Source organism: Hordeum vulgare, chromosome 5H (genome assembly GCF_904849725.1).
Source record: "Hordeum vulgare subsp. vulgare chromosome 5H, MorexV3_pseudomolecules_assembly, whole genome shotgun sequence".
NCBI classification, from domain to species: domain Eukaryota; kingdom Viridiplantae; phylum Streptophyta; class Magnoliopsida; order Poales; family Poaceae; genus Hordeum; species Hordeum vulgare.
The window spans coordinates 24,819,116-24,891,204 of record NC_058522.1 but is presented as its reverse complement, the minus strand read 5'-3'; the positions used below and the strand labels follow the sequence as shown (position 1 = coordinate 24,891,204).

Sequence of the window (72,089 nt, the reverse complement as noted above, 5' to 3'; positions counted from 1 at the left end):
AGTCGTCTCAAATCTGCCCTAAAAGCCCCATATATATAGGAGGAGGGAGGGGGACCTTGCCTTGGGGTCCAAGGGAACCCCAAGGGGTCGGCCGAGCCAGGGGGGAGGACTCTCCCCCCCCAAACCGAGTCCTACTTGGTTTGGTGGGAGGGAGTCCTTCCCCTTTCCCACCTCTTTTTTTTTTCTTCCTTTGATTTTTCTTCCTTGGCGCATAGGATTTGGTGGGCTGTCCCACCAGCCCACTAAGGGCTGGTGTGACCCCCACAAATACCTATGGGCTTCCCCGGAGTGGGTTGCCCCCCTCCGGTGAACTCCCGGAACCCATTCGTCATTCCCGGTACATTCCCGGCAATTCCGAAAACCTTCCGGTAATCAAATGAGGTCATCCTATATATCAATCTTCGTTTCCGGACCATTCCGGAAACCCTCGTGACGTCCGTGATCTCATCCGGGACTCCGAACAACATTCGGTAACCAACCATATAACTCAAATACGCATAAAACAACGTCGAACCTTAAGTGTGCAGACCCTGCGGGTTCGAGAACTATGTAGACATGACCCGAGAGAATCCTCGGTCAATATCCAATAGCGGGACCTGGATGCCCATATTGGATCCTACATATTCTACGAAGATCTTATCGTTTGAACCTCAGTGCCAAGGATTCGTATAATCCCGTATGTCATTCCCTTTGTCCTTCGGTATGTTACTTGCCCGAGATTCGATCGTCAGTATCCGCATACCTATTTCAATCTCGTTTACCGGCAAGTCTCTTTACTCGTTCCGTAATACAAGATCCCGCAACTTACACTAAGTTACATTGCTTGCAAGGCTTGTGTGTGATGTTGTATTACCGAGTGGGCCCCGAGATACCTCTCCGTCACACGGAGTGACAAATCCCAGTCTTGATCCATACTAACTCAACTAACACCTTCGGAGATACCTGTAGAGCATCTTTATAGTCACCCAGTTACGTTGCGACGTTTGATACACACAAAGCATTCCTCCGGTGTCAGTGAGTTATATGAGCTCATGGTCATAGGAACAAATACTTGACACGCAGAAAACAGTAGCAACAAAATGACACGATCAACATGCTACGTCTATTAGTTTGGGTCTAGTCCATCACGTGATTCTCCCAATGACGTGATCCAGTTATCAAGCAACAACACCTTGTTCATAATCAGAAGACACTGATTATCATCGATCAACTGGCTAGCCAACTAGAGGCATGCCAGGGACGGTGTTTTGTCTATGTATCCACACATGTAAATGAGTCTTCATTCAATACAATTATAGCATGGATAATAAACTATTATCTTGATACAGGAATTATAATAATAACTATACATTTATTATTGCCTCTAGGGCATAATTCCAACATCAGCCTCTCAACGTACTCATCTAGCCATTCGAAATGTCCACATTTCTTTAGAACCTGGAAAATGGGAGTCGGTGGCACATGAACCATAGATCAGATCCACCGCCCAAATTCGACGAAAAAAGAAAGAAATCGGGAGAAATTAGACCGTACGATTGGTGAAGTACACAGATCTAACCTGCCCCGGCTGTGGCCTGCTCAAATATTTCACGAACTCGCGCCCACGGTTGCCATTTTCTTCCTTCATACAAGTCAAACGCTTCAGAGGCTCGACACGCGGGCAATCGGGGCATCTTGTCAATGACACTGGACCGTACTGCGGCCATGGTTGATGGGAGGCCGAAGTCAAGTTAGACATCACTCGCCGACGGAGCACTCGCAGGCGGCGCGCTTCGTTGCCGGAGAAGAGGAAGAACAAGGTGGGGGAAAGGAAAGGGGAAGGGCAAGCAATGGGGGTGGGCTGGCTCGGGTCGGGGCACGCTGATGAGCATGGGCATGCTTATGTGAATAAGTTGTGGGTCACGTACGCATGTGAGCAAGTGGTGGGTCCCACATTGATGTGGATAACTGATGGATCCCGCGTGGCATAACTCAAACCGCTAACCCCCTGTGTTTTGCATTTCATGGTTAAACATGACCATGTCGCATTGGAGATATAGTTAGCTGCAAAGATGTCGCACAAGAGCTATTTGCGCCAAATACGTTGCACTCCATCTAATTTTCCTAGGTGTTGCACATGAGCTTTTTTTAGAAAAGGAGGAAGACCCCCGGCCTCTGCATATGAGCGATGCATGCAACCATTTTATTAATTATTCACAAAGACCTTACAAAATAATACATCAGTAAGACTGAAGCCACCGTCTAGACAACATATGTCGCTACTTCTATACAGTTGATGAAGGGATGCTGATAGTGTGGGCCTAATACAAACAGACCTCGCAGCCAAACCTAACATCTAAGACCTAATGCCCCAACCAAGCCACCTGTCGGGTATGGGGCACCCACCGGTCCAACGCACACTCAAAGGTCGCCGCCGCCAACTGCCATCAATCCATCTTCAGAACTGTACTCACGCATCCACCTTGCCCGGTCTAGCTGCCGTCGACGCCACCACGACGCCAGAGAACGTCGCCCTCCTGCGCGAGTCCATCCTCGCACATCAGACGCCTAATCACCAGGGAGCCACGCCATCGAGATCCGTCGCCTTCAATGTGCAGGATGAAGCACCGCTCCACCGAAGAAAACATCCATTGGTCCCCCGAACCCGCGTACACCTCCAAGAATGACACCCCAAGGGGGAGACGACACAAGCGCGCCGCCGTCTTCTGATCTATCAATCTAGGGTTTCACCCGGAGGTAGCAGATAGTGGTCTAGAACTTCTCCTCGGTGATGCCTTCAAGAAGGGAACGAGGCCGTAGAGCGCCGCCATCGCCGGCCTTAGCATCTAGCCAAGAGCAGGTTTTCACCCAGATCTGTTCGGAGCACTCCATCCAGCTTCTTGTCCACGGGTCGCCGCCTTCTCTGCTGGATACTAGATCAAAGGATCTAGCCGCCGCCGCCTAAACGGCCGAAAGACCACCACGATTGATGAAGGTGTCGCACATGAGCTGTTGACCCCATATACATGGGATATGCCAACACGATGATGTGATGAACAAACAGTCTCCACCAGAAGGTTGGTCAAGCGGCATTCAGTATCCTATCCTGGAAGAAAGGAAAGGAGCACTGAAAGAGCCGGCATAGCAAGAGGATCGACACCCCCCTCCCCGTGAGCTAATTAACCACAACAACGTCTACCACTAGTAGAAAAAGGACCTATTGTCCCGGTTCGTGAGGGCCATTTGTCCCGGTTTTTGAACCGGGACTAAAGTGTCGGTACTAATGCCCTAAACCTTTAGTCCCGGTTCTTGCATAAACCGGGACAGATGGGCCTCCACGTGGCCGGTGCGGCGAGCCCAGGCAGGAGGCCCTTTGGTCCCGGTTGGTGGCACCAACCGGGACCAATAGGCATTCACGCGTCAGCATCTCAGGTGCTGGGGTTTTTGTTTTTTTTGAAGGGGGGGAAGGGTTTGGGGCTTTTGGGGGGTTAATTTAGGTGTTTCATATATTGTGTTAGCATGCTAATTAATAGAGATAAGTGTCCTTTCTTATCTCCGTGCTTGGTCGATGCTACGTACTATACGTATAGGGAGGACTAGACACGCTAGCTAATTAAGCAAATGAAGGAAACGGAAGATCGTCATGAACACATGCATACAAAGAGAAGTTATATCGACCGCCTCTCCTTCTCTGAGAGATTGGTCGAACAACAAGTTCTCGTATATCTATCCGACGCTACTGGCTACATATATACAATATAAGTATCTTTTACAATATAATCTCCTAACTAAAATTGAACCCTGCAGGGTCCACATAGTATTCTCCGTCTTTAGCGATCACGTGGTCAAGAAAGAATGCCGCCAATTTCTCTTGAATTCCTCGCATACGATCTGGTGCTAGGAGTTCATCTCGCATCCGAAATATCTAATTTGAAGAAGGGGGTAAATACATATATATGAATAAATGAAACTGAACACAAATGATGGTAATAAAATAAAATTGTGAATATAATTATTTACGCACTTCATATTGTTTCTTGGAGTAGCCCCGCTCACAGGTCGTGTGGCGGATGGACTCGCAAATGTAGTATCCACAGTAATTAGTCCCTTTGTCCTGCCACAACCACTTTACAAGAAATAGAGGTCAATCAAACTGATAATTAGCAAGCATGCTAAATGATATTGATGAAACTAGCGCTTGAATCACTAGGAGATGCGTGGAACATATATGCTACTATAGTACTTACTTTCGGGTGTCTAAACTGCAGCTTCTTTGGCAGTCCCGGAGTTTTTGAGGTGAATTTACTCCAAACCCTGCCAGACAAAGAAAACAATTACTTGGTATGAGGAAATGAACAAATTGAAGTTGCCGATATGGTGCGATAATGATAGATTTAACTTACTTCTCTAGAATTTCAGTCATGTCCGCGTACTTCTTGGGATCTTTTCGTCTCGAGTCTAAGACGGTTACTAGTCCCTGCTCAAGCTTAATCTCTAGGAGAATATAGTGGAACCTGCGCACGCATGCATAACTCATCAATTACATTACTATAACCTCGACTAATAAGGGAAACCGAATATGCACAAGACAATAACACTCACTCGAAGTTGTAAGGGAAGACTATTATAGCTTTGTTTTAATTTAATATAAACGATTGTAGCAGCTTGGCCTCAGTATCTTTGGCCTGAAATTTAACCATATATGCACCTATGAGATTTGTGTTAATGAACTCAATATCACCGATTTTTCTTTTCTTCAATTGGGCGATCTTTAATTTGCATAATATAGTGAGCATAATTAAAGATACATGCAATGAAAGAGCTGACCTATATATAGAGACTTAATGACAGAAGTAGTACTACTTACAGGTAGTAGCAAGTGATCATTAACTTATCGAGGGCCTTTAGATTGAAAAACTCGAAGAACTCCTCAAATGGAACATTCAACAGATCAATTCCAACGAGGTCATGCTCCTCTTTAACTCTGAGCGTCAAAATATTCCTCCCCTCACACTCTCTGCAGGTTTTCATATACCAATCATGGAATCTTCGCATCATCGTTGTTAGAGATTTTTCATCTTTTACGAGAGGCTTCCCGTACACATATCTGTGTTTGTACACCTCCAAGAAATCAAAATGTGCATCGTCGGGCAGGTAATCTCCAAGATCGTTTTAACCGGGCACCATCCCGCCCGGATGATTCGCGATGACGCTAGACAGCTGGAGTGGGGGCAACGATTGGTTCGCTTGTTCGCCGAGCTGGGCAACCTTTTTTCCAGCTCGTCGTTCTGCTAACCTTTGAGCACTGACAGTACTTCCCGACCGCTCCGCTTCGATAAATGATTTTGTAAGAATGCGCTCATAGTTGTCTTTCACCGGAGACTTTGGTGGTTTCGTCAGGGCAGCCAGAGTACGCTTCGCTTTTACCGGATCTATCTTCTCCTTCGGAGGTGGATTTTCTTTGCTTTGACCCCTTCAAAGAAGTTGGTCACTTCGGCTTGCACGATCTTTGCGTTTTCCTCCTGGCTCCTCTCGTATGGTAACTTCTCTGGAGTCTTCAGAGAAGGACCGTATCTGTATTGCTTGCCTCTGGCTGTACTATTAGACGCCGGAGCAGACGGCGCGACTGCGGCTGTCTTTCCTTTCTTATGAGGCGGAGGAGAAGGACGACGCGCCGGAGGAGCCGGAGGGGCGGCGGGTCTCTTCCGCCCTTGTTGACGAGGCGGAGAAGGAGGAGGCAGCTGGCTGCTCGGGCACGCCGGCGCAGGCGGAGAAGGAGGCGGAGTGCCGCCACGCGCCGGAGAAGGAGGCTGAGTGCCCTGATCACTCACTGGAGGAGGCGGAGTGCCCTGACTCGCCGGAGGAGGAGGAGGAGGAGGCGGAAGCGTCTAGTTCGGAAGGTTGATGAGCTTCTTCCGCCATAGGCATGGAGTCTTCAGAGAAGAACCAGCCGAATCTCCCCTTCACCCGTAGGGTGGTCAAGCTCAAGGTCCTCAAATCCGTCCGTTATTTGATCCACCATCACCCTAGCATATCCTTCTGGAATCGGCTGGCCGTGGTAGGTTGAGCCAGGTTTATTAGGTATAACAGAGCCAACAGCCGCCTTGACTTTCAATGTCATCCATCGCGTCATAAGTTGGCAATGTTGAGACTCTGTGATAGCATCCACGGGGTAGCCCATGAAGACAGGCTCCAGCTGCTGAGTCTGCTCGATGGAAGCCATGCTGCTTCTCCGCTGAGATGGCGGGGTAGCTTCAGGGGAAGCTTCGAGAGGTCGTTTGCTGCGATCTGCTTCTCGTTCCTCTAGCCCTTGTACCCTTTTGTGCAGCGCCTGCAGTTGGCTATGCTCCACTTTCTTCCTCCTCTCCTGGGTTTTGTAACCCCCTGCGTCCGGAAACCCGGCGTTCCACGGAAGGGAGCCTGGTGTGCCTCGTGTCCGTCCAGGGTGCTCAGGATTCCCAAGGGCCATTGTGAGCTCGTCCTTCTCTCTGTCTGGAACGAACGTCCCTTCCTGTGATGCGGCGATATAGTGCCGAAGCTTCCTGACGGGTATTTGCAGTTGCTCTTCCGTCCAAACGCACTTCCCTGATACAGGGTCCAAGGTTCCGCCAACCCCGAAGAACCAAGTCCGGCAATGGTCTGGCCATCTCAATGTCTCTGGTTCGACCCCTTTAGCAATCAGGTCATTCTCAGCCTTGTCCCACAAAGGTCGGGTTTGAGGTAACAACTTGACCCCGTGCGATGGTGATGCTTCTTCTTCACATCATTTTTCTTGTTTGTCGCTGACATCTTCTTACTCTTTTCCGATGTCTTGTGGGCCACAAATACGGGCCATTGATCTGTGATCTTCTCAAACCGGCGGTGAATTCTGGTGTCTCTTCTTTGTCGACAAACGTTTTCAGCTCATTCTTCCACCTCCTGGATAGTCCTGCCATCTTCTTAAGAGCATGAGACTTGATCAATTCCTCTTTAACTGGCTTCTCTGGATCCTCCTCTGGCGGTAGGGTGAAATTTGCCTTAAGCGTTGTCCAAAGATCTTCTTTCTGCATATCGGAGACATAAGACGTCGGCACCTCAGTGTCTTCCTTCTTTGGCTTTAACCATTGCTGGATACTGATCGGGATCTTGTCCCTAACAAGAACCCCGCACTGAGCACGAAATGCATCCCTTGTCCGGATGGGTTCAATCGGCTTGCCATCGCGCGCGATTGCTGTGATCTCAAACCTTTCATCCGAGCGCAACTTTTTCTTCGGGCCTCGTTTCTTTACCAAAGTTGAGCTCGATTCGGAGGGCTAGAGAAAAAAGAAGAAAGACGAGAGTTAATTAATATGTGTACATATGAAAACAATGAATGCATCAATTAACTAGTCAGCATGGGCTTAACTAATATATATATATATATATACCTGGCCGGACTCGGTTCGGTCACCGGAGCCGTCATCACGGTCTCCTTATTGTACCTCCATTGGGTCACCGGAGCCATCATGAACATAGCCATCTTCTTGTACCGGCATTAATGGGTCAGCGGAGCCATCATGAACATAGCCCTCTTCTTCACCCGGTCCTTCCTGACCATCGGTGTCGTAGAGAAACGACGCAACGACATCACTTCCTTGTGCGATTATCTCCCCCAACATCGCTTCTGTTGCTTCGTCTCGGGAGTGATCCATAGTTTCTGCAAATATTTACAACATGTCAATTATTATTCAAACATGGTATAGATGGACATATATTAGTGGAAAACGTAGAACTAGCTAGCTAATCACAATAAGGAATCATGTTAGTGGAAAACGTATAGATGGACATAGGCCTTGACGCTGCTTCTCTAGGGTTTGGGGTGGCCTAGACAACGCTTCAAGGGTTTGGGGTGGCCTCGACACAACACTTCAAGGGTTTGGGGTGGCCTCGACGACAACGCTCTTTTAACTTGGTAAATTCGGGTGGCCTTGAGAGAGTTTGTCGGGTAGGGGCGCGACGGGAGGGGGTAGGAGACCAACATCGTTTTTTCTCTAGGGTTTGGGTGTCCTCGAGAGTTTTGGTCGAGCGAGAGGGCCGAAAGGGGTGCTCCCGTGGTATAAGTTATCACGGTCGAGAGTGGGTATATATATCGACCACCCCTCATGTCAAAGTTATCCGGGAGGGGGTTATATCGACAACAACGCGACATACATATACATGGGAAAATAATGTTATCGGGGAGGGGGTATATCGGTACCCCCCTCGTGTTGAAGTTTGATCGGGAGGGGGTATATCGACAACGACATACCCGATAAAAAATAAGAAGACAAAGGAAGAAATAAAAAGAGGAGAAGAAGAAAGGAATAGAAGAGAAGCAATCGAAGAAAAAAAAAGGAGAAGAAGAAAGGAATAGAGGAGAAAGAAGAAAAAAAATTAATTAGAAAAATTAATTTTTTTCTTCTTTCTCCTCTATTCCTTTCTTCTTCTCCTCTTCTTTTTCTTATTTTTTGCCTCTTCTTATTTATTTCTCCTCTGCTTCCTCTCCTCTTCTTCTCCTTTCTTCCTCTTCTTGTTTTCCTTTTTCTCCTCTCATTCTTTTTCTTCTTCTTCCTTTCCTAGCTAGATATTTAATTTTTTCTAAAAATTAAACTAACCTAAAATGTATTAAATTTAACTTTTGCATATATGAACATATATACACAAAGAACATACAAACATATATACATTTTTATAAAAAAACAAAAACATCATATTCTATAAAAAAATCATATACATATAATCTGAAAAAATATTATATTCTATAAAAAAAATCATCATACATATGAACAAAAACAATTATCACATATATTAAAAAAACAGGGGAGGGCGCCGCCGGACCAAGGTGAGGAGGGGCAGGGGCGCGGGGTCGGGGCAGGGCGGCGAGCGGCGACGGCGACGGCGTCGGGGCAGGGCCGGGGCGGCGCGCGTCGGGGCAGGGCGGCGAGCGGCGCGACGGCGACGGCGTCGGGGCAGGGCGGCGAGCGGCGACGGCGTCGGGCGAGGGTGCGGGCGACGGCGTCGGGGCAGGGCGGCGAGCGGCGACGGTGTCGGGCGAGGGCGCGGGCGACGGCGTCGGGGCAGGGCTCGGCGGCGACGGCGACGAGGAGCAGCGTGGGGGCGTCGGAGCGGAGAAGAAGTGATTTTTGCAGAAACTGCTAAGTGTCAAGGCATTGGTACCGGTTCGTGGCACCAACCGGTACCAATGCCCCCCTTTAGTCCCGGTTGGTGCCATCAACCTGGACCAAAGGTCACTTTTCAGCAGCCCAAAGGGCGGGAAGCGGCGGCCTTTGGTCCCGGTTGGTGTCACGAACCGGTACCAATGCATCCCCTTTAGTCCCGGTTGGTGCCACCAACCGGGACCAAAGGCCCCTGTGTTGTCCGCGTCGCGGCCAAAGTTTAGTCCCACCTCGCTAGTTGAGAGGGACGCGCAGTGGTTTATAAGCCCCACTGCTGCACCCCTCTCGAGCTCCTCTCCACTGCAGGCTTACGGGCCTATTTGCTATTGCTTTGCCTGATGGGCCTTCTGGGCCTACTGCGGGCCTGAATCCTGGTCCATGGATGGGCTTCTAGTCGTATTCAGGCCGTGGTGGCCCAGTTGGTGGCAATTTTTTTTTATTTTTTCCCGGTTTTTTTGTTTTCTTTTTTGTTTTATTTATTTTGTTTTGTTTCTACTTACAACAAAATACTTATTTATTTTATTTTATTTTGTTTATAATTACTTATTAATTTTATTTTATGATAATTCTTTTTGCTATTAAAGTTTCTAACAAAAAAAGTTCTTTATGAAAATTCTTTTTGCTTTTAACGATTTTGAACAGAAAATACTTTGATAATTTTAGTTGCATGAATTTTATATAATTTTAGTTTCAATAATACTAGAAGTTGCTTATAATGTTTTGAATAGAAAATACTTTGATAATTTTAGTTTCAAAAATTTTATTTATGTTATTAAAGTTTTTTTTGTTTCTACTTATCTATTTTATTAAAGTTTATATTATTTTGTTTCAAATTAATTAATTATTTTATTTTATTTTGTTTCTCACTTCATTCGTTATTTTTCATACATTTACTAATTATTTTGAGCTATAAGACCATGAAATTGAAAAGCATTTGAAATGAACTCTGAAAAGGTTCCAAGTTGGCATGGTATCATCATTTCACCCACATAGTATTTGCAAGAAAGTAGAGAGGCTTACGGCAAAAACTAGATGCACTTCGTATACAAAACAGACAATCTCCTTCGAAGTATCAGGGTTTCATATGGAAACTCGTCTGTTACAAAGGGATTTCAATTTTTTTGAACTTATTTGAACCCCCTTGTTTTTCTGTGTTCAAAATGCACCATTCAAAGCCACATCATCAATTTACAACCCTTTCTGACTTCATTTGTTATTTTTCATGCATTTACTGATTATTTTGAGCTATAAGACCATAAAATTGAAAAACATTTGAAATGAACTCTGAAAAGGTTCCAAGTTGGCATGGTATCATCATTTCACCCACATAGCATGTACAAGAAAGTAGAGAGGCTTACGGCAAAAACTGGATGCACTTCGTGTACAAAACACACAATCTCCTTCGAAGTATCAGGGTTTCATACGGAAACTCGTCTGTTACAAAGGGATTTCAATTTTTTTGAACTTATTTGAACCCCCTTGTTTTTTTGTGTTCAAAATGCACCATTCAAAGACACATCATCAATTTACAACCCTTCATGACTTCATTTATTATTTTTCATGCATTTACTGATTATTTTGAGCTATAAGACCATGAAATTGAAAAGCATTTGAAATGAACTCTGAAAAGGTTCCAAGTTGGCATGGTATCATCATTTCACCCACATAGCATGTGCAAGAAAGTAGAGAGGCTTACGTCAAAAACTGGATGCACTTCGTGTACAAAACAGACAATCTCCTTCGAAGTATAACAGTTTCATATGGAAACCCGTCTGTTACAAAGGGATTTCAATTTTTTGAAATTATTTGAACCCCCTTGTTTTTCTGTGTTCAAAATGCACCATTCAAAGCCACATCATCAATTTACAACCCTTTCTGACTTCATTTGTTATTTTTCATGCATTTACTGATTATTTTGAGCTATAAGACCATAAAATTGAAAAACATTTGAAATGAACTCTGAAAAGGTTCCAAGTTGGCATGGTATCATCATTTCACCCACATAGCTTGTGCAAGAAAGTAGAGAGGCTTACGGCAAAAACTGGATGCACTTCGTGTATAAAATAGACAATCTCCTTCGAAGTATCAGAGTTTCATACAGAAACTCGTCTGTTACAAATGGATTTCATTTTTGTTGAACTTATTTGAACCCCCTTGTTTTTATGTGTTCAAAATGCACCATTCAAAGCCACATCATCAATTTACAACCCTTCATGACTTCATTTGTTATTTTTCATGCATTTACTGATTATTTTGAGCTATAAGACCATGAAATTGAAAAGCATTTGAAATGAACTCTGAAAAGGTTCCAAGTTGGCATGGTATCATCATTTCACCCACATAACATGTGCAAGAAAGTAGAGAGGCTTACGGCAAAAACTGGATGCACTTCGTGTACAAAACAGACAATCTCCTTCGAAGTATCTCGGTTTCATACGGAAACTCGTCTGTTACAAAGGGATTTCAAATTTTTTTGAACTTATTTGAACCCCCTTGTTTTTCTGTGTTCAAAATGCACCATTCAAAGCCACATCATCAATTTACAACCCTTTTTGACTTCATTTGCTATTTTTCATGCATTTACTGATTATTTTGAGCTATAAGACCATGAAATTGAAAAGCATTTGAAATGAACTCTAAAAAGGTTCCAAGTTGGCATGGTATAATCATTTCACCCACATAACATGTGCAAGAAAGTAGAGAGGCTTACGGCAAAAACTGGATGCACTTCATGTACAAAACGGACAATCTCTTTTGAAGTATCAGGGTTTCATAAGGAAACTCGTCTGTTACAAAGGAATTTCAATTTTTTTGAACTTATTTGAACTCCCTTGTTTTTCTGTGTTCAAAATGCACCATTCAAAGCTGTAAGACCATGAAATTGAAAAGCATTTGAAATGAACTCTGAAACCAAAGTACATACATAGTTCTCGAGAGCATTAAACAACATATAGCTCTCTAGAGCATCTAATTAAACAACATACATAGTTCTCATTAAACAACGTATAGCTCTCTAGAGCATCTAATTAAACCATACATTGAAATTATGTAAAACATTTCAATGCAAAAACAAATGCGGTCATAACCGCAACCAAGGTAACAACTGATCCAACTGCATAATGATACCAAGCCTCGGTATGAATGGCATATTTTCTAATCTTTTTAATGTTCAACCGCATTGCATCCAGATTGATCTTGTGACCATCGACGACATCCGCAACATGCAACTCCAATATCATCTTCTCCTCCTCAATTTTTCTTATTTTTTCCTTCAAGTAATTATTTTCTTCTTCAACTAAATTTAACCTCTAGACAATAGGGTCGGTTGGAATTTCCGGTTCAACAACCTCCTAGATAAATAAAATCTATGTCACATTGGTCGGCATAATTGTCATAAACAATAAATGAACCAAATAGTTATGAAAAGATAATATATAACACATCTGAATCATAGACAGGACGAGGGCCGACGGGGACGGATACCAAAACCATCGCACTATATAATAACAAGGAATAATAAAAGTAAGAAAATTAGACAAGTATCTATCTGAAGTCAGAATTTTTTTCTTTCAGAAAGAAGATAAGAACAAGAGGCTCACCACGGTGGTGCCGACGACGAGATCGGCGCGGGCGATCGACGGCGGTGAAGACGGGGCGGGGACGGGGCATGACAGACCGCTAAATCTAGTTAAATCTCGTTGAAAATGGAGCTCGGAGGTCGAGTTTCGAGAGGGGAAAGCTTAACTAGTGTGGCTCGGGCATTTCATCGAACACCTCATGTGCATAGGAGGTGAATTAGAGCACCCAAATGCCCTCCCCTCGCCGGCTTGACAAAAACAGAGCACTGTGGAGTGCTCTGCCGCGGCGGTGGATATATGTAGGCAAGTTATTTGTCCCGGTTCGTGGCATGAACCGGGACTAAAGCCAACCCTTCTGTCCCGGTTCAAGCCACGAACCGAGACTAATGGTTGTGGGCCAGCAGCGAGGACCATTGGTCCCGGTTCGTGGCTCGAACCGGGACAAATGGTTCCACACGAACCGGGACCAATGCCCACGAGACCCCGGCCGGCCCCCTGGACTCACGAACCGGGTCTAATACCCCCCATTGGTCCCGGTTCTTGAAGAACCGAGACTAATGGGCTCGCCAGGGCCGAACGGTAGCCCTGTTTTCTACTAGTGTACCCGGATGTTACACAGCGTGCGGTTAGCATGTGCAGGACAACATGCGTCGGGAAGGTATATGCTAGGTGAGCATACACGCTCGCTTGCTAATGGTCTCATGCTTGTCCACTCTTTCTTTCTATGCCAGCACCTCCGATACTCACTATCTCCCAAGCCGGGCTTTACACAGTGTTAGGTCGTCGTATGCTCCCTAGTTGCGGCGCGCGGGAAGTCGTCCTCTTCTTATTTCTCTCCGTTGGTTTCTCCTATGCATGATACTTCCTTTGTAAATAAATATAAAAGCATTTTAATCACTACTTTAGTGATTTAAACGCGTTTTTATATTTTTTTACGAAGTAAGTACCTTCCTAACTACCCACCTATGAAACAGCTCTCACATCATAATTATATGTAATTATATGTTGTGTGTATAATTCATAATATGGATTATACTAACCTATAAAAAATATATATTTAATATGTTCAAAATCAAAGCGATATCTCTTTACAAAAGACACAGCCGGGTCCGTGTTGTCCCGGCCCTGCAGCACAAATAGCCAAAGCAACAACACAACAGACATGACGCACCTCTCCGACTCCCATGGCGTTGTTTAGAAGGCTTAACCGTCACTGAGTTGGCCCATTGGGCCAGCTCAACAGTGTACCACTGGTCCGCGTAAAAAATTAAGAACTACATCTAGATTAGTTACATCAAAACCTATCTTATATACATACCTATATATTCCTTATAGTTGCCGTCACTTCTTGGCCACATTTTCTTATTGTGTTATGGACGCAGCAGATTATTTAGTTCTCATTATAAGCTATTCTGTAAACACTCTTTACCAACAGGTTACGTTCACATAGTGCCAAGCAATAAGAACTACTCCCCCGTTTTAAAATAAGCGTCATTGTTTTAGTATTAAAACTATACTAACTTAGTATTAAATTTACGATATTTATTTTAAAACAAAGGGAATGCTTACCAAGCTGGTACTTACTGTAAGTGAAAGATAGCGTCTATTTTATTTTTATTACATCTATTATGTTGCATATATCAATCTAATTATATAATAGTACATGGAAGTATGCCAATGAACTTTTTGTACAACAAGCTACAAAGTGTTCGGAAAAGGTCGTACAAGAGATCAAGAATGCTTTTGCAAGTTCCACTTTTTGGTGCACTATATATCCAAATGTTGACGAGAAGGTACGACGACCTAAGTTTCATTATTCTTGCGTCCTTACCATTTCAGAAACTTTGCATGATGCTCCCTCTGTTGACTATTTAGTGATCTAAAAGATCTTATATTAGTTTACATAGGGAATATTTTACATGTCTTTGTTGTCTGTAGGACAGTAAACTAATTATTACACTGGGACATTGGGTAACACCTTGACCGGACACGTCGACTTGCATGGTTTGCCTTAGTCTTCGTCATCACCTGATACAAGGTAACAGAGAACACGTACCATATGAAGCAGCGCCTGCATGCATTACACCCATAATATCTACAAAGCCCTCCCATGCACATGCACTACACCCAGACAGCACCTGCATTACGAAGCAGCGGGACAAGCTTGCCGCCGAGGTGAAGGGACATGACCTTGTCGGTGCATCCGGCGAGCCTGCCGCCGATGAACACCACCGGCACAGCAGGGTTCCGGCCAAGGAGCCGCACCAGCGCCTTCTCCATCTCCTTCCCCCTAGGGTCCTCGTCCAGTTCCACCACCATCGGGTTGGCCCCGAGATCCCGGAGGAGGCTCGTCACCGTGTGGCACATGCAGCAGGAGCTCATGCCGAAGATCACCACCGCCCGCTGCCCCGCTAGCTTCGTCACCTGCTCCATCGATCAAGCCTAGTAGTTGTAGACTTCTAGTGCTAGTGCTAGTGAGCTCAAGTAGTAGTACGATCGCTTCTAGCTTGCTCCTTTGAGCTGTGCTGGCTTGCTTAGAGCTGGACATAGGGGAGCCTTGCATATATAGCCATGGAAATGTGCACCGGCAGTATGAGCTTCCAGCAATTTGACCGGAAAAAAGGTGATGCGGGAGGGTTCGGATAAATCCCGACCTCCTTTAATTTGTGCGACTCCACGTACGTATGGGCCTAGTGTGGAGCATCGAATATTTGGATTGCAATATGGCGATGCGGCGACCTGATACCAAAGGGGCCATCCAATGGAATGTATTGTTGATAAGGCCTGGTGCTCTGACTTTTTGTAAGTTCTCTTCTATCCTATTCCACAAGTCAGATGAGAGAGACTCGGAGAGAGATGCTGGTGATGATATATCCATATGGTCTTGTGTATCATGGCATAATCAGGGAGGAGCTACATCCTACAGGTCCATCCATTTTGTGCACACAATTGTTTTCTTATATAAATCTAAAAAATCAAATTATATAAATCTCAATTTTTGCAGTTCAACAATATATTTGGACTGTAATATGTAAAAAAATGATGTTTTGCAACATAAATACTTGAAGTAATATAGTTTATTAAAAAAACATCATTATATATATGTATGCTATACCAATGAAAAGTTTTATGCACCTTGTACTTCTAATGTGCAAAGTTCCAGATTTGTATATTATTTTATTAGCAAAAGACAAAAATAGAAGTTTATGTGAAGTGAGAATACTAAGCTAGCATAAATCTTAGATCTTGATGCTCCCCGGTTTAGCTATGACACTTTTTTAAAAAAAAAGGAGGTTAAAAGTTAAAACCCCCGGCCAAGTTATTACATATAATAGAGGGATGTACCGGCACCTTGTTTAGAAAGTGCACCCTCTTAAAGCATCCACAGTGTGATGTTTTGCTGCCTCTAAGGCAGCCTCTAAGGTCATAGAGGCAGACGTTATGAGAACAGCCTCTAAGCTAAATTTGCTTAGCATCGACGCTACGCTTGGAGGCAGCCTCCAATTCTTTCCATGAAATAAAATAATTCGTTGGCCCTACATGTCATAGAAGGAGAGCATGCATGTGTCATGTCAAGAGGATGGAAAGGAGCCGACAACTTAGAGGCAGGGAACATTTGGCATACACTGCGTAATCTTGAGCTGACTCTAACAATCCAGCGTGGGTCGCAGCTTAGAGGCAAGCCAGCCTCTAAACCTTGTGGATGCCCTTAGAGCAACTCTAGAAGACACGTCATATCACCCTGATCCCCTTAGTGATTGTTGTTATATTAATTTTGGCTTAAAGATCACTCTAGGGGAGTCTCCATCCCACTCTTGATCGTCATAATTTTTGTAGAGCGCTCTTAATCCAGCCTGATCCTTCATATTTGAGGTTGAGCAAGCCCATGTAGCGCTCACTCCATCCACCCAGATATTGCCGCCGCAAACATTTTGAGAGCGCACTCCCTTTCGTCGTTATCCACATCCATGTGCCAACTTACTTTGGTGCCACTTCCAAAGCACGGACCCACTGTTGTTTGGCCCATGTCGCTCCAGTAAGCCGCTTCCGGACCTCAGATGCATTGCTGCAGCCCCGCACCTTCTTCCCGCTATTCGGCCACGCCACCCCTTCCACCGCGGGACCTCAAGGTGTTTGACAACTTGACCGGAGGTAAATTTTTGCAACCTTTTCTTGAAGATTTTATTTGGTGTCTCATAGGTTAGTGCATATGACATAGGATTCACATTATGTATAGATGAATATATTATGTATAGATGAATATGATGGTAGCGGTAGCGTTTTTTTGATGATTCATCATCAAATTTGTGCTAGGGTTCTTATAGCGAAACCATGGACGCCAAAAAAGATGAGGTAATTTTAATGGTTGTTGAATGGATAGCCTGAACTACCACAAAGAAGAAGCGTCCAGTATCAGAGGTTTCTCGTGCAACAATTTGCCAGAACAGAATCTATGGCCATGATCGTTTCATGCCTGATAATTTCGTGTCGGATCATACCTTCCTAATGTACGTATTTTTGGCAAAGCTTCCACATATGATCAAGCGCCTTTTCTATCAACTTTCCAATGACATGGAAGAAAATGAACCTTTCTTCTAACAACCGACAAATGCCGCCGGTCTTTGTGTTTTCCCCCTTTTCAAAAGGTGACCGCAGGACTCGAAATGATTGAATCTGTCTCTCCTGCAGATTCAAGGGGTGACACTCTCCGATTGGCAAAATTCAATCATCAAGGGCACAAAAGTGTCCCTTGAAGGTGTGGTGGGTATTTGTGGAGAGCAATATCTATTTGCATCCAATGTCGAAGCGATATATGCATAAAAACATGGTCTGAGATGCTAGGGAGTATTGATTTTATGCACTAGAACTGGAAGATTTTTTCTATATGCAAGGATCCAACCCTAATTTTGGGAGTTGTCGCGTTAGAAACTATGTGGAACAAGCAGTGCTACTTTGGGTTGCCTGGATCTCACAACGACACCAATATGTTGTAGAGATCTCACCTATTTTGAAGGCTAGCTAGTGGTCCTTCTCCACCTTGCAAATTCACGGTGAATGGTCATCACCATGACCAAGGCTACTATCTACATGATGGCATCTACCCATCAGGGCCAACATTTGTGAAGAAAATGTCTAATACTAAGAGCAGGAAACATATGCATTTCCATGTTGCAGGTATATCCGAGGAAAAACACCGAGAGTGCATTTGGAGTGTTGCAAGATAGGTTTGCAATTGTCCGGGAACCTTCTGATTTCTGGAGTAAGGATGGCCTCGTGTGACAACCCGATGCCGACGTTCCAGAAGATTTCCTTTCCTTTTCGTTTTCGTCGTGTGTCTATTTTATTTTGTCGCATCATCATCGCATCATTCGCATCATCTGCATTGCATCGGCATCTCCGTTGCCGTCAGTTTTCAAAACTTGCATCCGTTATTAGTTGCCGTTTCTCTTCGCATTCGTCGTTGTTCGTTCCGAGCCTGTCCGCACACGCACGCGCCCGCGGCACCGTCGAAACCCTGTTTTAAAAGTGTGCGTTAAACTTTCCCTGATCGAGGTGAAACTTCGCATGCGGTCGTAATTAGTTCTAGCTAGGGCGCCTGTCAAGTTTTGTCGCGATCGGAATTCGTCTGGTACCCGAACGGTCGACCGTAGCGGCACCGTATTCGGTCTACCGTCGGACGTTTGTCGGTGTTTTAAAATTCGTTGCCGCACCGCCCGTTCTCCCTCTCGTCCCCGGATATCCCCTCTAAATGGCCTCGTAACCGTTCCCCCGTTCGGAATCGTCCGAATCCGACCCCACGGTTGGATCCGGAACGAAATTCCGGGTAACCTAGCCCCCCCATTTGTCTATAAATAGACCCTCCTATTATTTTGGGACAGCCTACCCTCCTCCACCTCGAAATCCATGCAAAACCTAACCCTAGCGCTGCCTCTCCCACCTCTCTCTCCTTCCCCAGCCGCCGGGCCCGCCCGAGGCCCATCCGGCCGCCGGGCCCGCCCGAGCTCCTGCCCATGGCACCGAGCTCCCGTGCCGTGCCTTCGCTCCGCCGCCAGCCTGCTCCGGCATGCCGCCGCACCAGCCGCGTGCACATCCGCAGTCCGCGCCGCCGGTTCCCCGTCGGCCGCCCAGGACCCTCCGCACCCCGCCGCCGGCTGTGGCCGTCCCGTGCTCGCCGCCCCACCGGCCGATCTCCTAGCCCCGGCGCCGCCTCGATCCGCCACCGCCGGGAACGGAACCCCGGTGGCCGGATCCATCCGCCACCGCCGGTTCCTCGCCGGACCCCCTCGCCTCCGTCCGTTGCCGGCAGCTCCGCCGCCGCCGCCATGTGCTCCTGCGGGGAGGAGACGAGGCCAGCGCTCGGCCTCTCCCCGTTGACCGCCTCGCTCCTGGCGCCTGGGCCTCCAGCGCCCCAGCGGCCTGCCTCTCCAGCGCCGGGCTGGGCCGGCCTCCCTTCGAGGCCCAGCTGGCCCGAGCCAGCCCGAGGCCACTCCACCTGCGGTGCACCAGGCCGGCCCAAGTGGCCAGGGTGAGCCATTCCCCCCGCCTGTGCCTTTTTTTTATCTTGCGCCCCTGTCCAGCCCGTTATATAATTAGGTTGATTTTCGGAATTATATATAAATTCCAGGAATTAGACGAATAATAAAACGTCCGTATCTTTTAAACCGTGTAACGGTTGCGGCGTGTAGCATATGGTTTTTGTGTATTTTTGTGCGTAGAATACGATTTTGCAACTTGCATAATTATTTGACGTAGGTTTACGCGCCGAACGCCTAGTTTAACGTACTGTCCTATATTGCTTCGTCTGGTATTTATTTTTTCTTGCGGTCCGGATTGCTCGAGTACCTTAGATAAATGCCTATGTTTTAGGAACCATTTTTTCCATGCTTTTTAGAGCGGTCAATTGTATTTTTATGTGTAGGGATTTGCCGGTAATTTATTTTCCCGCGTATACGTTATTTTTTCTCGCATTTATGTGCGGCATTATTTTGTGTTGCAAACCCCATATATTTTATATGTTTCCGGGGTAGAAAAAATCCATGGGATTTTTCTGTGTAATTAGTTTTAGCATTAGAGCAAGTTAGTTCGCGCGATATTTTTGCCATGATGCCCTTTTGTTTAATTCGTAGGATTTATTCCGTGCCTCGTTTGAATCAGTTGTCAACTAGGGAGTTCTTCTTTGATGTTTAGTCTAGCCCATGGTATTTTTAGTTGCAATATAAATGCATGTTTAGGTGTGTTTTTATTGCTCTCAAGTTGCTAGAAATAGTGCTGTTTTAGAGGAGCTGAAATATTTGTAAGTCTGAAATCTGTTATATTTTGTTCCTGTCTTGTCTTGCTTGCATCTTGTGATCTGTAGCTCTTTTGAGGTTGGTCCAATGGAGTTAGTTGCAGCTCTTATGTTTCTCTAGCATGCTGTAAATTTTCATGCCAGTTGGAGTCCTGTAGCTATAGGTTTTGCTGCTGTCAATATAGCTTTAGATCGAAAACTGCACTTTCATGAGGTGTAATTTTCACTAAGTCTGAAATAGTGTGTGAGATGCCATTTTGTGTCTTCTTTTTCTAGTGCTCCTTGCTGCCATGCTAGTTGTTGTTAGTTGTTTGTAGTAGTGCTTCTTGCCCTCTTCCGTGCCATGCCTTGCTTGAGCATATCGGAGTTGTGTAGCTCGTAGTTGTGGGGCGTAGAAAATACTATGTGGCTGATTTTGGCATATTGTAGTCAGTTCTTGTTTTGCTCGTAGTTTTTGAACCGTAGCTCCGTTTTGATCGTGTCCTACTTGAAACTTGCTTAGAATCTCGTGCAGTTTGATTTTCTCTTGCTGTTTGTGTGTTTTGAAGTGCTCGTAGCCGTCGTTGCACACATATTGCATTCATGCCATCATATCTTGCGGTGCTTGTAACTTTTGATCCGTAGCTCCGTTGGAGATGTTCTTTATGTGTAGATTGTTTGCCTTGACGCATAGAATCACGTGAACCTATTTGTTTTGCTGTTTAACAACTAATTAAATGTGTTAGTTCAGATCTGGACAGAATTGTAAATTAACATGTGAGGTCGTTTCGGAGGTGCTATATGACATTTCCGACCTCATTTAAAATGCCTAGATAGGTTGTTTAATTGCGCTTCACCTCTAGCCATGTTTAACCACATTTAATATTGCCGTGTATCTAATTGGGATAGAACTAAATATTTAAATGTGGAGTTTCGTCAATATGCATCCCGTGGCATATTGAACTTCACTTAATGTGTAGTGTCTGTATGCGTGAATTGTCATGTCGTGATTTGCATGTATTTAGCTGCTCATGCATCATTTGTGTTGTGCATCGTGTGGTGAATTCCGTGTGTTGATTTGTGTTTTCGGTTTGCTTCGACTCGATAGAGTTCCGCAACGTGCCGGATTGTGAGGACCCGTTCGACTACGTCGGTTCGTCTGCTTCACGGAGTCATTCTTCTTCCAAGCGGGATCTCAGGCAAGATGATCATTTCCCCAGATACCATTACCATCATTGCCATGCTAGTTATATCGTTTCAGTCATTATGTCTCGTTGCCTACCACATGTTAAATATCAGCCTCTCAACAATGCCATGAAACCTTCAACCTGTTCAACCTAGCAATCCACTGATTGGCTATGTTACTGCTTGCTTAATCCTGTTGTTAGCGTTGTTAGTTGCAGGTGCAGATGCTTCCATGTGAAAACATGGGTTCTTTGTCATATCACCATATCAAATGCTATTTAATTTAATGCACCTATATACTTGGTAAAAGGTGGAAGGCTCGGCCTTTCTAGCCTGGTGTTTTGTTCCACCTTTGCCCCCTTAGTTTCCGGCTACCGGTGTTATGTTCCATAATTGAGCGCTCCTAACACGATCGGGGTTGTTATGGGGACCCCCTTGATAATTCGTTTTAGATTAAAGCTGGTCTGGCAAGGCCCAACTTTGGTACTACATTTGCCTAATAACCTAATAATAATGCATAGGGACCCGCCGGCACCCGCGGACTAATTTAATCAACCCCCCGGACCAGTGCTCCTCATGAGTGTTGGTCCACCCACCTAGCAGTCGGCGGTGCCACCACGGGGCAACTCGAGGTTTGGTTCCCGTCCACTTTGCATAGACGGTGTATCCTGAGAACGAGATACGCGGCTCCTATCGGGTTCGTCGACACACCGGGTGGCCTTGCTGCATCAGTTTTACCTTTGACGAGATATCTTGTGCATCGGGATTCCGGTGATGCTTTGGGTAATCTCAGAGTTGAGGTTTTCCACTAGGGAATCCGACGAGATCGCGAGCTTCGTGATTGAGGATTTCTATGCGGCTTGTGGTAATTTGTGATGGACTAGTTGGAGCACTCCTGCAGGGTTAAATCTTTTCGGAAAGCCGTGCCCGCGGTTATGTGGCAACGTGGAAACTTTGTTTAACACTGGTTCTAGATAACTTGAAGTTAACTTAATTAAAATATGCCAACTGCGTGCGTAACCGTGACTGTCTATTTCGTGAGTTCCTTCTCCGATCGAGGACATGGTGGGGTTATGTCTGACGTAGGTAGGTGTTCAGGATCATTCATTTGATCATCAGTAGTTCACGTCCGTTATGCGTAGATCTTCCCCCTCTTATTTCTTGTACTCGTAAATTAGCCACCAAATATATGCTTAGCCGCTGCTGCAACCTCACCACTTAACCATTCCTCACCGATTAAGCTTTGCTAGTCTTGATATCTTTGGAAATGAGATTGCTGAGTCCCCTGTGGCTCACAGATTACTACAACACCAGTTGCAGGTACAGGTAAGGGTTACTTGACGCGAGCGCGTTGATTGTTCATTTGGAGTTGGTTCTTCTTCTTCTTCTTCATCGATCTAGGATGGGTTCCAGGCCGGCAGCCTGGGATAGCAAGGATGGACGTCGTTCTTATTTTTCTCGTTTGTTTTCGTCCGTAGTCTGACCCTGCTCTTACTCTTGATGTTTATGTAATGTACTGATGTGACTCTGATGTAGCTTGTGGCGAGTGTAAGCCAACTCGGTATATATATCTCTTCTTTTCAGTACATGTACTTGTAACGATATCCATTCTTGCGACACGACGAGATTGCGCTTCTATCCCTGACGAGGCCTTCGTGCCAAATTGAGGATAGGGTCGCATCTTGGGCGTGACACCTTGGAAATATCATGACATGGTGCATGCTCTTATAGAGCATAGTCATAGAGGAAGAGAGGAATATGCCAAGCCCCATTGGCTATGAAGATATTTGCACAATCATCAGGCCTCACGTGCACACATGGAATATTCAAACATTTCTTGAGGTGCACCGAAAGGTTAAAGACCAGGCCTCCCATAATCAGCTGAAGGAGGACCTCATTGACCAACATTTGCAGCTAGCTTGGAGATAGTATGCTTATTTTTTTACAATTCATTTTAATTAGCCCTCTTGATGAATTAGATCTCGATCTCCCCCTTCTCTGTACCTCCCTCTCTCTCTCTCTCCATGTGAACAGTTGGACCTCGTAGTATATTTATCAAAGGAAAGCAAGAGAGTGTGAGGAGAGTAGTTATTTGCATGTGCTATTTTCTAGGAGAGGAGAGTAGTAACTTACATGATAATTAAGATAATTCATACCTTTTCAAAAATTATTTTTCCACATATTAAACATTTAAAAAACAGGTGACTACACATTTACAACAAAACACTTATTGGTTACATCTGAAAATAGTTTAGATCTTAGTTTTGATCATATTAAATCAACAAGAATATGTTTTAAATATCCTTATTTATTGATTGTAACAATTGAGATATATGTTAAATGTTTTCGAAACTAGCTTAAATATCACTACAAATATTCAGGTACAGTACACATGCATCTTATCCATGTGTTTTTAATTACATCTTGTCCTTTTGCCTTTACTCTGTGACCTACTAGGCCTCATAGGATATCATATTTTTCAGGGAAAGAAAGGGAGTCTCACGAGAGTGTAAGTTTCTTGTAGTATCCCTCCATGCATTTTATTTTCCTTTTGACAGTTTAGATGATTTACATATTTTAGAAAATATCATATTTTCACCAAAGAAACATTTGAATTCCAAGCGCCTAAACATTTAAAGCAAAAAACCTATTGGTTACTCTTAAAAAATGTTTAGATTTTAGTTTCAACCATATTCAATCAATTGAAATACGTGTTAACTATTATAATGAAATTGAGTGGAATAACTAAAACATGTATAGAATGTCGAAGTTATTGGAATATAACTAATTTCATCTAAACAATATTGCAGTCACATTTAAGAAGCTTGTTTCACATATTTTACTTTCTTCACATGATAAACAATTACAGAGAGATCCGAAACATTTGATACAACTTTTCTGATATAGTTGGTATTTATTTCACAAATCGCTATAACATTTCACTTCCTGTTTAGCAAAAACTTTCCAACTATAATTAATAAGAACTTTAAATACATTTAATATTATTTTGCTAGTTTCAGATTTTTCAAATATTATTCACAAATATTGAAATATATTTCAATGATTTATTTATATTTCATTTTAGTTTTGTAATATTCAATATTTCTGAATAATTATGTCTCTCAACATGCATAACCCCGCAACTTTTAACATGCACGCACCCCCTCACCACACGTGCCACCACATCAACTCTACCATTTATATTTCTCTTGACATGCATGATAAATTCTACTTATAAGATTTAAAGTAATTCAACTACATAATAATTGAATACAACAAATCATATTGTATTCCCTTTCCATTCTCATATTCAAATTCCAGACAACGAGCTTTCATCAAAATATAATGCAACAAACCGCCTAGTGACAATTAAAAACTTTAGTTGCAAAATTTTCAATTTCTGTTCACATATATGACACAATATTCACTAATACATTATCACCTTTCGAAAGAAACTCACAAAAATCAAGTAAAACTTTTCCACTTTCTAAAAACAATTTAGAAGTATCGGTTGGAAGTTCTAGGGCTATATATGAGTGAGGGGAGAAAATGAGGGAGGTGCCCAGGGGCTCACATGCCCAGGTGGGGCGCATAACCTATGGTGTGGGGATGTGAATTTGGACCATACGGTCCTCGTGGCTCTACTTTTTGCCGTGAATATTACATCTTCATTCTCTAGTTCTCATATTTCAGTTAATTACGAGGGAAGAGGATACAACTGTATTCCATTTATTAAACAACCAAACACTTACACCATACCATATTATCATATCAATCCCAACAAACAACATATATTGTAACGATTCATAAGGAAATGAAAACTCTGGCGGCTTGCAGGCACAAACATACATGACATTTATTCTTTATACTATTGATAGGTGTAAACACTACAACATATTAGTAGTGGTTATTTTCCCAGAACTGAGATTGGAGCCAATCAATCAGTTTCTTTTCCACCTGAAATGCCGTGGCCAAAACATCATCCGAAATAGGTGGGTTTGATCCAAAGACTGCATTGGCGATAGAAATAACTCCAGGGTTTTGGCTGCTGAGTGATGACAACGCAGCTGCTGGCTTGTCATGCGCTAGATTCATTTGGAAGTGGATCATTGCCTTTGGGAACACAAATACGTCACCCTTCTTGACTACCCTGGAGAAAAGCCTATTTGGGTTGGATGTGACAAATCCAAGGTAGAGAGTTCCCTCAAGCACAGTAAGGAGCTCGGTGGCACGGGGATGTATATGTGGTGTGTTCACACCCAATGGTCCATAGTCGATGCGTGCCAGCGAGATTCCGAGGGTGTTGAGGCCAGGGAAATTGATGACGTTAATGTTGGTGACGTTGGACCCAACCTTGCTGTTCTTAGTATCCCTAGGCTGGTCAAGCATGGCTGGATTGAAGAAATCTTCCGTGTTGACGGCCATTGGGTCCTTGCAAGGAAATCCGTTTACTCGCACTGCATCCAGGGAGGAAGTAAAACCAAGCTTAGAAACTAGCATGTGGTTTGAGTAAGTGGGAATCTATAATACGGTGTTCTGGTATCAACGACATAGCATGCAGAACTCACAATAATCCAGGTGTGACCACAGATATGCTACGAGAAAATTAGAACATCACTGAAATTAATGCACACACATACATACATATATACGTACATACCAGGTGACTTCATGTCGGCGACGCAGAAGTCTTGGAGAGGGCTAGGGTCATAGGCAGTGGCCTGCCATGAGACCAGCGCAAGAAGCACGGCGATGAGAAACAAAGAGGAAGAGGAGGCCATTGTGAGATGCTTTGTCCATGGAGGCATGGGTAGATGTTCTTATATACATAGTCGGAGTTGGGTTTGGCTCAAGGTGGCGCGCGCGCGCAAGCAAGCAAATAGTGTGCTGACCTGACCTGAGGGAACTTGTGCATGCATGTTAGCAAACAGGACAAGTCAAGTAGGAGAGGAAATGATCAACCGGATTGAAATGGTCACCGCTAGGTGCTACAACCTGATTGGTTGTTCAACATCTCATGTTCTTATTTATATATGTATGCATGTATCTGCTCCACCAAGTAACCTTACGTGTGCATGCGCTTACATATTATGCACGACTGAGCACACAAGTTCGTCAACAATCTGCTGATTTTCCTCCTCCGTTCTCCGGGCGGTGCTATCTAGCCCGGTTCTCCGGGCGGTGCTATCTAGCCCATGCTCGTCGTAGAGACCGGAGATAAGCATGGGCAACTCAACCGAGTAGCATTTGCATGCTTGTAAGAATGCTGGATAACCACAATGACATGTAAACAGAAGCCATCATCATATCTTTATGTAATGCGTCATACTACCTACTCCTATATAAAACAACATAAAAAAGCAATTGCATGCTTGTAAAAATGGTACTTTCTCCAAGTATTACGTTAGCTCATGTATGTGAACCCTATTTGTTATTTCGTTTCAGAGTTACAATGAAATTATGGATCATGTCCTCCACACAAAAAAATCCTCGCCACAAAAGGAAAAAAGAATCACCCTATAATCTGCTGCTGTACCTAGTACTAATTCCTCTGTATCTAAATAATTATAGTTAAAGAAAACTAAATTGGTCTTTCCAACTATAATTATTTAAATATAGAGGAAATCAATACTTCCTCTATCTCAAAACAAGTGACGTAAATTTTATATTAAGTTAATATAAATTTTATACTAAAGCAGCGACATTTATTTTGAGTGGAGGGAGTAGTATTTTATGAGTTACTATAGTAATGCAACTATATTAAAGTTGCACTAGACAATTTTGTTGAGTGTGCACTTACGATTGCAATCGTACGTGAATTTTGTGAGCAGGTAGTAATTAATGATGACCGGTTCAATGATGGAAAAGTCAGTGCTCCTGATAAGATAAGTTCGGTCGGTGACATGCTTCATATCTCTATGCAGCTACGTGTACTGTTTAAAAAAAATCAGCTACATGTGATGTTATTGGGGCTATACGAGGATTCAATATTGTCAGGAAGAAAGTTCCAATGTACGGATAGGTCGTAGGCTTATCCCTTTTCAAAAACATTGTATAGTCAATCATACGCCATGCAAAAAAATAAATCATATGCCATAGCTCACCCCATAAATTTAATAAATCATACTCCCTCCGTTTCAAAATTCTTGTCTTGAATTTGTCTAGAAATGGATGTATCAAAATACTAAAACGTGACTAGATACATTCATATAGAGACAAATCTAAGACAAGAATTATGAGACGGAGGGAGTATGCAATAAGTGAAAAACGATGTACGGAACAAGTTTCTAAGGTTAATTTGATTTTTGGAGGTGATGACTCCAGTAAACTGGATATTATTGAAGATTTAATTGTTAGGGAAAAGAAAGTTGCTTGGCTTTTGCTAATGTTCATCCTGAAATTGTCCTGTCTGATAATTTAGATGTGGCCCATGAAAAGTTGCTTGGGACTTCACCTAGACACAGGCCCGGCCCTTGGGGGGGGGGGGGGGGGAGCGGGGCGGCCGCCCCGGGCCCCGTAATCCAAGGGGCCCCCATCTCAGTCCAAGGTATGTGTGAGGAGCTGCTATACGCGCCATTAGAAGACAGTCAAGACACGGAAGTTTTTCAGTATCTCCAGGAGGAAGAAGATGATAGCCGAATCGTTCCTTGTGTTAGCGAATTGGGCCATGGGCCTTCTCTTCTTAGCATCGAATAAGGATGGTTAAGTGGTTGTTGGGCTTCCCTAAAAAAAGAGTGGTTGTTGGGTTAAAACTGTAAATAATAGAGATTGAACTATCATTTTTTTTCTGTAGCAAAGCGTAGTGGTGGCTCATCTAAAAAAACATAGTGGTGGCTGGAGGAGCGGCATGCACGGCCTATAACTAGCTCTGTTGAGTTTGTTGCCTTTTTTGAAACCTTGATTATGTTTGGAAGGTTGATTCCCGTTTGGTGATAATGAAGTAGAGATGACATGGTAAATAGATCGACTTTGTTGCTTTGTACAGTACAAATTATATATGTTTTGGCTCAAAATATACATGTATGTGTGAAAGGTTAATTCCCTTTAATAAACCAATACATCAAGAGTTATTATACTTGTTATGCTGATTATATATTTTATGTCACATAACCTTCTCTTTTCGCTTTTGGTTTTGCCTGCAATTCTTTTATTTCGTATTCCACTAGCAGGCTGAAACACGTTGGGCTCGCTAGATGATAAAGACAATTTCACTTGATATCATGTGTGATTGCGACATTGACTGGCTCCATGCAATCAATGTTTACTATTCTGTTCACCTTTACCAGAAACGTTCCATCACCTCCATCATATATATTTCTATTTCTCTTTATTAACACCAACTATGCTAACTTTATATCATAAAAAATTGAGGGTTTAATATTCAATTTTCGCCCCGGGCCCCTGAAATCTCAGGACCGGCCCTGCCTAGACACTAGTAGAATATAGGGTTTTGGTTCTAGCCAGATCAGAGCAATACTTTTGGTCGGATTACGAACCGGGACTAATGAGAGCATTAGTCTCGATTTGAATGGTGGGGACGCCGGACAGGGCTCGATGGGCATCAGACCCTGTTCAAATGAGACATTTAGTCTCGGTTGAAGACACCAACCGAAATTAAAGGGCAGTCCCGGTTTTAGACCCCAACTGGGAATAAAAGTTTGTCTATATATACCCTCGCCCTTGCCCGTCCTCTCATTTGTTTTTTCCTCACAGAAGGTGGGAGGTGTGTGCTAGTTTATTTTCCTTTTCTATGCACAAAAGGTGTTCGATGAAATGCCTGAGAGCATGATGTCATTGATATGAGATGCCCGAGCCACATTTAAACTTTCTCCTCTTTCTTATCCTTTGTTCTTCCTCCAAGATCTCGTCCCCCTCGTCACCCCCATTGATCGCCCGCGCCGATCTCGTCGCCGGCACCACCGTGGTGAGCCTCTTGTTCTTATCCCTTTTAAAAAAAATCTTACGTGTATGATTTAGATATGGTTACTTGTATAATGCACTTTGGTTTAGATATACTCACTTGTATAATTTAGATATAGTTACTTGCATAACATTTTATCACTACTGTACTTTTGTTTTAATGTGATGAACTTGTATTAATTTGGTCATTTCTCTATTCATGATGTTCTGTAATGGTTTTTGATATAGTTAATTATATAATGCAGATGAACCGGCAATGGATGTACCCTGACCGATGCACTTCCGAGTATATTACGGGCATGCATAATTTTATCGTTGTGGCCAAGGCAAACAGTCTCAATGGTTTTATGTGTTGCACATGTGTTGTGTGTGAGAATACGAGCGATTACTCTTGCTCAAAAATACTTCACACCCACCGGCTATCGTCCGGTTTCATGCCCAGCTATAATGTTTGGACCAAGGACGGAGAAAGAGAGGTTATGTTGGAAGACAATAAAGAAGAAGAGGATGATGACAACTATCATATGTTTCCTGAATACGGTGATACTGCAACGGGGGAAGCTAAAGATCAAGAGGCACCAGATGTGTCCGCTAATGATCTTTGCCGGGTCATTCTTGGTGCCGAGAGAGAATGCAAAAGTGAAAAGGAGAAGTTGAAGTTCGATCGCATTTTAGAGGATCACAAAAAATGGTTGTACCCAAATTGCAAAGATGGCAACACAAAGCTCGGCACCACACTGGAATTGGTGCAATGGAAGGCAGAGAATGGTTTATCTGACAAGGGATTTGAGAAGTCACTAAAAATAATGAAGAAGAAGCTTCCAAAGGATAACGAATTGCCTAAGAGTACGTATGAAGCAAAGAAGATTCTCTGTTCACTAGGATTAGAGGTGCAGAAGATACATGCATGCCCTATTGACTACATCCTCTACCGCTATGAGGAGTACGAGAATTCGAATGCATGTCCGACATGCGGTGCATTGCGATATAAGATCACACGTGATGACCCTGGTGGTGATGTTGAGTGCGAGCGCTCCAGGAAGAGGGTTCCTGACAAGGTGATGTGGTATGCTCCTATAATACCACGGTTGAATGCCTGTTCAGAAACAAAGAGCATGCCAAGTTGTTGCGATGGCACAAAGATGACCGTAAGAAAGACGGGATGTTGAGAGTACCCGCTGATGGGTCGTGCTACTGCAACAAAAGACCTTCCAACGGCGCCAGAAATAGGAGTGTTGCTTGATACTCCTCAGCAACGGCACTAGGAATCCTTCAGCTGCGGCTACGCCTTAAGGGACTTCCTAGGCAAGTATGCAAAGGATTTCCCCCGTGGCCTTGGAGCCTTGCGTTGGTGTTCCCTCGAAGCAGAAAGGGTGATGTAGCGTAGCGGTGGTAAGTACTTCCCTCAGTTTGAGAACCAAGGTATCAATCTAGTAGAGGAGTATCTCAAGATCCTGCACAAACACAAAAACTTGCTCCCAACGCTATGAAGGGGTTGTCAATCCCTTATAGATTGTTTGCCAGGTGAGAACTGAAAGCAACAAAGTAACAAAGCAAAGTAAAAGCGGAGGTGTAAACGATGGATGTGAATAGACCCGGGGGCCGTAGTGTTTACTAGTGGCTTCTCTCATGAAACGAAGTAGACGGTGGGTGAACAAATTACTGTCGAGCAATTGATAGAACCGCGCAAAGTCGTGACAATATCTATGCAATGATTGTTTCTATAGGCATCACGTCCGAAACAAGTAGACCGATACTTTCTGCATCTACTACTATTACTCCACACGTCGACCGCTATCCAGCATGCATCTAGTGTATTAAGTCCATAAGAACAGAGTAACGCCTTAAGCAAGATGACATGATGTAGAGGGATAATCTCAAACCAATGATAAAAACCCCATCTTTTTACCCTTGATGGCAACTACTTGATGTGTGCCTTGCTGCCCCTACTGTCACTGGAAAAGGTCACCACATGGTAGAACCCAAAACCAAGCACTTCTCTCATTGCAAGAATCATAGATCTAGTTGCCCAAACAAAACCCAAGACTCGGAGAAACTTACAAGGATATCAAATCATGCATATAAGAAATCAGCAAAGACTCAAATATATATCATAGATAATCTGATCACAACTCCACAATTCATCGGATCTCGACAAACACACCGCCAAAGAAGATTACATCGGATAGATCTCCATGAAGATCATGGAAAACTTTGTATTGAAGATCCAAGAGAGAGAAGAAGCCATCTAGCTACTAACTACGGACCCGTAGGTCTGAAGTGAACTACTCACGAGTCATTGGAGGGGCAATGATGATGATGAAGAAGCCCTCCAACTCCAAAGTCCCCTCCGGCAGGGTGCCGGGAAGGGTCTCCAGATGAGATCTCGCGGAAACGGAAGCTTGCGGCGGCGGAAAAGTATTTTCGAGGCTCCCCTGATTTTTTGCGGAATATTTGGGAATTTATAGGCCAAAGATCTAGGTCAGGGGGTGGCCAGGGAGGCCACAAGCCTGCCCACCGTCGCCTCCCCCCTGGTGGCGGAGTGGGGGATTGTGGGCTCCCTGGAGCCCACCTGGCTTGGCCCAAAATCCCCCTGGTCTTCTTCCGTTTGGGAAAAAATCATTTCGGGATTTTTCTTTCGTTTGGACTCCGTTCCAAAATCAGATCTGAAAAGAGTCAAAAACACGGAAAAAACAGGAACTGGCACTTGGCACTGAATTAATAAGTTAGTCCCAAAAAAAATATAAAAGGTACATAAAACAACCAAAGAAGACAAGATAACAGCGTGAAACCATAAAAAATTATAGATACGTTTGAGACGTATCAGGTCGCAGTGGGTAAAAATTGAGAGAAAGTGGCGAGAGTTTGCAGATGACGAAAGGAACTTATGGTTTGGTATAAGTGCAGATGGCATTAATCCTTTTGATGAGCAGAACAACAATCATAACACCTGACATGTGACTCTATGTATCTAGAACCTTCCTCCTTTCTTGTCGTGGTTTTGTCACGATAAATGTCCTTGTGAGAGAACTTAGGTGTGAGGCCATCGCAACTATGTGGCGGCTTGAGAGTGGTTGGTCAGAATCGAGAGATGCGAGTTTACCCAGGTACGCCCCCCCCCCCCCCCCCGATGGAGGTAAAAGCCTACGTCATGCTTGTGTTTCATTGATGAAGATCTCGATTACAAGGGTGCAAAATCGCTACCTCTAATCTCGAGGGTGTGTAATCTGTATAACTCTAATGACTTTTCTCGTCGGTTTTTCTTGTCCCTCTTGGGGTGCCCTGCCCCTCCTTATATAAGTTCAAGGGGTAGGCTTACATCGAGTCCTATTAGGACTTGAACTAGCTTCTCTTGAATCCTAATCCGGGCCCCGCTTCCCTTGGAAGGAATATTTCTTCTTCTTGGGATTTCTCTTGAGCCGCCCTTCAAGCCTCTCCATGAACCGCCTCAATACCGTCTTGCACAGTGGGCCTTGCCGTCCAGGTCGGCCCGGCGAGCGGGGTGACCTATGAGCTACCCGTTGATGGGCCGAGTCAAACCTTGTGACCGGGTCATACCTCCTTGCCAGGTCAAACCATGGGGTACGTATATCCCCAATAGTTGTGCATGAAGGGGAAGTTCATTATCATGCCAGTGCTCACCCAAGGCCTGAAGCAACCCGGCAATGACATTCATGTGTACCAAAGGCCATTAGTTGAAGAACTTTGATAGTTGTGGGACGATATAAAAGGTGTATGTGTATGGAATGAGCACAAACAACACAAATTTGACCTATGAGCGTTGCTGTTTGTAACCATTAATAATTGGATTGCTCTTAGTAACCTTTGGGGACACACAAATAATTGATACAATGCATGCACGTATTCTTTAGATGAGACTGAAAATATATATTTGGAAAATATAAGAATAATGTGTATCTCGGACATCATCAATTTTTTTCGAGCAGGCATCCCTTAAAATAGAAAGGCAAACATTTCAAAGGTGAGGCAGATTACGGAAAGAAGCATGTCCCCCGTACTGGTGATGATATATTTGATATGGTCAAGGATTTAAAAGCATTCTTTGGAAAGTATCCTGACAGAAAATTTGTTTCGAATGACGCTGACGGACACGCACCCATGTGGAAAAAAAAATTGTATTTCGGAACCTATCCTATCGAAAAGTCCTAGAGGCCCGCTATGTAATTAACGGGATGCACGTGATGAAGAATCTTTGCGTGAACCTGTTAGGCTGTGTTAGAAAAAGGCTTTACATGAGATCAAGGATGCTTTTGCTGAAAATAAAAAGTTCCACTTTTTGGTGCACTATCCAAATGCTGACGAAAAGGTACGACTGAATCTCAAGTTTCATTATTCTTGGGTCCTTCCTATTTCAGAAACCATGCATGATATTTTCCCCTCAGTGAAAAGAAGGGGTCAAGCATTTGGCTTAGTCTTCATCATCACCTGATACAAGATGACAGAATACGTAGGATAGGTGTTACGTGTATATACTAGTTATTCTCCCGTGTCAGCTGCATGCGGCCGAATATCTACAAAACCCTCCTATGCACATGCACTACAACCAGACAGCACCTGCATTACGAAGAAGCGGGACAAGTTTGCCGCTGAGGTGGAGGGACATGATCTTGTCGGTGCATCCGGCGAGCCTGCCGCCGATGAACACCGCCGGCACAGCAGGATTCCGGCCTAGGAGCCTCACCAGCGCCTTCTCCATCTCCTTCCCCCTAGGGTCCTCGTCCAGTTTCACCACCGTCGGGTTGGCTCCGAGATCGCGGAGGAGGCTCGTCACCGTGTGGCACATGCAGCAGGAGCTCATGCCGAAGATCACCACCGCTCGCTGCGCCGCTAGCCTCGTCACCTGCTCCATCAACCTTAGTGCTAGTGCTAGCTAGCTCTCGTATACGGGGCTAATGCTAGGGAGCTGTGCTCTTCTTGCTAGCTCTCGTATACGGGGCTTTAAGCTGTGCTGACTTGCTTAGAGCTGGACATAGGGGAGCCTTGCATATATAGCCATGGAAATGTGCACCGGCAGGATGATCTTGAGCAATTTGACCCAAAAAAAGGTGATACGGGAGGGTTCGGATAAATCCCGAGCTGCTTTAATTTGTGCGACTACACGTCGCCTAGTGTGGAGCATCGAATATTTGGATTGCAATATATATGGCGTTGCGGCGACCTGATTGATACCAAAGGGGCCATGGTCCAACGGAATGTATTGTTGATAAGGCCTGGAGCTCTGACTTTCTGTAAGTTCTCCTCTATCCTATTCCACAAGTCAGATGAGAGAGACTCGGGGAGAGATGGTCTTGTGTATTCGGGCAAGCATCTCCAACAGGCGTATTAAAAAAAATGAATGCCGAAATAGTGTTTTTCCGCGTGCGACGTGTGGTAACCAAAGAGACTTTACAACTAAAAACAAAATCATTTCTATATAATCAAAGCAACCATATATAATAAGGCAGACGTTGTTATCCGTACACTAGTGGGGACAGGGCCTATAGCCCCGGCCCGTAAGGGGCTTTAGTCCCGGTTCACCAACCGGGACTAAAGGGGCGGGACTAAAGGCCTAACCTTTTCGTCCCGGCCTGTTACACGCCGGGACTAAAGGTGCTCCACGTGGGCGCCTCGTAGCGCCCCAGGGGCAGGCCATTTAGTCCCGGTTCGTTACACGGACCGGGACTAAAGATTTTCAGATTTTGCTGGTTTTTGGGTTTTTTATTTTTGAATGAAATTATTTTTGGGTTTTAGGGTTTTAGGGTTTAGGTGTTCGGGAGATTAACGTGATGCCTCGTTTGGTGTTCGGGAATTAGTTTTCATATAATTTAAATAAAAATAATTATGCATATATATATAAGATTAACTTATCTTACAAGCGAGCATATATATATACAATTATATGCAGATCTGAATTATCGGGACTAGAGCCCGTTTATTCGATTACATGGACGAACATCAGTAATGGCCCCTATTTACACTAAATCGTCCTTTGCCATCTATAGCTTCCGTCCTCAGAAATCCCGCAAGCTCCTCTGCAACAGCAATCGCGCGTTGCTCTGGTAGGACCTTCGTCCTCATGGCCGTGTGCTATATAAGAAGAGAAGATGAATATGAATATCAATCATGATAACAAAGAATGACGGGTAAAAATAGAGGTGTGAATGTTCATTGCTTACGTCGAATCTGTGGTCCTTGAGCTCAGAGGTAAACGTGCGAATGGTCTCGCAAACATAGTATCCGCATAGATGCGTTCCCCGTGGCTGCTGGTCGCACTTTACGAGAATAGAATATATATAATCAAAATAATAATCTAGCATCATAAATGTATTGAAAATTAATAGAAGTATATCATACTACTACTTACCTGAGCTGCTCTAAAGGTCAGCTTCTCAGGAAAGTTACCGGTAGTCACGCACTTGAACCGCTTCCAAACCCTACCCGACAAGGATAATGATTTGCTAAGTTTTTCATTAATTGATATATCAGAAAATCATCGAAAGAGACCGATAGAGTGCAAGAATGATTAAAATTACCCTTGGATCATGTCCTGCAGGCTTTGGAACTGTTCCAAGGGTCTCGATAATGGGTCGAAGGCATCAACTCTTCCCTTATCAATTTGAATGTCCAACAGAATCCAATGGAAGCTGCACATGTATATATATATATATATATATATATATATATATATATATATGTGTGTGTGTGTGTGTGTGTGTGTGTGTGTGTGTGTGTGTGTGTGTGTGTGTGTCAATAACTTATCAATTACACTTATAAGTGAATGGACACAACAGAGTAAAGACGCTCACCTGAAGTTGTATGGAAATAGTATGTGGTCACAGAAATTTTGATCTGTTAGAAACCTTAGAAGGTTTTCCTCCGTCTCCTTGGGTTTGTCAGTTAGCGTCGCTATATGTATTTTATCTGGGTCAATAAACCCAATATTTAGGATGCTCTTACTTTTACACTCCAGAATCTTCATTCTGCAAAATAGAGTACAAGTTATATATAGACAATGAATTGAAATAACTAAACAAGTTATATGTAGACAACGAATTAAAAAACTTACAGACAATAGCAACTCATAAGCGATTTGTCGAGGGCGTCGCCATTGTACATATGGAAGAGTTCATTAAAGTCGATATGGATTTCTTCGGAGCGGGCGTAGTACTCCCGTGGGACACTCAGCACGATCATCGTTCTCCCATTCTTTGATTCACTTAAGTACCATTTATGCAAGTAACGCATATTTGTTGGGAGATCATCTTTGCTGACCAAAGGCTCTACCATGACAAACTGTGGCTTAGGGGCTACCACAACCTTGGGTATCCTGTCGTCTTGGGAAGCCAGTAAATCTTCAACCGAGATACCACATTCATCCGCCAATTCCTTTGCTCTTTCAAAAGCTTGCCCCTGCACCGGAGGGGGAACATTCTCGGTTAACACCTTGAGGGGTGGGATCGACTGTTTGGCCTGTTGTCCAAGCTGAGGAACGTCTGATTTTTTCTTGCTTGTAGTTGAACTTGATTTGCTCCCACTTGCACTTGCACGTGAGCTGCTCTTTTTCACTTCCTTCTGCAATGTGCGTGTATAGTCATCAGGCTTATAGTGTAAGTCATACTGTGATGGAGTGGTTATGAAGTCTTTTGCCCATGCTATGTGCTTCTCGGTGTATTCCGGGCAGGGCTCGGGTTCCTTCCTTTTCATCTGCGCATCATGTTATTCCTTTGCTATCCTGGCGTTTTCCTCGGGGGTACGATCATAAGGTCTGATAGGAAGATTAGCATGAGGTACCTTTGGGAGGGGCGACAGTTTGCGCTTTGGGGAGCTCCGTCGCTTAGAAATCTTCGACGGAGCGTTCTTGCTGTCACGCTTCCGCTTAGTATCATGTGCGGGCAGAGGCGGAGACGGACGACCCAAGTCTGGCGGCGGTGATCGAGATGGACTCGTGTTGTGCTGGCCGACGTCATGTGGAGGGCTTGGAGGTAATGGAGGTGTAGGTGACCTGCGATGACTCGGAGGCGGTGTTGTGCTTGGGGCCGAGCCTGGAAGCTTGATGTAGTTCTTGTCCCATAGGATGACTCCACCCAGTACTTCTCCGAGTGTCCTCTCATCTTCGGGTCCAGCTATGTCGAGCTCCATATCATTAAACCCCGTCATGATTTCATCCACCCCGACTTTAGCAAAGCCAGCTGGAATCTCACGGCCATGCCAGCGTGCATCAGGGCCAGAAGGTAAAGCTTGTCCAACGGCCACCTTCATGGATATGTTCTTGAATTTCTGATGGAGTTCACATGATGTTGACTCCTTGATTCCATCCACGGGGTAGCCGGGACCGCCCTCTATCATTCTTCGTTCATCGTCGGGCGGGGCCTCAGATTCAGTCATGCTGCTTTTCCGCTTAGATGGGGCGCCGGTAATATCAAGTGCAGGATCTTCCTGGCGCGATACTCCTCTAAGCTCATCAATCTGCTTCTGTTGCTCGTTAATCCTGGCAAGCAACTGGTTGAACTTGTCATTCTCCTCATCCTGCTGCCGCTTCTTTGCTCTCTCTCGGCTTCTGTAAGTGTCTTGGTCTCTGGCAAACCCAAGCCACCACGGGTAAGAAGGACCGAAGCCTCGCGTTCGTCCTCCATGTTCGTCATTGCCGAGGACCAGTGTGAGCAAATATTTATCTCTATCTGCAGTGAACTTTCTTTGTCCCTCCTTAATTTCTTTCACTATCCTTTTCCAATTCTCCCTGGGTATCCTAAGCTCGTCATTGCAGATGAGGTCCCCTGTTGTTTCGTCGTACGACCCACCATGCGTTCCGCGGCACGCCACGTGGTTCCGCTGCACGCCACGTGGGACTAATGGTCTTTCATTTTTAAATGATTGTTTTAATAAAAAACAGATCTGTTATAAAAGGGATTTCATTTTTTGAACTTATTTGAACTGAAGACTTTTTGTATATATATGTGGTCAAAATGCATGATACCATGAAGTTAGAAAGGGCAAAACCATTCAAAAGTAGCAAATGAAGTTAGAAAGGGCTAAACCATTCAAATTTGGAAACTATAATGGCACAAATAGAAACTAGACATATATAAATTGGTCCAAGAAGTACATGATACTAGTCCAAACAGTACATAATAATAGCTACCATAGATATATATACAATTGTTCGACGTTAAGAACACTACTCGTCTGAATCATCTAAATTAGAATGTCCACGTTCCTCGAGGTGACGCTGGCCATAGTTGACGACTCGAATCTTGCGGTACAACTCGTATGAAACGTATGCATCTTTTGCTGCAAACTCAATGTTGATATCATCAAGTGGGCCCTTCTCCCAAAGTCTGTGCTGAGACTTTGGGAAACTGGTCTTCATATCACCATATGACTCGTCGATCAAGGCAACTGCCATATGAGCCATCGAAGTCCTGTCATGTCGAAGCCTGAATATCGTTTGGAGATCAACGAGGCAACCAGCTGGTATCTCAATACCGAAGCTGTGCCTCATCTTCAGCTTGTCGTTCCTGATGTCAACGGAAGCAAAAGTGATGCCGCTGCGAAGGAACTCCATGAATTGTGGACAATGCTTGTCACTCCTGCAACAGAAACAAATTAAAATGGAACAAATGTTACATACTGCTGCAATAAGGAAACATGTTTCACTACAACTAAAGAGAAACTTATCTTTAGGATTCAAATAGAACATATGCAATGGAACCTAGAGAGATCACTATAGCTATCCAATGGAACCTAGAGAGATCACTAGCTATATGCAATTTTCATGACTATGACATATCATATTGCTATCCAATGGAACCTAGAGAGATCACTAGCTATATTCAATTTTCATAACCTTGGATCAAAGAACACCGCATAAAATTGTATCACTACAACTATGATTTCAATGGAACATATTGAACCAATCAGATTTTTCAAATTATGGAACACTATTCCAATCAGATTGTGTTTCCTTCAACTAATCAAAATTGTTTCACTACAACTATTTGAAGCGAACCAACTATGATTCCAATGGAACATATTAAACACTAGTTGATTCTAATACGATTTTTCAGATTATGGAACACTATTCCAATGAGATTGTGCTCCCCTTCAACTAATCAAAATTGTTTCACTACAACTATTTGAAGGGAACCAACTACGATTCCAATGGAACATATTAAACACTAGTTGATTCTAATACGATTTTTCAGATTATGAAACACTATTCCAATTAGATTGTGCTCCCCTTCAACTAATCAAAATTGTTTCACTACAACTATTTGAAGGGAACCAACTATGATTGAAACAAATAAACTTACAATGTCATTATCTTGGATCAAAGAAAGCCTCAAAACTTACCTCGCCCATTGGAAGATCAAGACATGGCGTGCGAAGCATAGTTGGATGACGGCAACACCGCGTTGATCGGCCGTGTACTCCAGATCAAGCCCCAAGAACTTCTCATGATCCGTTGCGTGGTCAAACCATTTTTCCTTCAACTGTTGAAGAAAAAACGGCACCTCGTTGCTCAGGTTCGTGTACACGACATCGAGCATCGTCGTGCCATGTGCGAGCACCTTACGAAAGCTAGTTGGCATGGTGGAAGAAGAGAAGGGAAGAAGAGAGGAGAAGAACAGAGGAGAAGAACAGAGAGGGTGACGCGAGAGAGAAGAAGAACAGAGAAATGGCGACTGTACGCTTCGATTCGTGCTTTTCATCGCCCGAAACGACGCGGGATGCAAACCGTTTGGGTCTTTAGTCCCGGGTTGAGCCACCAACCGGGACTAAAGAGGTATACCAACGGTCGCCACCACTACGGCAGGCCACGTGTTAGTCCTTTAGTCCCGGGTTGAGCCACCAACCGGGACTAAAGGGGGATACGAACGGTTGCCACCACCACTACCCGCCACGTAGCCCTTTAGTCCCGGTTTGGGACACGAAGCGGGACTAAAGGCTCCTTACGGGCTGGGACTAAAGCCTCGAGGGAGGCATTGAGAATTGGAGCGACGTGGCCGGGCCTTTAGTCCCGGCCCAGAGGCAGGCCAGGACTAAAGGGTCCAGGCCAAAGGCCCGTTTTTCACTAGTGGTATTTGCGTACTAAGAATATTTGGTATTCCATCAAGCCAGCTACCATATATATTGGCAACACTTGTTGGTGGATACAAATATTAAGATTCATGCAAAAAATAAAATCAGTTTTTTTCTCTATCTTGCATGTTATGTCACTTTGACTGAAATTTGATTAAATCTCAGTCGAATGATGCCTAACCACATCCTAGAAATTTAACATAAGATCATTTCCAATAAAAGTTGATATTGGAAGAATTGTGCCAACAACAAATAGCCAAATATATATTGTGGAGCCCCAGTACTATACATTTTTAATATAAGTATTATTTCTTATATATATATATATATATATATATATATATATATATATATATATATATATATATATATATATATATATATATATATATATATATATATATATATATATATATATATATATATATATATATATATATATATATATATATACATACATGTCAAACAAAACTAAAACAAACGGGATGCATGATGACATTTTTCGCGCAATTGCCCGAGGCACCTGCCTAGTTAACGAAAAACCACATAAATAAACAATATCAGTATAACCAAACACATAAGCCACCATACTTATTGCGGTGAAAAGAATGCCACAAAACTAATAAGATGAATCAGGCAGGTGCCCCTCCGCTCCACTGGTGTATTGGATTGGATGTACTCGAACTCAAGATGAATTGGGTGCTTTATGATATGACAGGAGAAGAATTGGTCATTCACAGACCTGCGGAGAAAGGGATGGATGTGCCGGCGAGCCAGACGTCGCCGTCGATGAAGGAGCCCACCGTGAATGTGTGGTAACCCTAGAAAAGACTTTGCAATTAAAAACAGAATCATTTCTACATAGCCAAAGCGATCATAATAAGGCAGACGCTCCCACCCGTATTAGGATACTAATGATGTCCACTGTACAACTGCCTAGATTATTCCATGCAAACTAATTACGTCTTGATACAGATAATCATTTGAAAAAGAAAAAATGTATGTCTAGAAAATTTAAAAAACTATAGATTGTTGCGAAAATTTGAAAAATAATAGCATGCTTCTTGTCTTACTTCCCGTGCTGCTTCGGTACATCGATGTCGATGATCTGAAAGTGCTCAATGGTGGACTTTGGGTAATGTTTCCTCCATAGCATCCGTACCGCCCCTGCGATGGTAGAGGTGATGTTCATTAACTCAATATGTTCCAGCTTCCTATTAGAATCGAGAACTTCGAATCGTTCATCCCTCAAGTTCAGGTTGAAGACCCAATAGTACCTGCTTCCTTCAGGGTGTTTTGGATCAGAACACTCAAGCTAATTATATAAGAGCACTACACATAGCAAATAGACTAGACATAAACTGGTAGGTTGGACAAATATCACGAGAAGGACAGTCCAGGCACTTGTGGCAGTGGTGGCCAGACCGTTCATGGCGTCGTGTCGAAAACATGTCTCATAGTTTCAATGGGCTTATAGTCGATCATACTATATTTATTTATACATAGGAAGAAACATGTTTAATCATGCCCTGAGGATAAGCCATGTCCGTGAACCTCATTAATAAATTTATATGTTATTTCTGTGCTTGTGTGATCACTCGTCGGATCGTGGTGATTCTAACAACTTACATATATGTTCACTCTGTTGTGAGCTGTAGCATGTTTGCAATGTCAAAAAATTGCCAGTGATGTGTTTTATCACAAGCGAAGCTGAAAAAATAGCCGTGATGTCGTCCTGGTTATAGTAAAACCAGAACCACTAGAGATATGTGTCGTTAAAAGATGCATCCTGTTGTGCTACCGGCAAAGAAATTTCAGTCTTGCTAACTATCACTCGACTGAAACTTCGTTAAGGCTCACTCGATGTTATATCTGTGAAATCTTATATTAAGATTCGTGCAAAAAATAAAATTAGTTTTTTTCCTCTATCTTGCATGTTACGTTAGTTTGACTGAGATTTGATTAAATCTCAGTTGAATGAGGCCTAACCACATCCAAGAAAATTAACATAAGCCCCTTTTCCAATAAAAGTTGATATTGGAAGAGTTGTGCCAACACCAAATAGCCTAAAATATATTGTGAAGCCCCAATACTATACATTTTTTAATATAAGTATTACTTCTTAGATAGCACAATATATAGTTTACATTTATACGTACGTGTCAAAACTAAAACAAATAAACGGAATGACGATGACATTTTCCGCACAATTGGCCGAGGCACCTGGCTAGTTAACAAAAAACCACATAAATAAACAATATAAGTATAACCAAATGAACACATAAGCCACCAAACTTAATTATTGCGGTGAAAAGAATGCCACAAAACTAATAAGATGAATCAGGCAGGTGCCCCTCAGCTCCACTGGGGTATTGGATTGGATGTACTCGAACTCAGGACGAATTGGGTGCTTTATATGATATGATGATAGAAGAAGAATTGGTCGGTCACAGCCCGGCGGAGAATGGGATGGATGTGCCGGCGAGCCAGACATCGCCGTCGATGAAGGAGCCCACCGTGAAGGTGCTGGCCTCCGATGCGCTGGTGATGACGCGGTACCCCTTCCACGTCACCCTGCCGGACGTGGCGGCGCCGGGGCCCGTGTTCTGGTACTCGCCGTAGTAGAGCGTGTCGAGCGCGAAGGTGCCGTCCCACGCGAGCCAGCCGGCGGGGTTGACGACGCTGTCGAGCTCCGACTGCATGAAGACGGTGCGGGAGTACTGCTTCCACGGCCGGCCAAGGTAGGTCTTGAAGCTGGACTGCACGGCGGCGAGGTCGGAGGCCGCCGCCACCTTGCACTTTTGGATGGAGATGCCGGTGTTCTGGTTGGGGTCCGTCCGGCCCTGCGCCGTGTAGATGTTGCTCTGGTTGGGGAGGGGCCGGCGGGCGTAGAGGTTGCAGCTCTGGAGCACGGCGGCGGAGTTGCCGAAGACGAAGTCGATGGTGCCGTAGATGTCGCACTCGCGGAAGAACTGACGGAGGGAGTGCACGTAGAGGGTGTCCTGGTAGCCCACGAAGCTGCACCGGTAGAAGGCCGAGAGGTCGGCGCCGACGCGGAGCGCCACTGCCTGGTGCTTGGACGGGCCGGCGGCGTTCTCGATTGTCAGGTCGCGGGCTAGAAAGTTGTTGCCCACCACAGCTGCAAAATTACAAAGTACAACATTAGTGCAAAAACTTACACGGATGTGGGATTCCATCCACTGAATGCAGAAAGCTTCTATTACGGTGCAAAAACCACAAGGAATGAATAGCCCGTCTCTTTCCTCAGCTTAATTGGGTATTTGGACCACCTTCACGTCCTTCCAGGACGAACGGGCGAATAGGATGGATGAACCGACGCACGCTTAGCTAGCTATAGCTGCATGGAGAGCGTCGCCTCACATGCACATGCAGGAGCCACGCGCAACGCAACAACGACGACGAGGCCCGCCTCGGCCGTGTGGTCACCGTACCGCCGCGCTCGTCCCACCCTGCTCTTGTTGTTCCACCGACGACGACAGGGACAAATCGACACCGACTCCCGTGCGCCTCTCTCTCTCTCTCTCTCTCTCTCTCTCTCTCTCTCTCTACCGTGCAATGTGCAGTGTGCGCTACAGATCGGAACAAAGGGAGCAGCAGCAGCAGCAGCATGAATTCTTGGCGGAATGCAAGCAGGCTGATCGGAAACGTACATACGTATCGTACGATTGAATATTATCCTTGTCTTGGCGGGGTACGTTTGGAACAGCCGCAGGGGCATGCCTGCATGCGCTTGCCGCCTGCCGCTGTTGGTTGGATCAGATTCGACGATCCAACACACGCGACATGCCCTTGTGGTCTCGTACGTCCTTGTTTTCTTGCTTGCAGCATGCTAACAAGCAGTAGTAATCACGGGTGATGCTTTGGTTTCTTGGCACGGTTTCTGTGCTGTTCGTTTTGTGGGCTTTTAATTTGATGGGTCATCTAGGACTAATGTGGAGTACTCTCTTGCTTGGAGACAAGTGATCGATGGTGATTACTTTGTGGGAAACCTTGACGGGCCGGGCTTCACATCTGGACGGTGTATATTTGTGGGTCTTGTGGATGGCCAAATCAGCCGTGCTGTAACTATTTTCATCTGGTCTCTGCAAATTAATCTGACAACTCTCTTCTGCCTGGTCTTAATGGATCGAAGCCCTGAGGGGCATGATCGACTTCAAAAAGAAAGTAGCTAGCTAGGGACACATACATGTATACGGGTCCCGGTTTATATGGTATGCTAGTCCATAATAATGCGCGGTTGATTGGTTGGAGGTAGTTGCAGCGTAGCAGTCCATTTGTACAAGCAGCCATGTGGTCGCAATAACACGTACTGTACGTACACAGGGGGCAGACAGCTAGTGAGATAATAGTACCTATTGGATAGATGCATGCATGGATATATAGATTTCCGTCGGGGCACTTGAATGAGTTCCTGAATTTGTGGCGGAGCGGCGAATGCGGGCTCGCATGCAGCTTTGCTCGAATGCATGGCCACTCTCTGTGTAGTGCGCGCCTACACGGAGCACGTACGTACGTACTCCCTCCGTTCCTTAATACTGTATAAGTCATTTAAGAGATTCTACTACAAATTATATATGAATGTATATAGACATACTTTAGAATGTAGATTCACTCATTTTTATCCGTATGTAATCCGTAGTAAAATCTCTAAAAAAAACTTATATTTAAGAACAGAGAGAATACGTTTTAATTCCAGGTCCCCTACCGCCGCTACCGGCCTACCGCTCATGTACATCCACTGCCGCCGAAATGCATGAGACCGAAACCAAGCATCGCACATGCACCATTTGTTCTCTACTTTTGTACCCCCTATTCGTGTGTGGGATCGATGTGCTCTCTTGGCACTGCCCACTTCACGGTGCACGCAGAAGCTACCGCGTGGGGCCCGTGGGATGTGGCTTAATAATATTCTCTCCGTCCGAAAATACTTATCCTAAAAATTAATATAATGAATGTATCTATAACTAAAATAAGTCTAGATACATTCATCTCTAGGAAAGTATTTTCGAACGAAAGGAGTATAAGTCTTTTAGAAGATTTTACTAATGGTCCACATGCGAAGAAAAAATGAATGAATCTACATTCTAAAGTATGTTTATATACATTTATATGTAGTCCATTATTAAAATCTGTACAAAGATTTGTACTTACTCCCTCCGTTTCTAAATATAAGTCTTTCTAGAGTTTTCACTAATGGACTACATACGGATGTATATAGACATATTTTAGAATATAGATTCACTCATTTTGTTTTGTAGGTAGACTCCTAGTGAAATATCTTAAAAGACTTACATTTAGGAAGGGACGAAGTAACTGTGATGGTAGCTTAGCTAGCCAGTGTGCCCTGCACTGACTGCACCGACGCATGCAAGGAGGCAAGTTAAGGTTGCACCGACATGGATCACGGGCGCACCTGTCCGCACATAAATGCCACTACTACTACTACTCCACTTGGGGCTACTACTAGGTGGGACGACACTCCGACGGTGCAGGCCCAGATACCACTAGCTACCTTTTATCTTATCTACCGGCCGCGTTCGCACAGGTGTGCGGCATGCCGCTGCCTGCGTGCCTCATCGATCTGCAACGCACGGCTCGCCGTGGCAACTAGCTATAACCTATAGGAAGGAAGATTGCATGCATGCATGCATGCACAAGACAAGAGAGTCCGTCCCACGCCATTGTCGACACACACGCACAGTGCCATTATATTTCCATCCAACCAGCCAGCCTTGCTTGCTTGGTATAGTATTTCCTTCGAGATAGTTTAACTATGGGATATATGGCCGGACCGGACCACGTGCGGCGCAGTTGGTGTGCGTAAATTCGTATAGCGACAGCAGAGCATTTAGCTCTTGGATAGACATGGCACGGGCCCGCCCCGGTATGAATTATGAATAATGGATCGATCTGAGTCTGACTGACAACGTCTAGTGCACGGGGGGAGTTTACCGTGAACGCCACCTCGGACTAGACAACTCTCAAATCAATACTAGTACTAGTAATTTACTCCCTCAGTTACTACATACTGTATTTGTTGTTGGGGAAGTAAATAAGTGCAATGCAGCAGTATCACTTACCGACTGTGGCGGAGCGGAAGGTGGTGGAGCCGTCGACGACGTTGAGGCTGGCCTTGATCACCGTCTTGCCCATTCCGTCGCCCATGAACATGAGGTTCTTGTGGTTCTTCCCCACCTCCACGTTCTCCATGTACGCTCCGGCCTTGATGTAGATCACGTACCTGCTCTGGGAGTTGGTCGGCGCCGCCGCCACCGCCGCCGACACCGTCGTGAACCCCCCGCTCCCGTCCTTGGCCACCACCGCGTTCGCCTTGATGCCCGACGCCGGCGCCTGCAGCAGGCGCCGGTCCCCGGGCCGCACCCACCGCGGGAACCCGCCCTTCACCACCTGCCCGTACCCCGTGAACGGCTGCCGCGCCACGCTCCTCTCCGTCGACGACGGCTTCTTGGCGCCGGGCAGCTTCTTGGCCATGGCCAGCGAGTTGCTGACCATCTTGGCGATGTGGAGGATGCCGGGCTCCATGTACCGCCGCACCTCCCCGCCCTTCTGGTACGAGAAGCCCTCCAGGCAGGTCTGCTGGTTGGTGATGGCCGCCGAGAGGACCGTCATGGCGTGATCCATGGTCGGCCGCCTGGCCGCGGACGGCGACTCCAGGTCGGCCGTCGTGGCCACCAGCTCCTCCATGGTGGTCTCTAGGAGCTCCATGCAGTCCGTGACGGCGAGGTGGTCGCGCCCGCTGAGGGACCTCTCCCGGAGGTAGCCGGAGCAGTTGGCGGACATGGTGGTCACCTCGGTCTCGGTGCGGTTCACGGCCGCGCAGATCACGTCCGGGAGCGGCTTCTTGTGGAGGTCCGGGATGTCGGCGAGCGTCGACAGGCAGAGCTCCGGGTACAGCGTGCCGTCGCAGTGCGCGGCCGCGGCAGCCTCCGCGGAGGGGTAGAAGGGGACCGTGCCGGAGGAGACATCGTCGGCCGTGGCGCCGGCGGCGGCGGCGAGTAGTGTGAGGGTGACTGCGAGGAGGACGAGAAGAGGCCTTGGTTTCCCGTGGTTGTACAAGCAGGGTGGCATTGTGATGTGGACGACACGACTCGACTGCCAAAGAGCGTGGGACTGAGTGAGTGCGTGATGGACGCTAATGGCTGGTGCCTATATGTACTTGTGGAATGCCAGAATCTTTTGTATTTGGATTGGAGGGAGTTGGCTGCATCTCCTAGCCGTTGGATCAAGAAAACCATCCGTGACCGAGATCAAACCATCCGTGACCGAGATCAAGGCGTCGCACAGTTGACGAATCAACGCCGATATTCTACCACTAGTACCCACCATTGTTGCCACCTCCTAAATTTTCATTTCACAGGCCATGTCCTTCACTTTATGTCTAAGAGTGAAAAAAACATAGAACAAATTCTATGTGGCCGATGCTGGATGACTGATCGAACACGTTCGGACACACTTTAGATCATCTAGCAGACCCCGCATCCGTCCCCGACCCGCAAAATAACTGTCAAAATGCGGGTACGGACCGAAAAGCCTGCCCGACCAGACCCCGCATCCCGCCCCGGCCCGCAAAAAATTTTGGGGGCGCGGCAATTTTCCGACCCGAACATGGAAAAACGCGGGTTTTCTCCTCGCCGCTGCGGTGCCCTGCATCACAGAGAAACAATTGGCGGGAGGGACATTTCAGCCCACGCTATTTTCCTCCTCCTTCCGCCGCCGCCCCGCCCTTGCTTCCGCCCGCCCGCCGCCGGCGATTCCGGCCATATCTGCAGGCGAGCCGCTGCACCGCCCCTTCGAATCCGACGAGAAGAGCCGCCGCCCGCCCGCCGCCGGCGATTCCGGCCATATCTGCAGGTGAGCCGCTGCACCGCCCCTTCAAATCCGACGAGAAGAGCCGCCGCCCGCCGCCGCCGCCGGGATCGACCAACGTCGAGCGCACCCCCTCGTCATCGCCCGGGATCACCCGCCACCGGTTAGTCCCTTTTTTGTGATTTTTGCGAGCTGTGCGAGAAGATGGAGTTGACCCCGTGCGAGAAGTTCTTACTATCCGATTCGTCCGATTCGGACGGCTCGTATGTTGAGACCATGCATGCAAACTTTCGGCAGCAAACATTAGTCATGGCGCTTGCCGTGAAGTAGCATGAAGACGAGAACCGGAAGAGGAGGCGAGGATCGACTGTAGGGCGTTTGTGCATTCCTCGGAATCGCCATCTTGGGAACGAGATGTTGATGCAAGACTATTTCGCAGAGAATCCTACATATCCTCCGCACCTCTTTCGGAGAAGGTACCGAATGCGCCGATCCCTCTTTGTGAAACTTGTTCAAGCTTGCGAGGCAAATTGCCGGTATTTTACTCAAAGAAGGAATGATGCGGGCTTAAAGGGATTTAGTGCATATCAAAAAGTCTCTGCAGCTATGCGGGTGATTGCATATGGCGTTCCGGCTGACTATGCCGATGAGTATCTTCACATTGGTGAAGATACCACAATTGAGTATGTGCGTAGATTTGCGGAAGTGATCATCTTTGTTTTCGGTCCTAAGTATCTTCGGGCATCCAATGAAGATGACACAAAGAAACTGTTGACATCTAATGAGAGGAGAGGTTGGCCTGGCATGCTAGGTAGCATTGATTGTATGCATTGGAATTGGAAAAATTGCCCCAAGGCTTGGCAAGGGATGTATTGTGGCAAGTCTCGTGATGCAACAATTGTGCTAGAGGTCGTAGTATCCGAGGATTTATAGATTTGGCATTGCTTTTTTGGTATGTCGGGCACTCTCAATGATATCAATGTGTTGCAACGGCCTCATTTGTTTGCTAGGCTTGCTAGTGGTGATGCTCCTGCTTGCAACTACACTATCAATGGGCATGAATACACAAAAGGGTACTATCTTGCAGATGGTATATACCCTCCTTGATGCACATTTGTCAAGAGCATCAAAGAACCCAAAACAAGAAAACAATGTGATTTTGCAAAGGTGCAAGAGGCAGCCCGCAAAGACATTGAAAGAGCATTCAGTGTTTTGCAATCTAGGTTTGCCATTGTCCGTGGTCCTGCTCGTTTTTGGATAAGAAAACCCTAAAGAACATCATGACATGTTGTGTTATCCTGGACAATATGATTCTTAAAGATGAGAGAGGATTGAACTTAGAATTCTTTTACGAGAATGTGGGTAGCCGTGTCAAACCAGCTAGAGACCCAAACAACATTAGAGCTTTTCTTCAGACATACAAGGAGATTGAAAATGCAGACACCCACTTTCAACTTCAGAAAGATCTCATTGAACACCATTGGCAAAGGGCTGGACAGTGACTTATTTTTGTATTCATTTGTATTTGTATTCATGACAAGTTTTGCATTGTACTATTTAAGTTTGCTACGGTTATTTGAATAATTATTTGTAATGCGGATGATTGTTGTATTATGTTTGGTTCGAATAATTCAGTTTGTTTTCGATTGTTGAATTATGTTGTATTTGATATTTGCGGGCTGATGATATGCGGGATGCAGCGGCGCAAAGAGCAGACCCCGCAAAGCCGACCCGTAAATAAGTATATTCCACGGATATACTTTTTTACAGATCTGTTTGGAGGGTCTGCATCTGTGCCAGCCCGGGTCAGCCCGCAAAAACTGTTCTGCGCGAACTGCAAACGCGTTTTGTGAGCCAATGGGATACGGGGTCTGCTAAAGTTGCTCTTATACTCATCATTTCTTACAATAAAAACCTCATATTCATTTTATATAAGGGCAATATAAAGAGTTATGGACAACCCAACCATTTTAAGAAAGTTTTGAGGGATCCAGTTGATCAACTTTTCATTCTTACTATGCGGTAAGCCGGTAAGTGGTCTTGCGTTGTGGAGTGTGGTTGTGGTACTCCTAGGCATTGATTGAATTCCTTACAAGTTGAGATTTTAATGCTGCCATTAACTGCCTAGTAGCGCCGCTTGCACCTGCGGATAGGTCGCCCGCCCATCCTACTGGCACGTCGCCGTCAGTCGCTTCTCCCGTTCTCCCGGAGCTCCCCATGCCGAGACCACCATCCAAGCTCAAATCAATCATAGTCGCATTAGATAGAGAGGACTCTGCCAAGGGGGGGGGGCTGGAACGAGGTCTCCTACCAGAAACCGCGGCGCCGCGCGAACGGACCGGCGGATCCTCGAGCCTCCCCTGCGTTGCAGTGCTCTGGCCGGCTCGCTGCTTCCAGCTCAGAGCAAGCGCGCCTCGCCTTCTTAAGCAAGTTCAGGGGGCACTGCTTTAGATGCCTTAGCTCTCGACACAAGGTAGCCGGCTGTAGAGAGCCCGTCCACTGCATCACCTGCAAGCGCGCAGGGCACATTAGCCGCCACTGCCCGAAGCACCCCAAGTTCGCAGGCAGAGCCGACTGTGTCAAGAGCAGGCTCGGCCCGGTGCAGCCAGCACAGCCGCTCTTCGCTAGGCTGCGTTTCCCTCCGCCGCTAGGAGCCATGTCGGCACCGGCTGTGTCGCCGCTGCGGCAGGCTGACCCTGCTCGGCGCCCCCGTGACAGTCGTTCGGTGGCTGTCCCGTCGCCGGCCATAGAGCAGGCTGCGGCTTTCCTCCGCTCGCACGCCGTGACGCTGCGGGCGGCTGACGGAGTGAACGCCACGTCCCCGATGGCGGTAGGACGAGCGCTCGAGGCGCAGCTCTCCGTCCCGATGCATTCGCTGCGCGTCACCGCCCACCACCCGGAGCACTACTTCGTCGTCTTCACCCAACCTACGCTCCAGGTGAACGCGGTGCGGCGTGGCTCCATCCAGGTGGACGGCGCCACCTTCATCGTCTCTGCATGGCACGAGCACGACCATGCCATTTTCGACTCCCTCCTGTTGCATGTGCGTGTCATCATCGAAGGAGTGCCCATGCACTACTGGTCGGTCGAAGGCGCTGAGGACATCCTCGGCAAGAAAGTAAGAGTTGATCGTCTCGACAGTCGAACTCTAGAGCGAGGCCATACCAAGACCTTCGCGTGTTGGGTCTGGACCAGCGATGTCGCCAACATCCCCACCAAGCACACCTTGGCAGTGCTCCCGCGCGGAGCTAGCTGGGTCGAGGAGATGGAGGGCTTCTCTCCGCCCGACCGACGTAGCTCCGCCACCGGCGACGGCCGACTACACCATGCTCGTCAACGTGGATCGGATCGAGGACTGGACCACGCCTTCCCCGCGGTCCTCCCACTCTGGCCAGAGTGGCTTGCCGTCGTCCGACTCCGACCACGACAACCACCCATTCCCGGCGGTGATGGCAGCCTCTTGGACCATGGGGGCCGAGGACGGCCAGCGGGGAGCTCAGGCGCAGCGCCGCGAGCATGCCCCAGTAGCCAAGACCGGCTGTAGCGGCATGCCACGCCGGGGAAACGGCCGCGAACATGACGGAGTCGGAGGCTCGAGGGGTGCTGGCCAGCGCTCCTGGAAAGATGTTCTGCTCTGGAGAAGCCGCACCCCGGCTAGGAAGACGCTGCCAGGAGCGGCACGCCTACGGAGTCGATCTCCTCGTCGCCCCAAGTCCACCTCGCAGCTCCAGGGGGGAGGCAAGGTTGCCACAACACCTCCCCCACCTCCTCCGCTTCGCCACCGTCGAAGCCGCGGCCGCACTCCAGCAGCACCAGCTGCAGCGCCACTCCAAGTGGTGGCCCTCGAGGGAGGCCGAGAGCGCACTCAGGCCACACGCCCAGAGGTGGCCAGCGGAGGTCGATGAGAGGGAAAAGACCCTGTTGATGACTTCTTCACGGAGGCGAGGAGGACCTCTGTTGCCTCTGTGATAGCAGACCCAGTGGCGGCCGAGGTACAGGCTGCTGCAGAGGCGGCAGTCGCTGCACCACTAGACTTCGGCGGCGAGAGCTACTTCGACGACGACGTGGACGAGGCCGAGCGGGTGCAACTTGATGCATTCAGCCCGACGCTCTCTGCTGCTATGACGGACTGCGGCCAGTTCAACCGTGCCACACCTACAGCAGCCCGCACAATGAAGGTGCAGCTAGGCGCCGTCACTAGCCGTGTTTGCCAGCTCGAGATCACCGCCGATGACCGCAACCTGCAGCAGCACCGCGGCCTTTTCCGTGCAACGGAGCCTCCCATCCTCGCCACGCCGACTAAACGACCATCAGCACCGCCAAAGAGCCGCACTGCAGCCACACCGACTAGACACAACGCCCATCTAGCGGCTAACACATCGACTATACCGGTGGCGCAGCGTGCCTCCTTCCGCATCGTCAAGGAGCTAGGGATCTTAGGACCGAGAGAGAAGCTGACCGAGGACGTCGCAAAAGCGCTCATCCGGTGCTTCGAGGAGCCACTGTCGGACAGCGACATCGCTGTCATTGCGAAGCTCACACACTTAGACAGCGGTGTGCTGCGCGTCATGGCACGCATGGCTGGATCCGATGGACATGCCCCGGAGGCCGATGTTTAGTATGTTAGCTTTCCTACAGCTCCAATGGCGGCCGGCTAGTAGCTGGTCTGAGTTAGGTTTTAGTTTCATGTGTAAGGTTAGTGGTAGAGATCATCATCGTCGACGTATTCTCGGGCATATTGGTGGACGTCGGCGCCCCCCTTGTATGGTAGCAGCGGTGTTGTGCTTGGGCCAGAGGCCATCTAGTAAATTTAGCCATTGGAGTTTGTTACTGTCTCCAAATGTATGACAACCTTCTTCCAATTATGTCATGGAACGTCCGGGGACTTAACAACCCAGTCAAGAGAGCGGCCATTTGTGAGGTGGCTTCAGCACACCGCATTGCAATTCTCTGCCTTCAAGAAACTAAGATCACGGATTGGACCCCAACAATTATTAGGGAAATTGGGGGGCAATCCCTCGCTGATTGCATAGTGCTGCCATCTATCGGAGCAATTGGCGGGGCGGCGATACTCTGGAACAGGAATCTAGCTATGGTAGAATCCCATGCTGTAGGAATTTAGGCAATCACAGCAAAAGTAAAACTTCTTGGGCAGCTCAATAGCTTTTGGATCACATCCGTCTATGGTCCAACGGATGACGCCAGAAAGGAAGATTTCCTCCGAGAAATCACCCTCTCCGCACCCCCGTTAGCGGAGCCATGGCTGATCAACGGAGACTTCAACCTCATCTACGAAGCTAGGGATAAGAGTAACCTCAACCTGAACCGTAGGCTGATGGGCAGATTTAGAACGGTAATCGACACAGCGGGTCTCAATGAGATCAAATGCAAAAATAGGCGCTTCACTTGGAGCAATGAATGTCGTGACCCAACCATGGCCAACATATATAAATCATCTGCAACCGGGCCTGGGAACAACTTTTTCCCTGTGCCTCCCTTTTAGCGGCATCTACGGCTGCATCCGACCACTGCCCACTACTCCTCGCCGACACATCTACCTCGCCTAGGCCTGCCATGTTTAAGTTCGAAAGCTTCTCGCCAACCTCCCCTGTTTTCACGAAACGGTCATGGCGGCTTGGAGTAGACCGGTACAAGCAACATCCGCTTTCCAGCGACTACACATCAAGCTAGGGCATGCTGCGCGCGACCTTAGAATCTGGAGCAAGGCTTTTCTTAGCAATGCGAAAATTCAATTCTACATAGCAGCTGAGCTGATACTTCGATTTGATGTAGCACAAGAAACGCGGCGCCTGTCGGACGCTGAGTTCAACCTGCATAAGCTACTAAAACTATGACTGTTAGGACTGTCAGCGATCGAGCGTGCAAGGAGACGGCAAGCATCCAGGCTAACTTGGATACGTGTAGGAGACGCTGGAACAAAAAATTTCCACGCTAAAATGAGATCCCGTAGTCAAAAGAACTTCATCCACAGCCCTCAGAGTACAAATGAGATTGCAACATCGCACGAGCAAAAAGAGGCCCTCATCTATAGCCACTTCAACGCCAGCTTAGGAACCAAAGCGGACTACCTCACAGGCATTGATTGGACTTCACTCGGCATGCCCTCTCTACAAAATTCAGGGCTAGACAACCCCTTCTCCGAGTCGGAGATATGGGATGCAATAAAAGCTTCTCCATTAAAAAAGGCGCCGGGTCCGGATGGCTACATAGGAATGTTTTTCAAAAGCTGTTGGCAGCATATCAAAGCCGACGTCATGTTAGCTTTTAATAGTTTCTATCATCTGGCGAGAGGAGACTTCAGTAGTTTAAACACAGCCACGGTGTTACTCATCCCAAAAAAAGATGGAGCAACAAAGATTCAGGATTTCAGGCCAATCAGTTTGATACACTCCTTCGCCAAACTAGTCGCAAAAGTCCTCTCACTTCGACTATCTACGGTGATAACAGACATCATCTCACCGGCACAGTCCGCATTCTTACGCTCGAAGTCCACGCAAGATAGCTTCCTCTATGTGCAAAATGTGATTAGAAGACTACACCGACAGAGGATACCGGCACTACTCCTCAAGCTAGACATTGCAAAAGCATTTGACAACGTCTCCTGGGAATACCTACTAGAGCTGCTGCAGGTGCTAGGATTCCCAGCTCGATGGCGTGACTGGATCGCCCTGCTGCTCAGAACCTCGTCATCGTCATTCATGCTCAACGGAATCCCTGGGGGCCATATCTGCCATCGCAAGGGGCTGCGCCAGGGAGATCCACTATCGCCTCTTCTCTTCATCATAGCCATCAACCCTCTTCACAGACTCCTAGCACGGGCGACAGATATGCAGATGCTAGCTCTGCTGCCGGGTAGACAAATCCCCCTTAGGGTGAGCCTTTATGCTGACGATGCTGTTATTTTTGCTACACCGACCAGACAAGAGATAGACTTGCTACTTGACATCCTTCATGACTTCGGGAACGCGACGGGGCTACGTATTAACCCAGAGAAATCGACGACAACGGCCATTCATTGTGAAGGAATCAACCTTCAGGAGGTTCTACGTAGTTTTGGGGGGCAGATAGTAGATTTCCCTGTAAGATACCTAGGCCTGCCCCTCAGGCTCTCACGGCTGCGCCTCGTCCACATCTAGTTCATCTTAGATAGAATTCGGGCCAGGCTCGCTGGATGGAAAGGGAGACTACTCACAATAGCCGGTAGAAGAGTTCTGCTTAGGAATGTCCTCACATCTTTGCCCACTTCTGCCCTATTTGTGCTGCGGGTACCAAAACAATTTCTTCTAGAGATCGACAAGGCCCACCGCCGATTCCTATGGGCACAACACGAGGAGGTTTCTGGGGGAAAATGCAAAGTAGGTTGGCAAGGGGTCTGTTCCCCAATAGAAAATGGAGGTTTCGGAATCCTAGACATGACACGTTTCACCAGAGCTCTGCGACTACGCTGGCTATGGCTATCCTGGATGACCCAGGATAGACCATGGAATGGCATGCAGCTCCCATGTGATAATGACGACAAAGCCTTGTTCAACGCCTCTACGTTAGTTACACTAGGGAATGGTGAACGGGCTTCGTTTTGGAATTGCCCCTGGACAGGCTCGGGAAACCTAAAGTCAGCTTTCCCAAATCTCTTCACGCACACCCGTAGAAAAAATAGAACTGTCAAGGAGGCACTCCAGAATAACAATTGGATTGCAGACCTCGCACACGGTGACACCGCCAGCATATGGGAAGAAGCGATCAAGTTGAATAGATGGATTCAAAACAAGGATATCCAGCTGCAAGAGAAAATAAGCGATTCTATCCGCTGGATACACGAAGCTTCAGGTGTATACTCTGTCGGCTCTGCGTATAAATCCCAATTCCAGGGGTTTTATAAATCAGACTTCCGTCGGCTTATGTGGGCCACCTGGGCACCGGCAAAGCTCAAGTTTTTCGCATGGCTTCTCCTTAAGGATAGGTTATGGTGTAATGATCGTCTACAAAGAAGAGGCTGGGCAAACAACTATTTCTGCCAACTGTGCCTGAGAAACCTTGAGTCATCAGTGCACTTGTTCTGGCAATGCCCGATAGCATTAGCAGTGTGGTCGCAGGCGGCAGTGTATGTCGGTTGGAATTCCCTCCACCCAACCAATTGGTCCTGTAGCAGCAAGTCAGCAGCTATCATATCCAAAATGATAAGCAATGCACCGGCAGAGCACAGCAAGGCGATCAAAACTATGGTCATCAAAATTCTGGCTGCGATCTGGAAGGAGAGAAACGAATGCACTTTCAGAAACAAGAAGGGGCAAGCCCAAGACATCAAGGAGGAAATCAACAGAACCTTAGACTGTGGCGCGACGCAGGCGCAATACAACTAGAGCACCCTTTTGGGGAACCACCATGACAGTCTACTAGCTACCTCATCCCTATTTTTTTGTTGTTCTTCCTCTTACATCCTTGATCCATTGATCACCCCATCCTTTGATGTATTTCTTCTCCATGTGCTTCCTGCTATTTTAATACAAGCCAGCCATCGCCGGATCTTTCAAAAAAAACCTGTGCATAAAGCATCCACCCATAGATCAAACCTCGGAGTAAATCCCGCCAAACGCTGGATCGGGATCAATCCGGGTAGCCGCACCAGTGAGTGCCCCAATCTGGGACGGCATTACCTGTGATGGGAACCTTGTATTTACCCTAGATCTGGACAGTGACAACACCAAGTTGCACTCCTCGTCCATGAGCGGACAAATTCACGTTTCTGACCATTTTTACTAGCTTTAGCCTGATCTGACCCCATTTATGAATATTTCCGGATCTGATCTTTTTCCTACCGCCACATAACATACACACCCTACCGCTATAGGTAGTGGCGATAGCCGATAGGGATCGGGTCAATGCGGATGGTTCCTTCGGGTCGGCGGAGCCAAATGACCCTACCGCCACAGTATCTATCGGTAGGATGTGTATGCCTATCGTCACAGCGGATGGCAGTAGGAAAAAGGGTTAGATCCAAAATTTTTACAAACGGGGTGAGATCAGGTTAAACTATGTAAAAAGGGTTAAAAGAGTGAAATCCTTCTCCATGAGCAAGAAGAGATACCACGTAGACCTGTGGCCTCCTTCAACCCCACCCCAGGTCGGCGAGCAGACCAACGGTTGCGAAGGACTAGCGCTCGGTGGCAGCGCATTAATCAAGGGTTGAAGAAACCCAAGGGGAACCGAGGGTGGATGAAGAAGACGATCTAGCCCCCGCGAGCAGACTCGACTTTGCATGATGTCATCGTCCGGTGGAGGCCAAAAAAAGGGACTGTGAAGAGGGATCATTGCAGTGAAGTTCGCCGCCCTTGTCACCCGAGGAGGTGACACGGGGCCTCGATGGGATCTTGGATGCCTTGCCAATTTAGTTTGTTTCATATTATGAGTTACTAGTAAAAATGTCCTCAGCAATTTTATCATCTCTTTGAGAATGTTCGGTCTTACGTGTAGTGCCTGATGTTAATTGTTTGCTAAGTACTTCCTTCATAAAGATATATAAAAGCGTTTAGATCACTATTTTAATGATATAGGAGCATCTATAACTGGACGCCTCAACCAACCCGATGCATCCGGTTAGTGACGGATAGGAGAGGGAAGGAAAAAAGTGATCCAACCGGACCCCTGATACGTCTCAAACATGTCTATAATTTTTGATGGTTTCATGTTGTTATCTTGTCAACTTTGGATGTTTTATATACCTTCTATATCTTTTTTGGGACTAACTTATTAATTCAGTGCCAAGTGCCAGTTCCTGTTTTTTCTGTGTTTTTGACTCTTTTTAGATCTGATTTTGGAACGGAGTCCAAACGGAATAAAATCCCCGAAATAAATTTTTTCAAAACAGAAGAAGACCGAGGGACTTGAGGGCCAAGGCAGGAGAGCCACAGGGGGCCCACAAACCCTGTAGCCGCCACCAGCGGGGAGTGCGGCTACCAGGCTTGTGGCCCCCGTGGAGCTCCCCTTCCCTAGCTCTTTCGCGTACATATTCCCTAAAATCCCAGAAAAAATCAGGGCATCCACGAAAATACTTTTCCGCCGCCGCAAGCTTCCATTTCCACGAGATCTCATATGGAGACCCTTCCCGGTGCCCTGCCGGAGGGGACTTTGGAGTTGGAGGGCTTCTACATCAGCATCATCGCCTCTCCAATGACTCGTGAGTAGTCCACTTCAGACCTACGGGTCCGTAGTTAGTAGCTAGATGGCTTCTTCTCTCTCTTGGATCTTCAATACAAAGTTCTCCATGATCTTCATGGAGATCTATCCGATGTAATCCTCTTTGGCGGTGTGTTTGTCGAGATCCGATGAATTGTGGATTTGTGATCAGATTATCTATGAATTATATTTGAGTCTTTGCTGATTTATTATAGGCATGATTTGATATCCTTGTAAGTCTCTCCGAGTCTTGGGTCTTGTTTGGCCAACTAGATCTATGATTCTTGCAATGGGAGAAGTGTTTGGTTTTGGGTTCATACCGTGTGGTGACCTTTTCCAGTGACAGAAGGGGCAGCAAGGCACGCATCGTGTTGTTTCCATCAAGGGTAACAAGATGGGCTTTTATCATAAATATGAGATTGTCCATCTACATCATGTCATCTTGCTTAAGGCGTTACTCTGTTCTTATGAACTTAATACACTAGATGCATGCTTGATAGCGGTCGACGTGTGGAGTAATAGTAGTAGATGCAGAAAATATCGGTCTACTTGTTTTGGACGTGATGCCTATAGATATAATCATTGCCATAGATAACGTCACGACTTTGCGCGGTTCTATCATGTCACGCCCAAGATGCGACCCTATCCTCAATTTGGCACGGGGGCCTCGTCAGGGATAGAAGCGCATCTCGTCGTGTCGCAAGAATGGATATCATTATAAGTACATGTGCTGAAAAGGAGAGATATATAAAGGATTGGCTTACACTCGCCACAAGCTACATCAGAGTCACATCAGTACATTACATAATCATCAAGAGTAAGAGCAGGGTCCGATTACGGAGGAAAACGAACGACAAAAGAAGAACGACGTCCATCCTTGCTATCCCAGGCTGCCGGCCTGGAACCCATCCTAGATCGGCGAAGAAGAAGAAGAAGAAGAAATAACTCCAAATGACAATCAACGCGCTCACGTCGAGTAACCTTTACCTGTACCTGCAACTGGTGTTGTAGTAATGTGTGAGCCACAGGGGACTCAACAATCTCATTTACAAAGGTATCAAGACTAGCAAAGCTTAATGGGTGAGGCATGGTTAAGTGGTGAGGTTGCAGCAGCGGCTAAGCATATATTTGGTGGCTAACTTACGAGTACAAGAAGTAAGAGGGGGAAGATCTACGCATAGCGGACGTGAACTACAGATGATCAAAGGAATGATCCTGAACACCTACCTACGTGAGACATAACCCCACCGTGTCCTCGATCGGAGAAGGAACTCACGAAAGAGACAGTCACGGTTACGCACACAGTTGGCAAGTTTTAATTAAGTTAACTTCAAGTTATCTAGAACCAGTGTTAAACAAAATATCCACGTTGCCACATAACCGCGGGCACGGCTTTCCGAAAGATTTAACCCTACAGGGGTGCTCCAACTAGTCCATCACAAATTACCACAAGCCGCATAGAAATCCTCAATCACGAAGCTCGCGATCTCGTCGGATTCCCTAGTGGAAAACCTCAACTCTGAGATTACCCAAAGCATCACCTGAATCCTGATGCACAAGATATCTCGTCAAAGGTAAAACTAATCCAGCAAGGCCGCCCAACGTGTCTACGATCCCGATAGGAGTCGCGTACCTCGTTCTCAGGACACGACGGATGAGCTAGACGTCGGGATCGCTAAACCTCCGGGTGACCAGAGGGGCGCCGGACATCGCTCAGGTGGGGCCAACACTCATGAGGAGCACTGGCCCGGGGGTTGATTAAATTATCCTCGGGGCCCGGGAAGTCCCTATGCAATTTTATTAGGTGATTAGGCAAAAGTAGTACCAAAGTTGGGCCTTGCCAGACCAGCTTTAATCTAAAACGAATTATCAAGGGGGTCCCCATAACAACCCCGGTCGTGTTAGGAGCGCTCAATTATGGAACATAACACCGGTAGCCGAAACTAAGGGGGCAAAGGTGGAACAAAACACCAGGCTAGAAAGGCCGAGCCTTCCACCTTTTACCAAGTATATAGGTGCATTAAATTAAATAGCATTAATATGGTGATATAACAAGGAACCCATGTTATCACATGGAAGCAACTGCACCTGCAACTAGCAACGCTAACAACAGGGTTAAGCAAGTAGTAACATAGCCAATCAGTGGTTTGCTAGGTTGAACAGGTTGAAGGTTTCATGGCATTGTTGAGAGGCTGATATTCAACAGGTGGTAGGCAACGAGACATAATCGATAGAAGCGATAATACTAGCATGACAATGATAGTAATGTCATCTGGGGAAATGATCATCTTGCCTGAGATCCCGCTTGGAAGAAGAATGCCTCCGTGAAGCAGACGAACCGACGTAGTCGAACGGGTCCTCACAATCCGGCACGCGTGCAGAACTCTATCGGGACGAAGCAAACCGGAAACACAAATCAACACACGAAAATCACCACACGATGCACAACACATATGATGCATGAGCAGCTGAATACATGCAAGTCACGGCATGGCAAATCACACCGTCAAACACTACATATTAAGTGAAGTTCAACATGCACGAGTTGCATATTGACGAAACTCCACGTTAATTATTTAGTTCACTCCCGGTTATCTACACGGCAATCTTAATGTTGTCAAACATGCAAGAGGTGAAGCGGAAGTTAAACTACCTATCTAGGCATTTTAAGTGAGGTCGGAAATGACATATAGCACCTCCGAAACTACCTCACATGTTAATTTACAATTCTGTCCAGATCTGAATTAATGCATTTAATTGGTTGTTAAACAGCAAAACAAATAGGTTCACGTAATTCTACGCGTCAAGGCAAGCGATCTACACATAGAGAACATCTCCAACGGAGCTACGGATCAAAAGATACAGGCACCGCAAGATATGATGGCATGAATGCAAAATGTGTGCAACGATGGCTACGAGCACCTCAAAATAAACAACCAGCAAGATAAAAATAAACTACACAAGATTCTAAGCAAGTTTCATGTAGGACACGATCAAAACGGAGCTACGGTTCGAAAACTACGAGCAAAACAAGAGTTGACTACAATCTGCCAAAACAGCCACATAGCATCTTCTACGCCTCACAACTTTGGCTACCCAACTCCGATATGCGCAAGAAAGACATGGCATGAAAGAGGGCAAGACGCACTACTACAAACAACTAACAACAACTAGCATGGCAGCAAGGAGCAGTAGGAAAAGAAGACACAAAATGGCATCTCACAAACTATTCCAGACTTAGTGAAAATAACACCTCCTGAAAGTGCAGTTTTCAGCCTGAAGCTATATTGCCAGCAGCAAAACTTATACCTACAGGACTCCAAATGGCATGAAACTTAACAGCATGCTAGAGAAACATAAGGGGAACAACTAACTCCATTGGACCAACCCCAGAAGAGCTACATATCACAAGATGCAAGCAATACAAGACAACAACAAAATATAACAGTTTTCAGACTTAGAAATATTTCAGCACGTCTAAAACAACACTATTTCTAGCAACTTGGGAGCTAGCAAACAACACCTAAACATGCATTTCTAATGCAACCAAAAATACCAGGGGCTAACCACAACATCCAAGATCAACTCTCTAGTTGACAACTCCATCAAACGACGCCCGGAATAAATCCTACGAATTAAACAAAAGGGTTTCACGGCAAAATATCTCGCGAACTAACTTTCTCAAAAGCTAAAACTAATAGCACAGAAAAATCCATGGGATTTTTCTACCCCGGAAACTTATATAATATGTGGGGTTTGCAACACAAAATATTGCCACACAATAATGCGGGAGAAATAAACCTAGACACGAAAATAATCTAACGGGCAATCCCTACACGCAAAAATACACTTGACCGCTCTAAAATACAAGTAAAAATAGCCCCTAAAACATGGACATTTATCCTACGTCATATGAAAACCCGGACACGCGCGAAAAATAACTACGGGTCGGAACCTATTGTAACAGCACGCAAAACAAAGCATTAGGCACCCTAAACGGCGTTAAATAAATATGCTAGTTTCAAAATCATATTCTACGCGTGAAACTACCACGAAAACATATAAGATACGTCTCGATCCGATCTACGGTTTAAAAGTTACGGGGGTTTAAATAATTAGCTAAATCCTGAAATTAAGTAAACCGAAAAGGAAAAAAAAACCTAAATATCTAACGGGCCGAATCTGGTGGCGCAACATAGTAATACACGCCTGGGGCGAGGGATAGAGGCAGGGCGCTCACCACGGCCTAGGAGGCCCGCCTGTAGATGGGCCTGGGGATTGGAGGAGAGCAGGCCCACGCGGCGCTGCGGTGGCGAGGTGGGCCGACACTGCAGGCGATCGGGCGCGCCGCTGGGCCACGGGGTCGGTGGAGGCGAGGTTGGCCCAGGAGCGGAGCAGGGAGGCGGCCCACGAAGACACACAGGCCAGGCAGCCGGGCAGTAGGGCGAGGCCCATCTCGGTCGGTCAACGCGGAGGGGCGTTGCCTCTCGAACCGACGAGGCTAGGCCTGGCGGCGGCGACCTCCAGGGCAGCGGGGCCGACGGGAACTGGCGAGGCCGAGGGGTGGCGCTGGCCGGAGAAGCTTCCCCGGACCGGATCTGGCCGGATCCGGCCGGCGGCACCCTTGGGCGACGGCGCCAGCTGCAGGGAGGTTGGCGCGGCGGCTGCTGCAGTCAGCGGACGGGGACGAAGCTAGGGCGCGAGATCCGGCAGCGGCGGTGCTGGCCGGCGGGGCTTCCCGGCGAGGAGCTCCGGGCGGTGGCCGGTGGCCAGTGGCCGGCGGGAAGGAGCAGCGGCACGTCGGGAGGAGCTCGGGCAGCATGGGGACGGCAGGAGCTCGGGCAGAACGAGGCAGACCGGGGCGGCGGCGGCTCGGGCTGAGATGGGCTCGGGCGGGCCGCGCGCGGGCCTAGCGGGCCGACGGCTGGAGGAGGGAGACAGGTGGGAGGAGAGAGGCTAGGGTTTGGTGGGGTGGCGCGGAAAACGAGGAGGGATTAGTGGGAGGCTGTCTAAAATACCCGGGGAACTATATATAGACATCGGGGGGGGGGGGGGCTCGGTTAACCGGAATCGCGATCCGGAGCCAACCGCGGGGTCGGATTCGGACGATTCCGAACGCGGTACGAGCTACGTGGCCGTGTAGAGGAAATATCCGGAGACAAGAGGGAGAACGGGCGGCGCGGCACGAATTTTAAAAACACCGACAGACGTCCGATGGTAGCCCGAATACGGTGCCGCTACAGTCGACCGTTCGGTTACCAGACGGTGTCCGATTGCGACGAAACTTGACATGCGGCCTAGCTATAACTAATCGCGACCGCGTGCCAAGTTCCACCTCGATCAGAGAAAGTTTTAAACGCACTTTAAAAACAGGGTTTCGACGGTGCCGCAGGCGCGTGCGTCTGCGGTCAGGCTCGGAACGACCGACGACGATAACCGGCAACTAACAACGGGTGCAAGTTTGAAAACGGGCGGCAACGGAGATGCCGATGCAATGCAGATGATGCACATGATGCGATGATGACACGACAGTTAAAATAAGCCACACGATGAAAACGGAAAGAGAGGGGAATCTTCTGGAACGTCGGCATCGGGCTGTCACAACTCTCCTACACTACAAGAGGATCTCGCCCCGAGATCCAAGAATGAAAGGGGGAGAGGATGAGAAAGAACAAGAGGTAAAAAAAAATTTATTCGCTTCTTGACAAACGAGTGAAACCAACGATCCTTGAAAGGTAGCAAGGAGATGAGAAATGACCTGAGAAAGAAGCAAGAATTCACGGAAAATTTCGGCACCACTTCGGTAGGAAAATGGGACAAAAAATTCGAAAAGGAGAGAGAATTAGACAATATTCACAACAAACAAGTAAATAGAGCAAGGGAACACCATGATCTTGAAAGAACAACAAGATTGACCCAAAAGAGCAACAACACAACGCCTCCGGAACAAGAGAATATGAACTAGCTCATACGGAAGAAGAGAAAGAAGAAAAGAATGACAACTACTAACTCCAATGAACTTGACAAGTATCCTTGCGAGAAGAATTGAATGGAGTTGTTGGAAAAACAACAACGAAAAGAACAAGACAGTCGTGGGCTTATGGAAACTTTTTCAATTAATGAAGTGACAACCAGCCACTAACAGAAACAAGGATTGATTAGGAGAAACAAGATATGAACAATTAATTACACCAAGAGGGTACATTGAGAACTGGGATTAATGACAAGCACCATGATAGCATAATCCATAGGAAAAGCTTTAGGTGAAATCCAAACCTAGATAGCTCAATGAAGAAATCATGGGTTGAAAATATCTCACGATCATAGAACTGATGGATTTAATTATCTCATACTTGAAAGGAAAACTCTTCGAGGCTCCTACACTAACAAGAAGGCTATAATACCACCTCAAAGGATAAAGGAAGAACAATTGCACCGAAATGCAAGGGAAAGAATGCTTGTGGTACTCCAATAAGAATCTTGAAGAACACATGAGAATGAATCACATCCTTGATGAACCACGAAGAAGGACCTCCGTATACAAATGAACGATGCAAAGATATGAAGGTAGAAAAGACTAAGATTATGACCTTGCCAAGATTTAGATGAAGCTTCACAAAGAGATACTTAAAAGAACTTGGAACTCCGGAAAACAAAGATAGCACACGAGAAAAAGAATTGAAACCATGAGCCACTCCGGAAGAAGAATTCAGATTACTTATGAACAAGAGTGAGAATTATGTTATGCTTATCCTTCATCAAGTTTAATTGATGACAAGCAGCGGATTTAGCATATCACTTATTCTACTAGAAATGAATCTTGAAGAGACAGAGAGCTAAGCACCACTTGAAGCAAAATTGAAGGAAGCACCGGTAAGAATTCACAATTGAATGGGAACACCACGAATTAATGGAGATACATGAGAATGAAGAGATCAAGATCCACCTGAGAGAGAAATTTAAAAAAGACACCAGAATAATTGAGAGACGAACGAAGAGACAACAATTGAGAAGATTTGAGGATGAAAGCTGAAAGCTGAGAACGAAGAATCTTCAGAAATGATGGCCTTCGGATGAACGGGAAATAAAAACAACTCAGAAATGCACCGAATAGCAAGAAAGGGATAGTCATGATTGACAACAATGAGAGGATAACGAAGCTGAAATGATGAATATCCAAGAGAATGAACCAAGATTTGAGAGAAACACTCCTCCGAATTGCAAGCTGAGAACGATGACGAGGAACAACACCAAGAATTACTGAGACACTCCGGAATAGCGAAGAATGAAAGGTTAAGCCAAATAAGAGAATTAATTCAAATTGATCTTGAAGAAGGAATAAGACTGATGAAAATCATACTTACGTCATAGTTGAAAAGATTTAAGGATCTCCGGAAAAGATTAAAGAGCCAGGTAAGATCCTGGGAACAACCTGTGGGTTATGGGCCCACTCAAAGAAAATCACCTTGAAACAATTGCTAGAACGAGAGATATTGCACCGGTACAAGAAAAACTAGATGAGGTTAGCACCTCTAAATAACTAAAGAATTGAGAACAAGAATTCTGAGATAACTTCAACGCTCCGGGCAGAATAGAGATAATTGACAACAGGATACTAGATAAGAATTTCCAACACAGGAAAGAATTACAAGGACGAAAGGATTATGATGACATGGACAACTGAATTAAGTTCACTGGTAAGGAAGACAAGAATGAACAAAGATGAACACGAAGTTCCTGAGACTCTTCAGGATGAATCACCGGCTACGAAAGGAAGAAGAGATAGCAGCAGCACAATGAAATGAATGCGCTTGGATGAAATCCAATCACCGAAGAAAAAGGGCGGGAGGGCGGGGAAAAACAAAGACGACTTGGGACAGATGAGATGAACTCCGGAATAAAATGAGGGAACGACCTTGCAAAATAGGAGAGGATTGAACCCACTTGGAAAGAAACACACCGGTTGAAAAGACTTGACATGACGACTCTCGTTGACAAAATTGATGAGACAATTGAACGAACAAAAGAATTTGCATTCTCACATAAAAATATGAGAACACCTCTTAGGAAAGATCTGAAATCACCATTTGACATGGAAGCAACTTGAATTACCATATTCAGCAAAACAAAGGGTGCGGCTTATGAAACAAGCCAGAACAAACTCATGAGAAAGATTTCCGTTCGATATTTTCGTGGACAGGATCGCACGGGCACGATTTTACAGTAGCCATCAAGTGCAAGGCAGTGCACCCGACATACGAAGCGTCCCCGAGTCGTAGCAAGCTACAAGGACTCTTTAAGACACAACGTGTACCGCTGTAAGTCGACCGTGAACAAACGAATCCACTAGATGTCGAACCCCAACGTAACATCATTTATTTGTTGAAAGATTGTCCTATAAGCAACTACTTGAATTCCCACCTATGAATTCCCGAAATATCTGGTCATGCAATCTGGTACACGGATACAAGGAGTAATAACACACAACTCATATACTAACCCGTCACCTGTATCACATCCGTCAACACACGACCAGAATCTCGGACCTTCATCTACAACAGACCCTCGTGATCACAATGATACAAAGTATGGCAGTACTCCCGAACAATCTGCACCAGTACTGGGGACATCGGGGTTATCTCGCCACTACCAGTATTGAAGCAATTACGAACATCCTTCGTTCTGAGATACTAAGAAATCTGAATGATAACGATGTGCTCAAGAATCCCCTAGAGCTCAACTCCCCAGAAGAAGATCAAGTCAGACAGGAGGCACCAAGACAGAACTCCGTCACATCGGCATCATATAGATCTCAAAAATATCCGCGTGATCCTAAAAAAAAATTGAGTGGGAAGAGGAGTAGAGTAAATTATTACTTCAAGATTCCTCACCAGAGCATAGAAGAGGAGAAAAAAGAATCCTACTCTCGATATATAACTAAGACTCAAATAGTTTTTCACTAGACTCGACTCGGCCAAGTTCGATCAATCAAGGGGGCTCCTAGGTCGGTCCTTGCTCTGATACCAACTTGTCACGCCCAAGATGCGACCCTATCCTCAATTTGGCATGGGGGCCTCGTCAGGGATAGAAGCGCATCTCGTCGTGTCGCAAGAATGGATATCGTTATAAGTACATGTACTAAAAAGGAGAGATATATAAAGAATTGGCTTACACTCGCCACAAGCTACATCAGAGTCACATCAGTACATTACATAATCATCAAGAGTAAGAGCAGGGTCCGACTACGGAGGAAAACGAACGACAAAAGAAGAACGACGTCCATCCTTGCTATCCCAGGCTGCCGGCCTGGAACCCATCCTAGATCGACGAAGAAGAAGAAGAAGAAGAAACAACTCCAAATGACAATCAACGCGCTCACGTCGAGTAACCTTTACCTGTACCTGCAACTGGTGTTGTAGTAATCTGTGAGCCACAGGGGACTCAGCAATCTCATTTACAAAGGTATCAAGACTAGCAAAGCTTAATGGGTGAGGCATGGTTAAGTGGTGAGGTTGCAGCAGCGGCTAAGCATATATTTGGTGGCTAACTTACGAGTACAAGAAGTAAGAGGGGGAAGATCTACGCATAGCGGACGTGAACTACAGATGATCAAATGAATGATCCTGAACACCTACCTACGTGAGACATAACCCCACCGTGTCCTCGATCGGAGAAGGAACTCACGAAAGAGACAGTCACGGTTACGCACCAAGTTGGCAAGTTTTAATTAAGTTAACTTCAAGTTATCTAGAACCAGTGTTAAACAAAATATCCACGTTGCCACATAACCGCGGGCAGGGCTTGCCGAAAGATTTAACCCTACAGGGGTGCTCCAACTAGTCCATCACAAATTACCACAAGCCGCATAGAAATCCTCAATCACGAAGCTCGCGATCTCGTCGGATTCCCTAGTGGAAAACCTCAACTCTGAGATTACCCAAAGCATCACCGGAATCCCGATGCACAAGATATCTCGTCAAAGGTAAAACTAATCCAGCAAGGCCGCCCGACGTGTCGACGATCCCGATAGGAGTCGCGTACCTCGTTCTCAGGACACGACGGATGAGCTAGACGTCGGGATCGCTAAACCTCCGGGTGACCAGAGGGGCGCCGGACATCGCTCAGGTGGGGCCAACACTCTTGAGGAGCACTGGCCCGGGGGTTGATTAAATTATCCTCGGGGCCCGGGAAGTCCCTATGCAATTTTATTAGGTGATTAGGCAAAAGTAGTACCAAAGTTGGGCCTTGCCAGACCAGCTTTAATCTAAAACGAATTATCAAGGGGGTCCCCATAACAACCCTGATCGTGTTAGGAGCGCTCAATTATGGAACATAACACCGGTAGCCGAAACTAAGGGGGCAAAGGTGGAACAAAACACCAGGCTAGAAAGGCCGAGCCTTCCACCTTTTACCAAGTATATAGGTGCATTAAATTAAATAGCATTAATATGGTGATATAACAAGGAACCCATGTTATCACATGGAAGCAACTGCACCTGCAACTAGCAACGCTAACAACAGGGTTAAGCAAGCAGTAACATAGCCAATCAGTGGTTTGCTAGGTTGAACAGGTTGAAGGTTTCATGGCATTGTTGAGAGGCTGATATTCAACAGGTGGTAGGCAACGAGACATAATCGATAGAAGCGATAATACTAGCATGACAATGATAGTAATGTCATCTGGGGAAATGATCATCTTGCCTGAGATCCCGCTTGGAAGAAGAATGCCTCCGTGAAGCAGACGAACCGACGTAGTCGAACGGGTCCTCACAATCCGGCACGCGTGCGGAACTCTATCGGGACGAAGCAAACCGGAAACACAAATCAACACACGAAAATCACCACACGATGCACAACACATATGATGCATGAGCAGCTGAATACATGCAAGTCACGGCATGGCAAATCACACCGTCAAACACTACATATTAAGTGAAGTTCAACATGCACGAGTTGCATATTGACGAAACTCCACGTTAATTATTTAGTTCACTCCCGGTTATCTACACGGCAATCTTAATGTTGTCAAACATGCAAGAGGTGAAGCGGAAGTTAAACTACCTATCTAGGCATTTTAAGTGAGGTCGGAAATGACATATAGCACCTCCGAAACTACCTCACATGTTAATTTACAATTCTGTCCAGATCTGAATTAATGCATTTAATTGGTTGTTAAACAGCAAAACAAATAGGTTCACGTAATTCTATGCGTCAAGGCAAGCGATCTACACATAGAGAACATCTCCAACGGAGCTACGGATCAAAAGATACATGCACCGCAAGATATGATGGCATGAATGCAAAATGTGTGCAACGATGGCTACGAGCACCTCAAAACAAACAACCAGCAAGATAAAAATAAACTACACAAGATTCTAAGCAAGTTTCATGTAGGACACGATCAAAACGGAGCTACGGTTCGAAAACTACGAGCAAAACAAGAGTTGACTACAATCTGCCAAAACAGCCACATAGCATCTTCTACGCCTCACAACTTTGGCTACCCAACTCCGATATGCGCAAGCAAGACATGGCATGAAAGAGGGCAAGACGTACTACTACAAACAACTAACAACAACTAGCATGGCAGCAAGGAGCACTAGGAAAAGAAGACACAAAATGGCATCTCACAAACTATTCCAGACTTAGTGAAAATAACACCTCCTGAAAGTGCAGTTTTCAGCCTGAAGCTATATTGCCAGCAGCAAAACTTATACCTACAGGACTCCAAATGGCATGAAACTTAACAGCATGCTAGAGAAACATAAGGGGAACAACTAACTCCATTGGACCAACCCCAAAAGAGCTACATATCACAAGATGCAAGCAAGACAAGACAACAACAAAATATAACAGTTTTCAGACTTAGAAATATTTCAGCACGTCTAAAACAACACTATTTCTAGCAACTTGGGAGCTAGCAAAAAACACCTAAACATGCATTTCTAATGCAACCAAAAATACCAGGGGCTAACCACAACATCCAAGATCAACTCTCTAGTTGACAACTCCATCAAACGACGCCCGGAATAAATCCTACGAATTAAACAAAAGGGTTTCACGGCAAAATATCTCGCGAACTAACTTTCTCAAAAGCTAAAACTAATAGCACAGAAAAATCCATGGGATTTTTCTACCCCGGAAACTTATATAATATGTGGGGTTTGCAACACAAAATATTGCCACACAATAATGCGGGAGAAATAAACCTAGACACGAAAATAATCTAACGGGCAATCCCTACACGCAAAAATACACTTGACCGCTCTAAAATACAAGTAAAAATAGCCCCTAAAACATGGACATTTATCCTACGTCATATGAAAAACCCGGACACGCGCGAAAAATAACTACGGGTCGGAACCTATTGTAACAGCACGCAAAACAAAGCATTAGGCACCCTAAACGGCGTTAAATAAATATGCTAGTTTCAAAATCATATTCTACGCGTGAAACTACCACGAAAACATATAAGATACGTCTCGATCCGATCTACGGTTTAAAAGTTACGGGGGTTTAAATAATTAGCTAAATCCTGAAATTAAGTAAACCGAAAAGGAAAAAAAAACTAAATATCTAACGGGCCGAATCTGGTGGCGCAACATAGTAATACACGCCTGGGGCGAGGGATAGAGGCAGGGCGCTCACCACGGCCTAGGAGGCCGGCCTGTAGATGGGCCTGGGGATTGGAGGAGAGCAGGCCCACGCGGCGCTGCGGTGGCGAGGTGGGCCGACACTGCAGGCGATCGGGCGCGCCGCTGGGCCACGGGGTCGGTGGAGGCGAGGTTGGCCCAGGAGCGGAGCAGGGAGGCGGCCCACGAAGACACACAGGCCAGGCAGCCGGGCAGTAGGGCGAGGCCCATCTCGGTCGGTCAACGCGGAGGGGCGTTGCCTCCCGAACCGACGAGGCTAGGCCTGGCGGCGGCGACCTCCAGGGCAGCGGGGCCGACGGGAACTGGCGAGGCCGAGGGGTGGCGCTGGCCGGAGAAGCTTCCCCGGACCGGATCTAGCCGGATCCGGCCGGCGGCACCCTTGGGCGACGGCGCCAGCTGCAGGGAGGTTGGCGCGGCGGCTGCTGCAGTCAGCGGACGGGGACGAAGCTAGGGCGCGAGATCCGGCAGCGGCGGTGCTGGCCGGCGGGGCTTCCCGGCGAGGAGCTCCGGGCGGTGGCCGGTGGCCAGTGGCCGGCGGGAAGGAGCAGCGGCACGTCGGGAGGAGCTCGGGCAGCATGGGGACGGCAGGAGCTCGGGCAGAACGGGGCAGACCGGGGCGGCGGTGGCTCGGGCTGAGATGGGCTCGGGCGGGCCGCGCGCGGGCCTAGCGGGCCGGCGGCTGGAGAAGGGAGACAGGTGGGAGGAGAGAGGCTAGGGTTTGGTGGGGTGGCGCGGAAAACGAGGAGGGATTAGTGGGAGGCTGTCTAAAATACCCGGGGAACTATATATAGACATCGGGGGGGGGGGGGGGGCTCGGTTAACCGGAATCGCGATCCGGAGCCAACCGCGGGGTCGGATTCAGACGATTCCGAACGCGGTACGAGATACGTGGCCGTGTAGAGGAAATATCCGGAGACGAGAGGGAGAACGGGCGGCGCGGCACGAATTTTAAAAACACCGACAGACGTCCGACGGTAGCCCGAATACGGTGCCGCTACGGTCGACCGTTCGGTTACCAGACGGTGTCCGATTGCGACGAAACTTGATAGGAGGCCTAGCTATAACTAATCGCGACCGCGTGCCAAGTTCCACCTCGATCAGAGAAAGTTTTAAACGCACTTTAAAAACAGGGTTTCGACGGTGCCGGAGGCGCGTGCGTGTGCGGTCAGGCTCGGAACGACCGACGACGATAACCGGCAACTAACAATGGGTG

The 72,089-nt window shown here is 46.3% G+C and overlaps 4 protein-coding genes across 4 annotated transcripts; all 4 read right to left on the bottom strand.

Annotated features, from left to right (window-relative positions):
• Positions 1–14,569: 14,569 nt before the first annotated feature.
• On the bottom strand, positions 14,570–15,272 carry LOC123398816 (glutaredoxin-C1-like). The gene has a single exon (XM_045093267.1). It carries the CDS (start codon positions 15,161–15,163, stop codon positions 14,852–14,854), a length of 312 nt encoding a protein of 103 aa, XP_044949202.1. The 5' UTR covers positions 15,164–15,272; the 3' UTR covers positions 14,570–14,851.
• A 9,607-nt stretch (positions 15,273–24,879) lies between these two features.
• Positions 24,880–25,993, bottom strand: LOC123398815 (germin-like protein 8-4). The gene is made up of 2 exons (XM_045093266.1): positions 25,843–25,993; positions 24,880–25,639 (listed from the first exon to the last, which is right to left on the bottom strand). The coding sequence occupies exons 1-2, from the start codon at positions 25,988–25,990 to the stop codon at positions 25,080–25,082; spliced, it is 708 nt and encodes a 235-aa protein (XP_044949201.1). The 5' UTR covers positions 25,991–25,993; the 3' UTR covers positions 24,880–25,079.
• Positions 25,994–33,430: 7,437 nt separating this feature from the next.
• LOC123398814 (glutaredoxin-C1-like) lies at positions 33,431–34,102 on the bottom strand. The gene has a single exon (XM_045093265.1). It carries the CDS (start codon positions 33,970–33,972, stop codon positions 33,661–33,663), a length of 312 nt encoding a protein of 103 aa, XP_044949200.1. The 5' UTR covers positions 33,973–34,102; the 3' UTR covers positions 33,431–33,660.
• An 8,185-nt stretch (positions 34,103–42,287) lies between these two features.
• On the bottom strand, positions 42,288–47,380 carry LOC123397983 (pectinesterase-like). Its single transcript, XM_045092492.1, has 2 exons — positions 46,283–47,380; positions 42,288–43,320 (listed from the first exon to the last, which is right to left on the bottom strand). Exons 1-2 carry the CDS (start codon positions 47,289–47,291, stop codon positions 42,629–42,631), a joined length of 1,701 nt encoding a protein of 566 aa, XP_044948427.1. The 5' UTR covers positions 47,292–47,380; the 3' UTR covers positions 42,288–42,628.
• Between the last annotated feature and the right edge of the window lie 24,709 nt (positions 47,381–72,089).

Coding starts and splice junctions, on each gene's coding strand:
- LOC123398816 (XM_045093267.1), bottom strand. CDS start 15,163: ATGGAGCAGGTGACGAAGCTAGCGGGGCAGCGGGCGGTGGTGATCTTC.
- LOC123398815 (XM_045093266.1), bottom strand. CDS start 25,990: ATGCCTCCATGGACAAAGCATCTCACAATGGCCTCCTCTTCCTCTTTG. Junction 25,640..25,842: donor CGCCGACATGAAGTCACCTG/GTATGTACGTAT, acceptor CCCTGGATGCAG/TGCGAGTAAACGGATTTCCT.
- LOC123398814 (XM_045093265.1), bottom strand. CDS start 33,972: ATGGAGCAGGTGACGAGGCTAGCGGCGCAGCGAGCGGTGGTGATCTTC.
- LOC123397983 (XM_045092492.1), bottom strand. CDS start 47,291: ATGCCACCCTGCTTGTACAACCACGGGAAACCAAGGCCTCTTCTCGTC. Junction 43,321..46,282: donor CTTCCGCTCCGCCACAGTCG/GTAAGTGATACT, acceptor GTAATTTTGCAG/CTGTGGTGGGCAACAACTTT.